Source organism: Carassius auratus, chromosome 26 (assembly GCF_003368295.1).
Source record: "Carassius auratus strain Wakin chromosome 26, ASM336829v1, whole genome shotgun sequence".
Classification (NCBI taxonomy): Eukaryota; Metazoa; Chordata; class Actinopteri; order Cypriniformes; family Cyprinidae; genus Carassius; species Carassius auratus.
Genome location: NC_039268.1, coordinates 1,991,511 through 2,060,677, shown reverse-complemented (window position 1 = coordinate 2,060,677; position 69,167 = coordinate 1,991,511). Strand labels below are relative to the sequence as shown.

The 69,167-nt window shown below is 36.1% G+C and overlaps 3 protein-coding genes, 1 long non-coding RNA gene and 1 pseudogene across 4 annotated transcripts; 2 read left to right on the top strand and 3 right to left on the bottom strand.

The window, feature by feature from the left end:
- Positions 1-1,953: 1,953 nt before the first annotated feature.
- On the bottom strand, positions 1,954-6,463 carry LOC113044057 (hydroxyacyl-coenzyme A dehydrogenase, mitochondrial-like). The gene is made up of 8 exons (XM_026203648.1): positions 6,295-6,463; positions 5,193-5,321; positions 4,949-5,106; positions 4,220-4,346; positions 3,978-4,067; positions 2,683-2,755; positions 2,483-2,599; positions 1,954-2,401 (listed from the first exon to the last, which is right to left on the bottom strand). Exons 1-8 carry the CDS (start codon positions 6,409-6,411, stop codon positions 2,283-2,285), a joined length of 930 nt encoding a protein of 309 aa, XP_026059433.1. The 5' UTR covers positions 6,412-6,463; the 3' UTR covers positions 1,954-2,282.
- Positions 6,464-10,952: 4,489 nt separating this feature from the next.
- LOC113044056 (cytochrome P450 2U1-like) lies at positions 10,953-14,668 on the bottom strand. The gene is made up of 5 exons (XM_026203647.1): positions 14,136-14,668; positions 12,433-13,086; positions 12,179-12,340; positions 11,274-11,441; positions 10,953-11,166 (listed from the first exon to the last, which is right to left on the bottom strand). The coding sequence occupies exons 1-5, from the start codon at positions 14,560-14,562 to the stop codon at positions 10,988-10,990; spliced, it is 1,590 nt and encodes a 529-aa protein (XP_026059432.1). The 5' UTR covers positions 14,563-14,668; the 3' UTR covers positions 10,953-10,987.
- Positions 14,669-15,440: 772 nt separating this feature from the next.
- LOC113044750 (phosphatidylcholine:ceramide cholinephosphotransferase 2-like) lies at positions 15,441-19,970 on the bottom strand. The gene is made up of 5 exons (XM_026204924.1): positions 19,435-19,970; positions 18,087-18,204; positions 17,685-17,838; positions 17,331-17,497; positions 15,441-15,873 (listed from the first exon to the last, which is right to left on the bottom strand). The coding sequence occupies exons 1-5, from the start codon at positions 19,860-19,862 to the stop codon at positions 15,688-15,690; spliced, it is 1,053 nt and encodes a 350-aa protein (XP_026060709.1). The 5' UTR covers positions 19,863-19,970; the 3' UTR covers positions 15,441-15,687.
- Positions 19,971-25,543: 5,573 nt separating this feature from the next.
- LOC113044749 (uncharacterized) lies at positions 25,544-27,616 on the top strand. The gene is made up of 3 exons (XR_003275909.1): positions 25,544-25,656; positions 25,768-25,824; positions 27,528-27,616. It is a non-coding gene; the product is annotated as an uncharacterized LOC113044749 (long non-coding RNA).
- A 902-nt stretch (positions 27,617-28,518) lies between these two features.
- On the top strand, positions 28,519-67,796 carry LOC113043938 (glutathione S-transferase C-terminal domain-containing protein-like; annotated as a pseudogene).
- The last annotated feature ends 1,371 nt before the right edge of the window (positions 67,797-69,167 follow it).

The window sequence follows — 69,167 nt, the reverse complement described above, 5'->3', positions numbered from 1 at the left end:
TGACATATTTTGACAAGGCTATAAAACATATTAAAATATTATACATTATAGAATATTGTTCAATAACAACATTAAGAATCTTAACACAATATAAGCATGCGTTTTTAATTAAACATTTGTTAAAAATGACCATGATTCTTTTTAAATGCATAGTCTATATACACCTTTTTATTTATATTATTTATTGTGTATAGTATTTGTTATATCGAGGCTCCAATTATTTTTGGATCTCCAACACATATATCAAAAATATTTCTTAAATAAGTATATGTGTATTTTTATATACAAAAATTATTCACACACACACACACACACACATACACCACAGACTGAAAAAAATAAGCATTGCTTGACCTAAATTGGTATTATCTGTATTCATTTTAACATTCATTAAACCCTTATCAGATAAAGTTATCTGACATTATCAAGATTAATTTGTTCTGTTTAACTCTGAAATCTTGTCGTAGTTTATTACCATTTTCTAAACTAAAACGAATAAACTGATAATGGGAGAAATGCTGAAGGTGTCTGAAAAAACAAACAAACGGGTTAACTCTATATTATATAAACAAAACTTATTTTGGATGAGATTAATCGATTTGACAGCACTATTTTGAATATTATTATTTTATTTAATTGGTTATGTCTTCACAAAGTAGGCCTATTGTGACAGCATGTAATAATGTTTAGTAGGCTAAAGGATGTTAGAAGTGTTTTGACTTTGTTGCAATGTTCAGATCAAAATAACACTACTGTGGCTTTTCATGTCAAGTTGTCCTCATATATGTTCCGCACATAACTTTAACAGAGCTCATTTCTTCAGTCTTGATGTCCTTTACTCACTCAGGATGCTCAGACTGTTATTTCCTGCGGTCTGCTCTCTCTTCCGTGGGCATCAGTGAGTGGAAGGGTGTCTGCCAGAAACCCTGAGCGACCGACAGCCTCAGAACAAACAACAATATGAGGAGAAAAAATGGCTTTTTGATATGGAAACCCTGAGGATACTCTCCGCTGTTCCCATGAAGTATTCACACAGACAGAATTCCCAGGAAGGCCTCATCTTCCGGAAAGATTGAGTTAAAAAGTGAAGTCATTCCGAGAAATTCTCAAAAATCATGAGGACTTTACTTTATTTCATATATTGTTTAGCAAAATTAATTAATTGCTCAATGCATTTATAAAAATGATTATCAAATCTGCACTGTAAAATTAGAGGTTGTTTTAAATTAAAATGAATAATTGTATTGAATATTTCCATAGTGTTATTGATAAATTAATCAATTGCAATCACAGCTTCCTAAAAACTTGCACGCCAACTCCAAAAATACTGAAGCTGCAAAAACCGGAAATACATGCACATTTAACATCTGTATTTATATTGGACATTGCAGAAAACTGAAAATATATTCATGAATTCTTCAAAAGGCAAAGTTCTGACATGTCTTACTACAAAATATGAAGCGAGTCTACAAACAAGGGTATGTGAGGACACAGAGTTGGTGACTTTTGCTTGAGTAACATAAAAAACTCACAAGCCATCAGCAACCCATTTTTCAGAAAACTGAAAAATATCCAATTGCCAGGGTTAAAGAAAATGTCCAAGCACCAAAAGTTAACAAAGCATTTGAATAAATTATTGTATTGTAAATATTATTGATATAGTTTAAAAGGCTAGATCATTAATGTAAATCATGTGTGCATACAGCGGCCACAAAATGTTGAGATCTTTAAATGGCACTTGCTAAGGAAATTTCTTTAATTTATTTTTGTGGAGAAATAAAAATTTTATTTGCCAAATAAAATAACTATTTTGATAGCTTTCTTGACAGAGAACCAAGTCTGAATAAATGATGAAACAGCGACATCTAGTGGTTGATTGTTATATTATTAAAAGGATTGCACGACTAGCATGATAGAAAGAAATATTCTCACTAAATGTTTTTTTTTTTTTTAAATGCATCATTCTACTTCTGACTATCTGACAATTCATTTAGTAAGTATACAACAGATGAAAATACATTTTCAAACCTTTTAATGCCACAGAACATTCAGAATTAATGAACAAGTTTTTAACTAATTACAGCAAGGCACTAGATGTAGTGGTCAATATTACCGTCTTTTAGACCTTTTATGTGCTGACTGATTGCATCTGATCACTCTCTTAACCTTGATACATATATGAAATTCACATTTTACAATCAACAGTATTTTCAGGACGAGCAGATCAGTCCAGTGCATTTAGTTGACAAGACTTCTGCTGTCGGATTTAATCTTCACTTGTTTTACTTGTGTTTGTAGAATCCCTCGCCAGTTTTCTTGCCAAGTTTGCCCTCTGCTACTAGTTTGTTGAGCAGGGGACTGGGGGCAAACAGGGGGTTATCTGGATCCTTCTCATGCCAACCTACACAAACCCATAATTAGATAATAAACACAATCATAACTTCTACATCAAAACTTGGTATGCTCAATACAAAAGGCTCACCATCAATAATAAACTTGGAAGTGTCCAATCCGACATAGTCCAGGAGCTCAAACGGACCCATAGGGTAACCGGCCCCAAGCTTCATGGCCACATCTATGTCCTCCTTAGAACCGTGACCTGGGAAATATACACAACAAGAGGAAATCCAGAAATCTGAGCCCTAATATGCTTGGGTATCCGTTCATAAAGCTTGACTGTACCTCTCTCGTGTAGTCGAACAGCCTCGAGCATGTAAGGAACCAGCAGACGATTCACTATAAAACCTGGAGTGTCCTGAGAGGAGAGTTAATGAGAGTTGAGAGAATTTATTCATAGCTCTAACCACAAGTTCAAGAAAAACTAATAGTGATTTTTGTGTTAGCAATCACTTTTAATAATAAGAACTAGATAAATAAAGTTTGAAGACAAACTTTGATGTTGGCTTGAAAAAGCCTTGTCTGAAATTTTAATTTAGTTTTAAAAAGCTTTCAGAATTCTAGCATATTTTTACATGTTGTTAATATCTTTCTAGCATGATTCAACTCTTTAAAACTCTGTAGCATGTTTAACACATTGCTAACACATTAAGCATGTTTCAACATGTTTAAGCACATTGCTAGCATGATTTAACATGCTTCTTTGATGCTTAACATTTCTAGCATGTTTTAGCATGTTGCTAACATGTTTTAGAATATTGTTAGTATGTTTCAAGCCTGTTTAAGGACATTGCATGTTTCTATCACGTTTGTTGCTAGCTTGCCCTAGGGTAGTTGTTCGGCTTTGCTTTAGCACATTTTTTTTAGCACGGTTTAACACATTTCTAGCATTATTAAACATGTTTTAACCGAGAGGCAACCTCCCGCTCTCTCTAGTGAAGCCAATAAGGAAGTGACTAAAACTGCAATTCATCCAGTGGCCGCTTGAGGCTGGCTGCAAAAGGGAGTCAGTCCTATAGACTCCCCATGTTAAAATGCCCAACTTTACAGAAGAAAAAAACATGTTTTCAGCCTGGTGCAAAAAATAATTTTGGTCTATATAGCTAATTTTGCCCTTCATGACAACTGTGAAGGGGGTGAATTTTTTTTTTATAACTCATCCGTTTAAAATATATTAAGCCTTAAAGTTCTGCATAATTAAGGGCGTGGCCACTTGAGTGACAGGTGAATTGACACTGCTGTCACAGCCGTCGCGCTAGGTGGGAGTGGCTTCAGCAACCAGCTCCTGCCCTTTTGCCCATTTTCGATTGTCCGGGAGAGTCACGCTGCCAAGATGGCGACGGCTCGCTCTGCACACTTTAGGCTTCAAAAACTCTCTTCAGGAGTCTTACAGGTGACGTCACGGACACTACATCCATGTTTCAATCATGCCATTGCATGTTTCTATCATGTTTTACTATGTTTGCTAGCTTGCCTTAGTCTAGCTGTTAAGCTTTTCTAATGTGATACTGGATAGACAGACAGACAGATAGAGAGAGATGATAAAGTCAGCACAATATACAAGATTATAGAGCACATACTTTGCACGAGACTGGATGCTTCCCTAAAGCTTTGCTGAACTCAAGGAGAGCATCAAAAGTCTGTTGGCTTGTTCCTGGAGCTTTAATCACCTGAGGTCAGACAGTAAGTCAAGTTAGATAGACAACGAAACTACATGTTTAATATATTCATTTCAATGTTAGCTGCAATATCTTCAAGAGAAACTGTCATATGCATTAAATGTGGACGCTTGTGCTGTAAGTGAATCAAACTCAATCCAGACCTCCACCAGTTTCATCATTGGGACGGGGTTAAAAAAATGCAGACCCCCAAAGCGATCTAATCTGGCCGTGGAGCTGGCGATGTCTGCGATTGGCAGAGAGGACGTGTTGCTAGCGAAGATAGTGTGTCTGAAGAGAGAGCAAACCAAGCTTCAGCATTCATACCATTACTTTTGGTACATAGTACAAGTATGTAATTTATGATGCATACATTTACAGCTAATTTAAACAATCAGAATGCTTGATTCTCTGCTTTAAATACTTCAGGATAATGACACTGAACTGTTTAAGTGACTCTTGTCAAATTATTTCAAATAGCTCAATTAGGAGAGCACTGCGCTATGAAGCGCAAGGTTGGGGTTTCAATTCCCCGGGAACACATGATATGTAAAAATTGATAGTCTGAATGCACTGGAAGTCGCTTTGGATAAAAGCGTCTGCTAAATGCATAAATTTAATTGTAAATGTATATAGCTGTGCTTTTTCTTTTCATATAAAATCATTTGAAATAATGTCTATGCATTTGTTCATTTAGTGAGTCGCCCTGTTATTGGTGGGTGGCTTATATTTTATTTGCTATATAAATCTGTTGAAAATGCTTGCTGTGAATTTTTGTGCAAATCTAGAGGTTAAGAGGAAAATCAAATCAAATGCACCTTTCGCTCCATTGTACCCAATATTTTGTTCTTATTATTATTTTAACTGAGAAAAGAAAAAAATGAGTTTCTTACTCTGGGGCCGCTTTGTCCAGAGCTCCGAACAGATCTTGTTTGACTTTGAGGTTTTCCACTATAGCCTCCACCACAAGATCAGTGCCCTGAACTACAGACGCAGCGTCTGAGCTTGTAGAGATGTTCTTCAGGACTTTCTGAACGAACGCCTCTCCATCCTAAAGAACGTGAGCCACAGTTAATGAACAACAGAGCATGATTAGCCATTGAATCTTTGTGACCTGGTTGGTGCTGTCAAACTAACCTCAGGTTTTTCTGCAAACTTCTTCTTCGCCACTCTCTTCAGACTAAACTCGATTCCCTTTGCAGATTTCTTCAGTATGTCCTCCGATGTGTCCACCAGTACCACTGAATGTCCTGTGGATGCAGCAACCTAAAAGAAATGAAGAAACTGCTGCTCTAATGACATCCCCACACAAAGTCGCCGGTGTGATGTAGAAAGCAACTCAATGAGAAACACTGGGAAGTGTAATTCAGGGCACAGTTCACCTAATAATAAACATTCAGTCATCATTTACTCAGAGTCCAGACCTCAACCCCGTCGAGCAAGTTTCTGGTGAGTTGAAAAATAAACTGGACAGATCTATTGGTCATTCAAAGGAAAGCCATTAGCTTGAGTTGCAGAAGGGACGGGATGACATTAGTATTCCCAGAAAATATACTGACACAATACTACAGAGATGTGTTGCTGTAATTGCTGCAAAAGGTGGACATACCAAATATTAAAGTTGTAAGTGGATAAAAACAGTATAACTCACTGCATCTGATATTTGTTGTGCTTAGAGCAACCATATTCTGCATGTTTCGTGAACATTATGGACTGAAATCATGTTTTGGAGGCAAAAAAAGTCAATATTTCAGAACTGTCAGGTGTTTGGCCACCACCAGGTGTTTTCCTCCATACAATGAAAGTGAGTACCAACTTTATTAATCCACAAGAAGTCATACGGATTTAATAAACAACGAATTTCATTTTTCAAGTGTTTACAATATTTCAAACTATTCAGAATGCAATAAAAACATTATACATATTCAATATATGGTTTATAGACGGTAAAATGTAGTAAACGTGAACGGAATGTGTGCTGCTGGGTAAGTGGGTGAAAGGTCACTCCTTGACATAAAGTTACAAGACATTCGTAGCGTGTGAGAGGTTTGCAACAAACTAGACAAGATTCATTCACAAATCGTTCTCACCACAATGCAACTACACGTGACTCGAAACTATTAAAGAATGATCTTCAGAAGCTGTGTTGATAGCTCTTAGTTTGTAGCCTGCCTTGGCTAAACACTTGCTCTTTGAATAAATATTTAGATATATTTATTTGCTTCATTTATTATTTTACCTGTGCGATGCCTGCCCCCATCAGCCCGCCTCCGATAACAGTGACATGTTTAATTGCAGCATGTAGAGCAGCAGAGGATGAGAGGCTCCTGATGAACGGGCGAGTGACGAACGCCATGGCGGCTCTCGCGAATGACACACTGCGCGCGTGCACAAGCGAGATGGGTCTGTCTGCACTTTGCAGAGCTCCACTCTCGAACAGGAAATACGTCACTTCCACTTCCACACTTCAGCTGGCTTGATAGTGACTTTAGTAAGTGTGGTTGACCCTCCCCAGCAAACATTTGGACGTCTTTTGTCCGTAGAAAAGACGTCCATCCGAGACATCCCGTCATGGTTGAAAAATAGTTCCAAAATGAAAGTTGAACCGACGTCTTTGACGTCTTCTAGACGTGAACTGCACGTCTTTTCTGCACGTCCCTGGACGTCTAAATGTGTCGTCTTCTGGACGTCCAAATGCGTCGATTTCTGGACGTCGTTGTCTTCTGGATTTTTAAATGCCGTTGCTCCATAGTTTAAGAGTATGTATATATAAGCCTGCATATAAAATAATCACACACCCACTGTGTAACATCGTGCAAGGCAATCAATTATGTCTTGAGGTTTAACACATCTTGACAAAAGTTCAAGATCGGTCCAGTCAGACATGAACGTCCATAAAACATCTTAATCACGTGTACATCACTAACAATAACACATTATTTGTGGACATAAGCAAAAAAAGAAGCATGTTCTGATTTAGCACACTTTATTGTTTTTGAACAGTTTAGCATCTGTTAACCAAACAAAAATACTAATTACAAAATACTGTATTATTATATAAAGGGAAAAATTTTTCATTTACTCACCCTCATGTTACAAAGCTGAATACCTTTCTGTGTTCTGACGATATTGTTTTCATGTTTGCTTTACTGGGACAATGACAAATAAGAATTTTAAAGATGATAATACATTTAAAATTTTGTTTTTCAATGTGATCTTTGTATCCATTTTGGATTTCTGAAATAAGTTTACAGGCCTACCATTTTTTTCATCAGAAATATGATTTAATGAGGGGCATCACTGAATAAAAAGTGCTGAAATACTCAATCTTAAAGTCCATCTTAAACATTTACATTAGCAGTGTTTATTAATGTTTTTAATATATAATATATATCAATATTAATTGCATTTATTTTAAAATACTTTAATCATATAATATTAAGAATATTATGAATATTTGAACATGTGGCATAAACACCTTGCAGGAGCCATTGTTGTCATGTGAGAAAATCATAAAACATAAGATCCTCATCATAAAATATGTTTGAAATCATTGCTATTTATGAAATCAAAGTGGTGTAAATGATTTTAAACTGTATAGAACCGTCATGACTTCAAATATTACATTTCTGAGAATGGGTTCACGTGTTTTCTACTAGAATGTTAAAAGATGGTTTCTTTTGGAAGAAGATATTTGGAAGAATGTTTGTAACCAAGCAGATCTCACAATCCATTAACTGTCATTGTAGGAAAAGTTATTATGATCGTAACATGAGGGTGAGAAAATTATGACTATTTTCATTTTTGTATGAACTATCCCTTAAACAAACTACAGTTGTTTGGCTCATTTCTTGCAACCTCCACCCCCATCTCTTCCTGGAGTGAGCTTCAGGTGTTCTGCCATTGCTACATCCAATTCGGAGTCTCCACCTCTTCACAGCACCTGAGGCAAGAGAATACATTTCTTTTTAAAATAAATAAAATAAAACATTTGAGAAGTGACATGCACTTATTTTCAAAATATCTTTATGGTCTACAGCTAAAAAAAAAAAAAAAAAAAACCTTGGACCAAGATAAATGAATCATGAATGAAACATTAGGAAAAAAAGGTAATCAACACGCATTAGATTTTATTTTTATTGTACAAATGGTGTTATGCTTTAATGTGATGCCCTTGAGAAACACTCACAGTGTAACTGTGAGAAAGTGAAAAGGACATTTCTTATAAGACAGGAAAGCTGTTATGTCCCCTGAATAATTAAAGCGTACCAATAAAAATTACATCAATATAAGTAACTTTTAGCCTTCTAACGTTAGCTAATTTTAGCCAAACTCGGTGAATTTCAGTTGACAACGTGGGCATCATTTCTCTCGGTTCCTTCGTGTCAAACAAGTAAAACTCAAGCACGTTAATCAAATAATACAAAATGTACTTACCCCACAGTAGATTTTATGTAATTTATATCGACAAATCTCCCTCCAAGAGTCCGCTTCGAGTCCTCTCCTCCTCGTGGTGGTTGCCTGCTTGATGTACCGGAACTTCCGGAAGGGAACTTCCGGAAGAAAGCGAGATCTCGCGAGATAATCCTATCGCGGGATTTTGTAATATCACGAAATATATCAGTATGTTTTGTATCTACATCTTGGCAGCACCGTTTTGGCAATTACATCCAACTCAGACCAAAATTGTGACCGGGTATATATCTGTTTTACATGTATATGCATAGATTCAATAAAAAAAATAATAACAATAAATACATAAAACAGGTTGAAATAATGACTAAATTGCAGCATTGCTTTGCAATCACTTAACCACACGGGCTCTTTGTGATTATAATTTTTTTAAACAAGATAAAGTGAATATATTTACTTCGTATATATATTTTTTTTCCTGCTAGTCTTGCTTGGACATCTTTTCACAAACCATGACGAGACGTGTAAAAGACGTCCGTGGACGTCTATTCACAACCTCTTTAAAACCTGTTAAAAACTACTTGGTGCACTGTAATTAAATATTGCAGTATTAATCAAGGTGTAAGCACAGCTTTTGCATATTCCACAAGGATTTCACAGAGTGTCATGATGGACGTGTAACGCACGTGTACATGACGTCACTAGGTGACGTCCTCTCACAACCGATTCACAACGCGGGTAAATATTGAACTACACGTATCTAAAAGTCAAAGAAACAATTATACATGAAACCCCATAGAACTATAAACGTGTACAAACATATCTGAATGCATTTTTAGGAAGTGTTTTGGGTTACATATTTCTACCGATTTATGCCGTCCTACCGCGACTATTTTTGGCCGGCCACACGACGTCGCCGTCGGACCAATGTTTGCTGGGTCATGTTTTTTTGTGGGTATAACAATTATGCTAGGTGATCTCACTCTCTTCCATTTCGCAAACATGAAATTTTTTTTTCACTGTAACAATTATGGTCACTTGCAGTTCATGTGTTTTCAATATAGTGTAAGATGTGTTTATTATTACTATTATTACTCAAAAACAATTAAGTATGGACATTATTTTCTTATACCAAATAAAATCAAATATTGTCAATGTTTTTATTGTTCTTGGTGGAGAGTTGTGTTTTTATTATTATTATTGACAACTGCGTTTCCATTCAAAACTATACTCTAAATGTTAATGATCATTTCAGATACATTAATAATAGGCTAATAATAATAATTTCTATTAATTTTACAATCTCGTATAATTGTTGTTCATTTCTTTTCTTTTTTTATCCTTTTTCATTGTTACTGTAATTCATTGGGTAAGATTGGCGTTGATAAATATATATATATATAGGCCTAATGCATATGATTCTTAGCAATTACTGCCACAGATACAGTTTTGTTTTAATTTTTTCTAAACTGATTACGATTTTTAAAAAATGACCACTGTACCCACAGATAAAGCATTGTTTTGTCTTCAACAAACTTTCATCATAATGTATTCTTTATAAATAATCGATTAGTGTAGAATTAGTGTAGTTGTTTACTAAGGAAGCAACAGAGTGAGTGAAGAGCTTGCAATTAACATGACACATGATGTGTGAAGGGAGCGAAGACAAATCAAGGTAAATATTGGTTTCCAGCAGGTTATTTTATTGTGCATCATTTCAGTCAAGCAGTATTTATTTATTTTTTTCTGTCAAATGATAGAAAAAGTTTGAAAATAGCATGTGTATAGGACATGGAATTCGAGCTATGAAATTAGCCTTAGCAAGACTGGCCATTTTATTCCAAAAATATTTCTATTTTAGTTTTCCACCACAAAATGACATCATACATTAAAATTAGTAAGTGTTGTTTAAGAGAGCTTTTTATCCCAGTATCTCATAGGATCTCATTTCAGGTCCATTCATGTTTTTTATGATACTAAACTATATTTGAAAGAGTTTTTTGCAATAATTCTTAAAAAGATAATAATAATAATAACAGTCTCACAGTACAGTACAGTACAGTAACCAACCATCATTTTGAGAAAAAACAACAACAGTTCAGTTATCGGATTAAAAAATTAATATTTTAAAATATATGTCATAATAAAACTAAAATATGCTGATTTAATACTTAGACTTAGACTTATCTTCTCATTTCTTGGAATTGTTCAGGAACATTTCACATTAAAAAATAAATATAAAAAACAATTATGTTTTATGGATTATGAAATTAATATTTTAAAATAAATGTAATAAAAACTGAAATATGCTGACATAATACTTCGGTATGTGTTCTTGTTTCTTGAAATTGTTCAAAAATGTTACATAAAATAATCTCTGACCTTTTGCTTGATCATGCAACCACAAAGGCCCTTACTTCATTTATGGTCCAAATGAAAGTTTTTCTTAAATGGACAACACATGCAATATGCTTCCCAGTGCTGATTGTTTGAGGTATGCCCCTTTGTTTAAAGGCTGTTCAGCGTGCGTTCACACAGACAGTAAATGGGCATGGAGCCAGAGTCAGACCGAAGCGTCCGTGCATGGATGGAGCAGATTTTCCCTCAGGAAGCCTGAACGTGAAGGCCTGCATCAGGCTGGTAAACATCAGAAACAGCTCCATCTTAGCCAGCTGCTCTCCCATGCACACCCTGCGACCTGCCAGATATACAAAACATCATTTAAACAAAGTTCTCATCGGAAAAGTAGTTATTAACATAAAGCCTGAACATGTTAAATTGCTGGTTACATGATTACAAACATACCTATTCCAAATGGAATAAAACAATCTTTCCTGAGAAGTTTTCCCTGTTCATCCAGAAATCTGCCTGGATTGAAGTCATCAGGATTTTCCCACACGGTGGGATCCCTGTGTACTGACCAGAGGTTTGGGATGATAACTGTTCCTTTAGGAATAGTGTATCCTCGGAACTCTAGGAAGAGACAAATATAGCTGAAATATTCCGCTTTTAAGCGTGTCCTCTCAAAGTATTTGTACAGTCCTAATATTTGCATAACCTTTGGATTTAATATCAAAAATACAGATTCGGGTTAAAGTCTGACTGTTATCTACTTTGTAGTGCCAAAAGGTGGATTATGGTAAAGTTAAAGTTTGCTTGGTTCAGTTTTATTCATTAATAATTAACTTTAAACAAACTTTGCAAAACAAACAAAGGAAAAAAAAAAGTAAAAAATAGAATGGAATAATTTAGAATTGAACAGAACAGAACAGTAGAAAAGCTGACAGAATAGAAAAGAATAAAGCCATAATAGAATAGAATAAAACAGTACTGACTGGAAAGAATATATGTCTATGTAATATACCGTTTATTTAAAGTTTATCTGTATTTTTATATTTTCATAATATATTTTTAAAAAATTTGCTTATAGAAAATAAAGCATATTTTTAGGAACAATATTGTTTGTAGATTTTAAGCATACTTTCACTATTGTAATGCAACCAGACAATTTACTTTTGATTGCATTTTATAAATAAATAAATAAATAAATAAATATATATATATATATATATATATACACACACACACACACACACACACAAATTTGTGAATGTAACCCAGCTAAAAAGTTTCATGAGATTAAACAGGCACAAGGTAAAAAGGCATCAGGCAGAAAATCTGCATGGCTTCTGTATTTTGTCTGACCTCACCTGTGTTTTCCGAGGCCATGTGGGGTATAGACAGAGGGACCACTACAGTCATCCTCAGCACCTCCATAATGGTGGCTTCTGTGTACGGCAAACTGCCCTTATCAGTCAGAGACGGGACCCTCTCAGATCCCACCACCGCATCAATCTCCTGCTGAACCTTCTCTGAGGGGTCAGCAAACTAACATTTCATATATAACCAGAAACCAAACCTACAGACATTTGTAAATTACACTTTACAGTGCTGGTGCACATACCTTGCACATCAGGATACAAGGACATATAGAGAATACTCCACAAACAGCTGTTTGTGGTAGTATCAGTGCCTGCAATAAACAGGTCTCCAATGATATAGAAGAGGTCGTCCTCTGAGAACAAGCTCTGCTCTGAATTCTCACTCTTTTGCTGGGCCAGCATCTCCACCAGATACATGTCTATGAAATCCCTGGGATTCTCCGGATCCAGCGTGGCCCTGTGCCTCGCGATGATCTTCTTCAGGAAGGCTGTGATGTCGATCTCTGCGCGCCGCAGCTCTTTGAAAACACCGCAGGGCAGGTAGTATAACCAGGGAAAGACATTGACCAGCAAAATGGATGTGTTGACGCTAATCTCCAGCCCGTGAGACATGAGGTCCAGCATGGTGCGGAACTCCTGGTCCTGGTGATGGAAACGCTGACCCAGACTCATGGAGGAGATGACATTGGAGACAGCGTTGCTGATGAGGGGAGTCAGATCGATACCAGAAGGCCCTGCTTTTTCGATGAGGCTCTGCAGTTCTGTTTTAATCATGGTCAGGCCTTCATGGATGCACGGCTCCAGACTCAACTTGCCAAAGCCAAAGCTGCGCAGAGTGCTGTGACAGAACTTACGGTTTGTGCGCCACAGGGGGCCATACGGTGCAAACACAATCCCTGCGAACAACATTCAGTTCAAACTCGCAATGCTTCGCTTTTAGATTCTGAAATGATAAAATCAAACTTTTTTTAAAGAAAATTTACTGAACAATTGTAAAATAAATAAATACCTTTATATTAGCATTATTTTACAAGCCACAATTATCAATATTTGGAATTATATCAAGTACTTTGCACTTGGACTTCTGAAACCAGGCTCAGACATCCAATTCTGTTGAATCTTTTGTGATCTGTTCCATTTCGTTCAATTCTATTCTGCTTTATTATTTTGTTTTTCATTTCTCCAAAGTCCTGCTCAGTTCAGTTCTGCAGCATCATAATATAATGCACTATATTATTCTATTCTGCTGCAATCTATTCTACTGTTCTATTCTTTTCTGTCCTATTCTATCATTCTAATCTATTTTATTCTGTGTGGTTTTATATGGTTCTATTCTGTTCAATTTGAATCTGTTTTGCTTCAGTCTCTTCAATTCTAAACTATTCTATTCTTCACCAGTCTGTTATACTGTGTTCTAATGTATTCCATTCTGCTCTGTTTTATGTTCTATTCTATTATATCCTGCATCAGTATCTTCTGCTGTTATATTCCGTTTTCTATACTGTTCTATTCCACATTATTCTGTTTTATATTTTATTCTGCATTATATTTTATAGTATATTTTCTATTCTAGTCTATAATTATACAATGTTCTATTATGCCCTGTTTTATATTGTTATATTCTAAACAAGTCTATTCTATTCTGCCCCCGTCTGTTTTTCTAGGTTCTGGTCTATTCTTTTCCATTCTGCTTTGTTTTATTTAGATATATTCTATTCTAATGAGTCGGTGTCTTCTACTGTTCTATTCTGTTCAGTGGATTATTATACTCGGTTCTATTCTGCACTGATTTGTTGATCTATTCTATTCTGTGCCCATGTCTTCTATACTGTATTTTTCTGTTCTGTCTTTTCTGCTCCAGTCGATTCTATTCTATTCTGCTCGAATCTGATCTGATATATTATCATGGCATGTAGGAATCATTAACTACGACTTCTCATCTTACCTTTCCTCTTGGTGATAATCGTTACGAGAGGTATATGAGGTCTGTCAGAGAAGACCTCCGGATGGTTAACCATCGCGTCCCGGACAGTGTCATATCCCATCAGCACGACCATGAGCTGAGGCCCAACAAAAATGCTGAATATGTTCCCATAGAGTTTGGACATCTCCGTGAGTCCAGCCTGAGGTGACAGCGGGTTCGAGGCCATCTTTCGATTCTTTGCAAGTCGTCTTAAAATAAACGAAGGCACAAGGAAACCGCCGAAGTTTCCCACGACAGGCCATGGCTTTGGACCCGGAGGGATGTTGGCGTATGTCTGATGCCACGCATACTGTCGCAGCGCACAGAAAACAAGCACGAATGCAATCAAACCCACAATGTTTGCGGGCGAGAACACATACTGCCACAGCAAAGACAGGGAAGCGTCCATGACTCGCGCACTCCTCAAATCCACTGACGCATAGCTATTCCTGATCAATACTTCTTATCTGCTGATCAAACACATCTCTTCCTGTGTTGTTGGTGCTGCAGCATGGGTAGTGTGTTTTTGTATTTTTCATTGGCTGAGAGCAGCACGCTGAGAGTTGAGATTGGTGAATAAACCGATGACGTAAATAATGGGTGGGGCAAACTGATCCAATAAGAGGAAGCAGATACTGCGTGTAAGCTTCACCAGAGATGAACCGAGTTATTATGGGCTTTCAGTCATCTGTAAGACATTAGTTTGTATCAGCGTCATCGATATATCATTGAGGTACTATAAAACTGTTTATTAATGGTTTGTATTTAGTTTTAGTTACTATAATTAAAGTCTATAACAAAATATGTCTAATTTCTAATTTAAGTATCAGTTTTATAAACGTATTTAATGCTGGTTAAAAGTTATTAAATAATAATCTTAAGAATCATATAAATAAAGAAACATTTAAATAGATATTGTGACAGTTTGCGCATATCTTCAGTGTAATGCATTAATTCATGCAACACTATGTATACTAGGTGTTAATGTAAACCATTTATTTCTATAAAATGTCCTTATATTTTTAAAACATAAAATAAACATATAAAACTGAAATAACAGCTGTCATGAATCATTATGAAAAGAATGCGTGCATTTCTAATATCAAATAGTGTATGCAATTAATTAAACCTTGTTAAACAACACTTTTAAAATGACAAACATGTTTTAGATGACAATTTAATAAACAGACAAGGGGAAATATGACTTGAAGAAGCTTGCACAAACTGATAGATCGCTTCTGACAGAAAGTGATTCATTATCCAAACATAATTTCAGCTGGCCCTTCAAGTACTTAGAAAAGTGTTTATTTAAATGGCCACATTGACTGAATATAAATTAATGTAAAAATATCAACAATGAATTGTCAAATACTATTGAGTTTGATCTGTTTAGCCCAATGTCATTAGAGATCTAATTAGCAACAATAGCCAAACAGTTTTAGTTCTTTGGTATGGTGTAAACACTGGGACAGCCACAAACGAAATACAAATGATTTCCACATGTTGGTCTTGGCATCGTGATGAGTTCACAACGTCACTCCTCCCGGCTGCTCTGCACCATGGAATATTTCTTACAGGGGTTCTTCAGACAGGCAGGCGGCCATGTGATCGGCCAGCAGAAAGAACAGGGCACATGGGTCTGGACGTTCCTCTCGAACAAGTTAAACACGGGGTTCCACCAGGTGTGAGTGAGGTAGTTGTTCGGAGAACACTTTAAAGTCTGGTGAAAATAGCGTAATATTAATTAATTTCATTCTACGAATCAATTCAAATAATCAAAAAATAATAATAATAATAATAATGTCATGTATGTCCACATGACTGACTACTTCTGGTTTTCTGAAAACAGAAGTGGTGTTGCACAGGATATAAATGCACTATAGTTGCATGATAAAAAGCAGTTCTGGGAAATTTGGTTAGTTGCATTGTGATGACATTTCAGATCCAAAGCAATTTAGCAATTCCATGAAAACCAGTGTTATCACTGAGGACAGAAGCCATGGAGTAACTTCCAGACAGACAGGATTGAGGCAGAGATCTCTCCTGTCAGGGGTCGAACCTGTTGACATTTGTATCAGCAGTCCAAAGTCCCAAACTCTCACTGCTTTTCAGGTTTTTTTTAAAAATTAATATTATTTTGTGGATGCTTTTTAACCACCATAAATATCCTTTCTGAGACATGACAGTTCTGATATAATTTGCTTGTAACAGTATAAAGAAACATGAAGCGTTTTGATCGTTTGAAAGGAATTTTCCTGTTTAAAATATCTAGATCGGCTTCAATCGATTGTGCAGCACTTTACCATCATCAGGGAGTCATTTCTCCAAAGCTCAGCCAAATGGATTTGGATATTCTCAGTGTGCTCTGAGTCATGTAAACACTCTCTGTAAAAGGCTTAGTGCTGTTTTGGTGCCTTGAGTTTAATGACACCCTGAATCTAAATCGCAAATTGAGCTGAGAGCTTCCCTTGGTTTCAGATGTGTGTATGTCAAACAGATCAATATGCAAAATGAAAATATATTAAAATATGTAAGCAATGATACATTTTAACAGAAAAACAACACTTTTAGACCCCATGAAGTGCTGTTTTAGTGCATTTTAGCTTATGTTTCACAGTTTTGAGGCAATCTATCATTCCAAAGTTTGGGGTCAGTAAGATTTTTTGCCTTAGGAAATGTCTAATTTTATTTAGCAATGATGCATTAATCAAAAGAGACAATAAAGGCATTTATAATGTTAGAAAGGTTTTCTATTTTAAATAAATGTGTTTGAATGTTCTATTCATCAAAGAATCCTGAAAAAAAAGTATAACGGATTCCACAAAAGAATTAAGCAACTGTTTTCAAAATTGATAATGACAATAAACAGCAAATCAGCATATTAGAACGATTTCTTAATGACAGTGTGATGCTGAAGACTGGAGTAATGATGCTGAAAAATCAGCTTTACATCACAGGAGTGTGATGAGGGTCAGAAAGCTCTCGGGTTTCATCAAAAAATATACAAAAATATACAAATATAATCTGTGTTTTGAAGATGAACAAAGGTCTTGTGGGTTTGGAAGTAATCAATGACAGAATTTTCATTTTTTTTGGGGGGGGGGGGGGGGGGGACTATCCCTTTAATAAAACCCTTATTTGAGTATTTCTATTATTTCATATTACTGATATAATTACCTGCAGATTAGCCATAGTGTGATACCAGTAGAACAGTCGGGTGGTGATGAAATACGCCACCACCACGTCCACACTGTAGTGCTCATGAGCCACCAGGATACATATGACACCCACAGCAGCCGTTAACCAACACAGAAGATGGTACCACCAGAAAGAACGAGGAGAATCTAGAGAGAAGCAAGTTGTGAATAATAATGGGTTGCTGTATGAACATGCCCAAAAAAATTCAGAGTGTCTTCTGAATGGCTATAAACAGAATCTAAAATTGCTTACAGTGACCTCAAGTCTGTAATTAGCAGACAGTCATTTTATTTGTGTCTTAACATAAAGTCGCTGTCTGAGAAAGTGACATACACTCCTTGAGGAAGAGGTACGTGAGCGTGAGTATGACAGTGTGGCCGCTGTAGAGGAAGTCACCGCACAACAGATGAGATCCGGTGATTGATAATCCACCGCCGGAGAGCAACTGCAGAACACGCTGCAGCATTGCCTGGGAATCTCCGTGGAGCTGAATGACAGATGCAGGACAGAAGATACGAGAGAGGATAGTAAATGATGAAAGATGAGTAGTTGGTGACAAGAATTGTGAATTGAAATATCATTCCAAGGCTTGTAAAAGCTACAATATTTGTCTTGAGCATGGCAGAGGATATTACAGATTTAAAAGCCAAATGCTTTTGCTTTTCTGACATTATGTTGGTAGAAGATCCAGAGGGGATCATGACAAAGAGGGACTGCAATTATTATTATTTTTACCTTTGGTGCACAGACCATGTGCATGCCAGGCACAGGTAGAGTGGTGACGTACATGGTTACGCATCTATACATGTACAATGTGCCCAAGAGGAAGAAATATCGTCTTGCTACAATAGCCCTATATGGGAAAAAAAGAGAAAAAAATATATATATTTTTTGTCATCATTGAACAGATGTGGGTTAAGTTGAGAATGCTGAGCCTTACAAAGACCTTTTTTTATAATGCTCTATCCATGAATAGAGAATAACTAGGGTACAAATCACATGTTCTTTGCAATGAGAACTGTTAGATATAAGATTTGATAATAACCACACATCTTGCCATCATTTAGTTCAATCTATTATTATTCTTATTAAAAAAAATGTTTTGTAAAACAAGTAAATATTCCCATGTACAATTTTGAAAATTTCATTTTTAAAACAGTTGACAGTTCAACAAGATCAAGCATTTAAATCAGTTACAAAAGTTATAAAAAAAATATGGAACAATATTTAATATTTGTAATATTTACATATTTATTTCTAATTTATACGCAATTTAAGTTTCACAACCCGCACACACATAAACATATATATACAGTACATATATTAGTGTGTGACCCTGAACCACAAAACTTAAGTGTCTTAAGTGTAAATTTATAAAAAATGTAGATTTATACATTTATACATCAAAAATCTGAATAAATAAGCTTTCCATTGGTGTATGGTTTATTAGGATTGGACTATATTTGGCTAAGATACAACTATTTGAAAATCTGGAATCTGAGGGTGGAAAAATAACTGTTTTGATGTTGTCCAAATTAATTCTTAGCAAAGCATATTACTAAACAAAAATGAAGTTTTTATATATTTACGGTAGGAAATGTACTAAATATCTTCATGGAACATGATCGTTACTTAATATCCTAATGATTTTTGGCATAAAAGAAAAATCTATAATTTTGACCAATACAATGTTTTTTTTTTTTTTAGCTAGACCCCAGCGACTTAAGACTGGTTTTGTGCTCCAGGGACACATATATTTATTTAACTGTAAGGTAGTAAGGTAAACAGAACACAGAACTGAAATATTGGTCATATAAAGATCATACTGCAAGTGACCATCCAAACTTTTTCAACTATAATTTTGTACTATTTTTGTGAAACATGCCATACAATGTCTTGAGTGATATTCATTACACTGATTTCCTCAATGCAGTATACATTTTTATAACTGCCCTTAAGACTATTGCATTCACCCTGCTCTATATAATCTTAAACTTAACCCCACACACCAGTAAATGTAATCTAAGAGAGCTGATCGATAGGCTACAATGTCATCAGTATAATGTTGAGTGATGCCTCTTACTTGTATCTGTGAAAGAGCAATTGAATGGACCATATAGAGACCAGAACCATTCCATTGACCTCAGTCACTGTAAAGGCCCACTGCACGCGGTCTATATAGTCAAAGAACTTGTCCGGCAGAGGTGGGCTGCTCTCCTTGGGTGGTACTCTCTCATGAACCACTGTGATCATAAACGTGGTCAAAACCAGGTTCAAAATGGCATAAAACAAAGAGATGAACGTCTTCCACCATTCGGATGGCAAACGATTGCCCTTTCCTTCAGGTACAGAAATTTTGACGTAGTCTCGATGTCTGACCAGGGCTTTCCTCAAGCCGTTGCGCTTCGCTTCTTCTGCAGCGTGGCTGTGGACGGGGCAAGATGTGCCAGGGGACGGCGTCCCATCTGTGTTTGTGGGGTCCTTGTTTCCTTGGTGGTCTGACGATGCCATGAGTACCCACAACTACCCACTTCTTGCCAAGACTCTCTTCTGTAAGGCACTGTAGGTTACTCTCCTCTGCTGCGATAATGAAAGTGTTTTCAGCTCTCATATGACGTGGCTGGAACAGTCTTATAAAATAAAAATTAAAGCAGAAGTACCTTAGATGAAGTACATTACATAGACATACAGTATATGACCATTAAAAGTGCTACACCATCTAACAGGCACAGGCACATGGGCAAACATTTAAAAGCAAATCTGCTATACATAATTGGCATGCTTCTTCACATTAAAACAAGAGTATGCCAAAGAAATGCACATACTCTATTATGTACTTTTAAATTTTAAATGAATATTTAACTGATCAAAAATGACAGTTAAGTAATTTATGTCACAAAAATATACATTTCTAATAATTATTCATAAAAGAAAAAAAAAACGGTTTCAACAAAAAAAATTGAAGCAGCACAACTGTTTTCAACATTGATATTAATAAGAAATGTATCTTGATTCCTGAAGAATCATGTGACACTGAAGACTTATGCTGAAAATTCAGCTTTGCATCACGGGAATAAATTACATTTTAAAATATTTTAAAATAATAAATAGATAAAACTGTTATATTTGAAAGGCTAACTTTCTGATATAACACTGTTATAATAGTTAAATTCAATTGCATGCAGCAAATCAATAGTTTCTGTAAAAACTAACACAATAAACTACATGTATTCACAATGTAAAATTTAACATAAAAACGGGCATTCAAAATGTTCAGTGTTATTTATCATTTCATTTAACTGGTAAGCTATTTAGTTTCCCAGTTGGTAAAGTAAAGTATGGGTATGATTTTTCTCTTCCTGTAATGTTTTGGCTAGAAATCTTTCATCTATATATGAAACACCCTCGGATCCTCTTGTAAGTGCTCAATGCAATTAAACAAAAGCAAAGCATGCCATTTAAAAGCCAAAATATTTGACACAAGTGCAAACTGCCATCTAGAGAAAAGCCACATAGGGAAAAAAGCATCAGGACTTAGTCCAGCAGTGACTTCTCAACCCAGAAACAAGAGCATTTCAGAAACAAGAGCCGATTTATCCGAAAGCTTTCTGGTCTGAGAAGATCTCAGCTCCATCACACCCAAAGTGCATCTCATACATTTACAATATTTACAAACAGAGCTTCAGGACAGACGCATACAAGAAGAATGATGGATTGTACAAATCACTCAACACGATTTCCTCCAAATCAATTTAGGCTGAAATATAATTCGATTGGAAATGAGTTCTTATTACAAATCTGCTCCGAATGAACATTGGATTGGACACAACACTGCTTCACTGTGTTGCAACATGAGAAACAATTGCATTATCTGCAATAACTCACTTTTTATGTGGATGTAACTAAATAACAGATCAAAACAGACTAAAAGAGTTTTTTTTTTTCAAACAAACCATCCTAAAAGCAATTCAGAATCACTTGCCTGTTGTTTCCCGCAGCTCTATATGGTCCTACACTCCTCCTGTGACCATCTCTCTGAAACTTCTCTTCATCCCTCCACATTCAGAGGGGCATGTTTTCCCAGTCTCCACCCTGTGCTCTAATGGTGATGCTTGTGGTGGAGACCTGGCCTGCCTCCGTGCTATTTCCAGCCTGGACTCCTGCTTCCAGAGCAAGCCTGTATTTTTCTCCCAGGGAGCAGCAGTGCCTGCTCGCAAACAAATTGGTAATGATATGGTTGCAAGGCCTGTTGAGCGTCCCCCCTCCCAGCTTGTACAGAGGTTAAATTCAGCATCAAAGGAAAGGACAGGATAACCAAGGAGACCCCGCCTCACACTTAAAGAGATGAGAGAGAACAGCTTTTCTCCTTGTGCTGAGTTGATTATATTGTCCCTTTCAGGCACCCTCATGAATGTGTGTTTTTGAACTTGCATACTTTACCGAATTTGTAGTATTCCATACTTGTCATTTGCATAAGAAGCATGTGATAAATAAATAATGTGAATACAGTATCGCACACTACACTGACTTCTTGTAAAATTTGTGGATGTCGGTTCAAAACCAATCTTTAGAAATTACTGTTTTAAATTTAACCACTGTAAAAAATGGCATTTACAGAGTTATTTCTACCTGTTCTGATGCTCAACAATGTCTTTAGTTGATGTGCTTTAATGTATTTAGCTGATTCAGACTTGAATACAAACATGATGTTGACATGATTTAACAAACTAATTGTTGGCTTTGAAAGCTGAGTGTTAAATATAGTGAAATATGCCAGGAAGTGAATTTTGAAGGACATCAGGTTTGTCATAATTGTCATTAAATGAATAGGCTAAACTTCATGGTAAAGTACGATTTTTGAAAGAGACACACATTGTTTGTACATACCGAGTTGATACAGCTTACTCTCTCCAGTTGTTTATTTAAACGTTCCACATCCACACGAAGCAATAACTAAAAAAAAAAAAAAAAAAAAAAAAAAAAAAAAAAAAATTTGTGTGACGGCCTTCTGCCTTTTCCCCCACATCATATCTTTAACAAGAAGAAGAAAAAACACTTGTTTTGACTAACTTGTAGTTCTTTATCGCACCTATACAGAAATGACTGTCAGTTGAAACCTGTGGATATAGCCAATAAAAGTTCATGTGTGGTCAACAAGTCTGTCTGACAGTATTTATTAATATCACAACGTGAAAAATCATTCTTTCCAACACAAGCGAGTTTACATATACAGATTACCCACACACAAACACATCTAACTCATAAAAAAATAAGATATACTAAACCACATTTCTAAATTTGTAGAAAATGCATTACGCTCATGAAATCTATTCATATGAATTAATATGCATATAAATTATATAGAAAACAATTTGTTTTTATAGATGTAATTATTGTATTTATTTTTTTTTTACTTTAAGTTTTACTGTAAATCATGTTTTTGCAAAAAAACATAAATAAAAAAAAACCCAGTCCATTTTGCAAGGTTAAGCTGAGACTCTTTGCTGATCTCTTGTGGTCATTTGGTGAATTATTGTATTTCTACTAAAACATTTCTGTTACAAATCTTACACAAAGCAAAGCAGTCTGAGAACAATTTGTGTGGGTAAAGATGCCATTATGGACAGACAGGGGAAAACTATACTGATGCTAACTGATTAAATGATAAAGATAAGATGCTCACTGCAACTATAACAAATCAATTGTTTTGGTGTGACACTTAGTAGTAAAGCCCTTTGATGTTACTTTTACGTTTTAGCATTATGGATTTTCTTTTCAAGTCTTGTTTTGTTTACTATAAAGCTTTTCTGATTAAAATTCTGAAAGGGTGTGAAATTTTAAAGAGGACTTCCTATGTGAGGCTGCTGATAGGAAATGTGAGTTTAGCCAACCACAGTGCAACATGACGTGCAGAACTCGCTCACACACTTCATTAACAGCTACTGCAAGCAGCAGATACCAGACGGTGAGTTTTAATATCAGTCTTCGACAATCGATTTACACCGCAGAAGCGTTTTAGCCTAGTTTTTTATAAGAGGAAAACATTAGTGCAGAACATTTTTTTTTCTAATCTCGTGCTACTTTGTAGGATGTCATGTTGAATTCATCAGATGAATGGATAACAATGGATTTCAATCAAACTGAGGGTGAGCTGACACTTGATGTATATCATTGTGAAGTAAACTGAGACAGAAGACAAGACAGACATTTATTAAATGACTGCATTAACTCTGAACTTTAACATTTTCAGTGCTCTTATAAATGTCATAACATGAAAATGATGAAAAAAAGCTACATGTGGAGAATACACATTATTAGAAATTCTTTCTTTATTTTTCTTTCTTTCTAGATACTTCTGATAGACTCAATCTAACCAGCTTTTCGTTATTGGTCGTGTTTTCCATCTTTTGGAGTTTTGTTTTTTTCCTGGTATTCAGTATCTGCTTGTTTTTTTTATATATTCTGCAGAACAAAAGGTAAGTCATATCTTCCAACATAACCTTCATTCAGCTTAATCAACATGCAACACTTTAATATTATAAAATGAAAAATGGTTCCTATTTCCAATTTCACAGGCAAAAATCACAACCGAATGGAGAGGTAAAATATTTTCCTATTTGACTACATTATAGCTCAAGCAAATAAAAAAGAACAGCAGTGCGTTGACAAAGAGAAAGACATGCAGATAGCTTGATTATTGATTATTCATTGGTTATGTTTTGAAAGGTCACAGACGCGGATGTTTCTTTAAATGAGGTATGAATTTAGCAGATTCACACTTCTCAGTTTTGCTGTCAAACCTCAAACCTCTGTGTCTTTATGCCAAGGGTCATTCTAGCTCTGTCTTTATTTTTAGGTCTCTGAAAAGATGAAGAAAAGAGAAAAAAATAAAAGTTACAAAGAGCGGGTAAACTCAGTGTACTATGAGTGGTTTACAGATCGCCCACCACAGAGGAAACCATCCACTTCAGATTGTACAGTATTGTACAAATATATGGACTAGTCTAAAACAAAGAACTTTAGTCTTGTTTCAGTAATAAGAAATGTCTTAATAACGCATTATAGTGAGTTCTAAGTGCAAACACCGTTTGTTTTCATTGGTCACGATAAGAGGGCCATAAGAGGGCGCTGTTGCACTACATCACTAATAAGGTGAGCTTCATAAATAACAAATATTAAACGAATAGTTCCTGCATAAAATTTTTTTCGTGTTCTGTTTTTTTTTTCTTAGTGTTGTATGTCCATGTTTTCACATTATGGGCGAACTATTCTTATATTGGACAGATTCAAGTTTATATATACGTTTATATCTTCCACAATTATTAGACCTCTAGCCAAAAGTTACAGTATTATTATATATTACAATTAAAATGTATTTGTATTTGTATTTGAATATACAAAAAGTTTATTTGCAAAAAAAGGTAACTGTTTTTTTTTTATCTTCAAAAGTCATGTTTTTTATTGTAATCAAGTTTTTATTGTGTTAGTTAGCTGTATTATTATTTTTACATAATCAAAATAACCCGACTGCGATTCGACTGAGATGAATTGGAATGCACAATAAAAAGAGAAGAAAAAACATGTTTTGGAACATTTTTGAAAATTATACAAATAAACTCATAAATAAATAACTTTAAAGAGAGGGTGACTGACCCCCACCCCCCGTTTTTTTCTTCTTTGAATCATTCATTTTAAATATGACAATGCAGTATTATGTTTGTTTATGAAATTTAATGAAAGACCGAGTTACTCAAATGTACATATAATTTCTGTTTTTATTCCATCCATTATACTTAATTTAACCTGTTATATCAGAATTTGAATGGGTTGGCAATTGTAATCCATATAAATCATGCCAATAAAGCTTTACTGAATAGCCCGTCTCTGTGTGAACTTTTTTTTGGGGTCAAACTACTTTATACTCAGAAGTGAACTAAATCTAACAAACCTCCTACAACCTCCTTTGGGGACTTCATCATTTGTAAAAACAGTATAAACATAAAATAGTAAATACTTGTATGGGGGGGGGGGTTAGGGTGCATGTAGATTGATGTTAGTATTTATAACTTGCTGTGTATAAAAACAGTACAAATCCATGGAATGTCCCCATTTAGATAGCTAAGTAAGTGTGTGTGTGTGTGTGTGTGTGTGTGTGTGTGTGTGTGTGTGTGTTTGGGGAGTTGGGTGTGGGGGAGGGTGAATCACTGGTTCTCTCCAGAACTCTGTAATGTTGTCCTTTAGTTCTCTCTCTGTCTGTGCAGCAGATCCTCACATCTCTCCTTTCTTCTATCACTTCCTGATAATGGTAAGTCCTCATGCTTCATGAGACAGACCTTATATGTGCACTAATACATCTTTCTACTCTATATTGTTTTCACATTTATATATCTTCTTCTGTACTTATATCTTTCTGCAGATTATCAGGATACTCTCTCCATTCATTGTCCTCTCCGTTGTCTGCTGTTATGCAGAGGTAAGACAGAAAGCTTTCGGAGTTCTTTGGATAAAGGTCTCTAACAGAGGGAAAGGTGTCTTGGGGAGTTGAACAGAGCACTTCTCATTATTTTCAATTTTGCATGTTGTCAGTCTGAATAACTGCATATAATTACAACCATAATTCCAGGAATTAAGACATCAGAGAATTTCATTTATTTGGCATGTCTGATATTAAAACACTAAATTAATTTCAAGAATCATATATAATTTTTAATGCTTTAATGTTAATAGTTTTTTTTTTATCTCATTAATTTAGATTTTATTAAAGGGGGGGGGGGATGCTCGTTTTCACTCAATATCCTGTTAATCTTGTGTACCTATAGAGTAGTACTGCATCCTTCATAACTCCAAAAAGTCTTTAATTTTATTATACTCATAAGAGAAAGATACCGATTTTTCCCGGAAAAACACGACCAGCTGGAGGCGTGACGTGTGGGCGGAGCTAAAGAATCACGAGCGCCAGTAGGCTTTTGCGTAGAGAGCGTTTGGAAGCTGTGACATTACCTTGAGGACAAAACCAACCAAAACAAACCATGGCTAACAGTCAGATTCAGCCGTATATTTATGATCCAGAATCAGATCCAGAGGCTGAAATTTAACAAGAGCAGCATCAGCAACGACGTCTCTATGTGGTTTGTACTGAAACTGTGTATATTTTCTTAGCGGTTTTGGAAAATGACTAAGTTCCACTTTGTCGTCTTTTTTTTTTTTGTACATGTGGAAAGTGCAGTTTGATGACAACATCGCATGTTGTTTACTTGATGTGCTTAACGTTATGCGCCGATAGCTAAGTTAACAACACAGAGATATTTGAAGCAGTTTTACTCACCGCCTGCGGTTCCAACACATGACCGTGACCCTTTTTCATTGGGACTGCATTATCCTTAAGAAATAAACGATGTGCAAATCCAGCGTCAAACTGGGCCTTGTTTGTAAAACAAGCATCTTCGAAATGCAGGGAACAAACAAAAACACTTGCACAACTCCGTTGATGCTCTGTAAAAATAAACTTAAAAAAATTAAAACTAGTTAGTGCAGCATAGTTTTTAACATTAACGTAATATAGTTTAATATAAATATAATATTAAATTACTATATATATTTTATATATGAATTAATATAAAACTATTATAAAGTTTATTTTTTAATGTTATTAGTTAATTTTATATATTTATAGGCTAAACGACTCAAGTCGAGTAAAGCGTTGGTGTGGAACTCAAACGTGCTTGTCGGTTTATACTCGGACTATTTTCAATGTAACACCGAGAGTTTCACATGTTTTCCTAGTGGATGTTTTGCTCGATTCAAACACTGTATATAGGCACATTCACACTCTTTTGTCATTTCCTTTTTAATTGTTCAGTTTTCACTGATTGTCGTGCTTAGTGATGTCATGACTCCACGGAAAACTGAGTCAGATAACAACTTAAGGGACTTAAAATACAGCTAAAGACTATTTAACCACTTACTGTAACGTTCATGTATGTGCAAATGTTTTTTTTTCAATTCATGCTACAAAGTAAAACACATTTACTTTCATTGTCATCATTTGACATCTTGTTCATAACACTGCACTTGTTTGTAACTGTTCCAGACCTTCACTGTTCCTGACATTACTGTATGTCACCTAAATGTTCAGATTTGACATTTTAAAGCGTCCATTCTTGTTTTATTTGGCAGATTTCAAGCTCTTCATGTTGTCTCCCCTCCACTAGACCGTCAGAATGAAGCAAACCGAGCCACAAAGAGACAGAGAGAGATGACCACTGTTAATGGAGCGGTGTCTCTCTACTCATCATCACCAGAGGACAAGTGTTTAAAATCCCATTGAGTATTCAAAAGTGTGAACCAATAGTGTAGCTGTAGGGGGACAAGCATGTTGACATGTTTTGACAGGCACAATCACTTAAATTTTGGAATTCAGCGTCAGAGAATCGCACATTCAGATGTTGACATTTGAGCTCAGCGTTTGCAGATTATAGCTAATTATTATAACTATTATAAGGCATAACAGAGCAAAAACAAACTTGGGTTGCTCTCCTGTTTGTTTTGGGGGTTTTTTTCGCTGTTGGCCTGACAGCGTCTATTTCAGAATGATTTCTGAAGGATCAAGTGACACTGAAGACTGGTGAAATGATGCTGAAAATTCAGCTTTGCATTACAGGAATAAATTACATTTTAAAATATAATTAAATGGAAGTTAGTTATTTTAATTTGTAATAATATTTCACATTATTACTGTCTTTTTGTTCTTATCAAATAGACGCAGCCTTAGTGAGCATAAGAGACTTCTTTTAAAATCTTAAAAGACCAGACTAAATTGAAAAAAATAAATATATATAAAAAATTATATATATAAAATGCTCATTCAAATTATATATAAATACTATAATAGTATGTAAATAATGCTAAAATAACCCTGGTTTACTGTAGAGATTAACAATATATGTGCACCATATTCATTATTGGCTGATATTTGCATCTGACTGCCTTATTGCATATTTTACTGTTTCTGCTTGTTTTAGGATCAATATCGATTATCCAGCTCTAATTTAAAGGGATATTTAAAAATTATGCCAAAAATGTAATCCTTTTTACGTGCTTTATTTAAATTTGTAAACAAAATAGTATCAGTTTGTAACATCAAACAATTATCAGTTATTGACCAGTTATGTCAGTGATTATCAGATTTTAGGTATAAGCCTAAATTTTGATATCAGTACATTCTTAGTTTGCTTAATAATATAAAACTCTGGAAAGGCATGCCACAGTTTCCATTCATATAATTCATGGGTTGTACCTTTGTACATCACATTTATCAGTTATTTATCAGTCTCTGCTTCTCAGGGGTGTCAGTGGACTAGACTGTGTGAGCTGGATATTCCCTCTGCATCGGAGCAACACTTACAAAACCCTGAAGTCCAGATGTGTCGACTTCCTGCTGCGATCCTGAACGTAGAAAAGAGGCTAGGGGAGCCTGTCAAGGTTCACAATGATGACAAGAGGCCGACAGAGGCTACAACAGCAGAAAAAGGGCGATTCTCAGCTAAAAGGCCCTAATAAAGAGATGGAGAGTTACATCCAGGTGTTGAGCTCATTCCTGCTCTGGAGAAGCTCTCTGCAGATGCAGTTCCTGCTCCCTCCACCAGGGAGCGCTCTGACATCAGGATCAGGATCAGGATCTGCCAGAGCTGGAGCATGTGTTTGCAGAAGGGCTCTATTTCACCCTCACTGATGTCGTCCTGCTGCCCTGCATCCATCAATACCTGCTAAAACAAACAAATCGAAAGCAGTTTTTATCTCATTACTTATAAATCGAAATTCTTTACAAAGAGATCCAGTCATTTATTCGTTTTAGCCACAGGTGCTTTCAAGTTATATCAAACGCAGACGTCCCTTGTCCCTCTTTGACTTCTCCTACTTAGAGGTGATTCTCTCAGTCCTGCATTTGATAAGGCCAGTAGTTTCCATTGCAATTGAAATGGATGAGTGTTGCGTGGGACGGTGAATTAGATTCTTTGCGCTGCAATGTCCCTGAACTCTTTCAGTCTAAGAGCTTGACGCAGTCTGACACCAGTGTTTGTCAGACTATTACTCTTGAGAAGTAGAAAATCTGTGGCAGTGCATTTAATAAAGGCCTGTTCTCGTCAAGAGTGTTAGCTATAAGGATGACTGCATTAGTGACTACACCAACAGAGGTTAACAGTCAGAATGTTATCTGTTGGTGGAGTTACGCTAATAAAATAAAGCAATAGACAGCATTATTTCGGTTATATCACCTGCCAAACAATAACAGTATAACTATAAAGTTTTTAATAACAAATATGAATATTTTGCAATAAACTTAAAGGGGTCACTGGATGCCCATTTTCCACAAGTTTATATGATTCTTTAGAATCTTAATAATAATAATTTATTTATTGTCATTGCTGTAGAACAACAATATTACATTAGAGCATTAGTCGACAGTGCAGTTCCATACAATGCAAATGCATAGGAATGTAAACAGTGTGATGATAATAAAGTCCAACATTATTATCAGCAGTTGCACATTATGTAGACAGGACAATATGAATTTGGCAAGGAAATACAGTGGATGCAGTAGTAACCAAAAATATGTGTATTGTTTTTGTGTGTGCTGCAGCAGTGTAAAGTCCAGTGCACAGTTTTGCAGTTGTTGGAGAATGGTGCATAATGAATATGAATTGAGTGGGTGGAGAGGGGAACAGTGTTTGTTCAGCAGTCTGACTGCCTGGGGATAGAGGCTGTTGGCATTCTGGTGGTTCTGGCCTGAAGGGACCTGTACCTCCTACAAGAGGACAACAGGTGGAATAAACTGTGTGCCGGGTGAAACCGGTCTCTAGTGATGTTGTTTGTCCTACGCAGGCAGCGGGAGGTGTACACAGTAGAAATCTCTGGGAGGACAGTCCTGAAGATTTCACCAGCTGTTTTCACCACCTTCTGAATCATCTGCTGTTCAACTATTTTGCAGCTGGAGAACCACACTAGCAGCCCATAAGTCATCACACTATGAATTGCACAACTGTAAAAATTTATCATGAACTTCTGGGGGAGTTTGACTCTTTTCAGCTTCCCCGGGAAGCTGCTGGGCCTTCCCTACAGCTAAGGTGATGTTACTGCCCCAGGACAGATCCTCTAACACAGCGAGACCCAGGAATTTAAAATGGTTCACCCTCTCTACTACCTCTCTGTTAGAGAGACTACCTCTCTATAGAGATGTGCATTACCAGAATGGTTAAATTTACCAAAGTCCACTACAATTTATTTGGTCTTGTAGAACAGTCATGTGTGTAGAGTAGTGGACTGAGCACGTAACCCTGAGGGGCACCAGTGTTGATGTATATGGTGTTTGAAATGTGCTCGCTTATTTTCACACATTGAGAGGGGTTGGTTAAAAACTCCAGTATCCAGTTACATAATGAATTGTTCAGTACAAGTACATGATTTTTATTTATTTTTTGTATCCTGAGAGAGATTGAGAAGGGTCCTCAATCCTCAAACTCGGGACAACATAAAGCGCCGCCTCGCTGCTCACAAGGCTATCACCGCTGACTCCTGATTTCAGTTTTGACTTGAGTTTTATAATGTTGTGATTCACCTTGTAAAAATTAAGCTCAATGGACAGCATTTGTGGCGTAATGTTGATTACTCATTCCTCATTATCTTAAAAAAATAAAATAAAGATATAGGATACAGTACAGCGCAGTATTTACACTTTACTGAAACAGTAAAAATATATGAAGTTACACACACCAATATACGTCTATACTGTTTCAGTGGTGTATCCACACAACCTAAACATGTATTTTGGCATAATTTTAATGTGAAAGAGTCACTTGCAAAATGTTTTTGCTATATCCAGTTTGACACCATACTGTGATAAACCCTAAAATCTGTTTCAAAGAATAATTTATGTGCCTTTATAAAATTATAAGCTTCAAATTTCTGCTTTTAAATCGATAAAAAAATGGCCCCATTAATTTCTATTGTAATTGCCTAACTGTTCTCTCCAGTTTGTTTTTGTGAAGAAAAGAAATGACTTAAATGACTTAATGACACACATATGGTTGAGTGAACATACAGCAATTTAATATCCCCTTAATGCTTTTTATAATTTTATTTCAATTTTGATGATTTACATTTTAATTAGTCATACATGACTGCTATTATTGCTCATCCCCAGGGTTGTGGACAAGAATGATACCTTAATGTATTCTAGACATAGATCTCTACACCACAGATGTAGTATGAAGTGATGGGAGCAGAATATCATAGAGGCTTTGTCCCTTCAGAAACCCTGTGGTGTGTCTTTAAGGTGAAGTTTGTGTGTCTGTCGTCCATTTCTTTCTCCTCTCTGCATTGTTCATTCTCCTCCTGTCGTTCTCTCGCTCTTGGCTCTCAGTGGTCAGTGGCGCATCGGTGCCTCCTAGTTTCACACTCCGTCTAGCATGTCTCCCTCCTTCTGTCCTCCTCATCCCTTTCTCTCCATCTTTCCTCTGTGGAGCGATGATAGGAGCATCACAGCTCGGGAGCTGATCTCGGTTCAGTGGGCACAACACTTTGATGGGTTACTAAAATCACAGCGCCTCGCTGTCAGTGTGCATTTTTTAATATGCATTCATGCTTTTTAGAAAACTCCACAGGAGCACAACGTAGACGCAAATCCTTCTGCTGTCTCACCCATTTGCCATAACAATTGTCCATTGTTTCCTGAAACGTGACCTACTCTTAAACTTGTGAATCTATCTATCTATCTATCTATCTATCTATCTGTCTGTCTGTCGGTCGGTCGGTCTGTCTAAATTAACTTAACAAATGTCTTACAAATAATTCCAAGATGCATGAAAATTTTGCAATTTAAATATATTTTTTGCATTGCATTGCAATAACTATGCTTAATTTTCAGAAAATAAATTACTATAAAAACACTTAATATTTAGAACAGTCCTACAAACCATAATTTTCTTAATGCAAAATCATTTTCATGTCAATTTCATACCCAGACTTATTTCTTATATTTTAATATGTAATATAATATAATATCTCTTTCCATTCCAGATCTCCCTCCAAAAGCACACCCACTCCTCCCTTTCCCATCTCCCCTTGCTGCTGAGATGGTACCAGTGTGTACAGGAGCTCCCCAGTGCACTGAGGGCTGCAAAGGATTGTGGGATGTCCCTCCTCAGTCTCAGCCCGGTTGACCCTTGCCCTCCCCAGCCGGAGGCCCTAAGACCCAGTGGAGCAGAGCAGGAAGGGCCAAAACTCAAGCAAGAGGCTTTCATCGGTGGCCTGCGGCCAACTCTCTCCAAACTGCAAGTAATTGAATTTCACTCACTTTCTTTTCCTGCCGCTCTCCTGCTCTCTTATTTTATTCTCCTCATTCGTCTTTCCCTAACTCTTCCCGCTCACGGAAGGAGATTACACATGGCGCGCACAGAAGCGCTTCTCTTTGCCACTTCACTAAACCTGTCAGAGGCGAACTCACATAATCCCTAAACAGCGATCTGCTCTCAATACGTTCAGTGGTGTGCTCTCGTCCCTTTACGGCAGCCCTGTGTGCAACTGCGGGCCTGAACCATGATGATAAAGGATTTATGCACTCCAGCGAGGCAGAACAGCAGCCGTACTGACTCGCTCTTAACTGATGGGACTCCCTGCCACTTGATACTTTAAGGAGGCTGGTATTACGGGGCTGTCTGACTCCGACAAGCGCTGCGATTTCTTTCAGCTGTGTGTCTGACGTTCATTAGTTGTGGTAAAGAATATGTGGAGGGTTATAACAGATAAACCTTAACACACTATGAAATGCTTGCATTTATCAGGAAATTTTCTAATCCGTGAATAAAAGAAAGCATTCATGGGATTCATATAAAAAGAAATGAATGTGATCAGTAACCTAATTTCATGCTTAAGCAGATCAAAAGAACATGAATTCAGTGCACATTTGCTTATTTTTCTTCCTAAAAATAAGATATAGCAAAAAATAAATATGGATTTTGTAGTTCTTCACACTTCTGCAGACTGTAAATCATAATTATTAACATCACCGCTATGTTCACAATTTTATACACGGCCAAAAATAGTTGAACTGAATCGTTGTTTACTTTCCCGCTAGATTTTTACAGGAAATTTCATGAGCACAGTGTTCAGTATTTGTACAATGTATACACTACTACTTGTACACACTCATTTCAGCAAAGTTGCATTAAATTGATCAAAAGTCACATTAAATAATTTTACATTGTTACAAAAACAAAACAAAAAAGATTCTGCAGCTGCACAACTGTTTACTTGACCAATCTTGATAATAATAAAAGTTTCTTGAGCATCAAATCATCATATTAGACTGATTTCTGAAAGATCATGTGACACTGAAGACTGGAGGAATGATGCTGAAAATCAGCTTTGCATCACAGGAATAAATTACATTGTAAAATATATTAAAATAACAAAAGTTATTTTAAATTGTTGTACAATTTTACTGTATCACTGTTTTACAGTTTTCTTTTCATCAAATAAATGCAGCCTTTCAAAAACATAAACTTAACAATCTCAAACTTTTGAACAGTAGTGCAACTTGGTATGAAATATCAAGATTCGTTTTTATTGAAGAGTTTTCATTGTGAACGAATTGGTGTTATGGCCTTGAAAATAAATGGCTCTGGTGAGTCAAAACTCAAGTCTTCCTCATTTTCAAAAGAGAACAATTGAACAAGTTTCTTATTTTGGTCCATTAATTTTATTTTAAAAAGAAGTACCAGATTAATTTATGTTCACTGTCTTTAAGAAACCAGTACACCACATGTTTTCATTTAATTAATAGTGATGGATCATAAAAAAACTGTGAAAGAAATGATTATTTTCTCACAGTTCACCTAAGTCCATTTCATCTCTCTTCATGAAGAGGAGATCTATTTTTGAAGCAGGTTTGTCCTCAGAGGTGGGCTAACGTTTAACCACAAGTGTATGATGGAGTTTGTTCTTAAACAAACAGAACCACAGTGATCATATAGCAAGTCAGTCAAGCGTCTACACGTCTGAAATATTTAACTATATTAACCAAGGGACCTTTTTACTTGTACAACAAAAACTAATAACGCACCCGTTTTTGGAAATTTACCATGTTATATTATTTGATCATGGTAGAAAAATCATTTACATCACACTTAAAAACATATGCACATCTTTATATACATTATATAACAAAATATTGTTACAAGTGGCTTTTATTTTAACGAAAGATATTAAAAGCAGTTGATTTAGTGTTACAGTTGGATCAGGGCTACTATATTTCAATAGGCCTTGGTATGACCATCTGATAATGTTGCTTTATCATGGTACAGCCAGTATACTTTTTAAGGGCTGTTTTTACCCCTGTAACTTTGTACTAGTTTGTTGTTTTCCCACCAACTTTACAACTTTGTAATGCAGTACTATATACAATATTGTTGTTTCTTTGTGATGAATCACTTGCTGTAGTCAGTCACAGACCCCCATGTTTCCTCACCTTTCCAGATAATAATGCACTCATAAGGTTGTATTTCATGGAAAACTCAGCTTGTGACATCATTGCTGTGTCCTGATGAGTGCTTTCTTTTTCCCAGGAGGAACCGCTGATTCAGGCCATAACCTCCTGTGCAGTCTTCACCTGCTTATTCAATTTCCCACCACTTCCATAGCAGACCTGCTGATTTACCCAGCATCTCACCGGCCCACAAACTCAGGCAACACTTCATCGGTGCAGAAATCTGCAGATAATGAGTAGAGAGCCCACAGTGGTCTCATACACTTCTGCTGTACAACTCCCACAAGAGTGGCAAACAGAGTAACAATGCTAGGTCTCTTTTCTGTCTGTCCCAGACCACAATCCTGCAGTCGGGTCCCCAGCAGGTGATAAAAATGCACAGCTGCCGTCTAGTTTTCAGGCCTGCTGCAGAACTTCTCATCCAGCTTTTCTTGTGTGTGTGGATTTGGTGTTTGCCACCTCTGGCATTCAGCAACTATAAATCAGATATTTCCCGTCACGCTAGTGGATATCAATTTGGTGTGTGTGAATGTGTTGGAGCTCAGCAGGCACTCTTAATGCATAGCAGTCCACTGGGATTTTCCAGCCTGCGTGCTTTCTGCTTTAGGTCTGCTCTGCAGCTGTTACTGGTGGCTCATTGCTTTAGAGCAAATGACATTTTCATCCGTGGAGCCAAACCTTATGGCCAGCCTAGATTTGTAATGACATAGCAGCAAACAGAGATGCACCATCTTCAGCTGCTGTTTAACGACCAGATTCAGACCTATTCTAAATCAATAACCAGGAGCATCTCACAAGCTCCAAGATTTAATACGGTTTGTGAATTTAGGTGTGGCTAAAGGGTGTTGTTAGGCATGACACACAGCAGATTAGCTATATTTGCGTATTAGATTGAGTATTTTAGCATGTCTGGAATGTTGTGTTGGCCAATCAGAACCTGGGACTGGAATTCTCCATTTTATGATCTTGTTTTGGGACCGTCTGGAATGATTTTTTTTTTATCATTTGCAGGATTCTTAAGTGTTCATTGCAAATTTCAAATTTGTACCTACATTGCAAGAAGAGAAATAAATTATTTTTTAAAATAAATTATATAAAAGATAATGCGATATTATTAGACTGGCATTCGTGGGATGCAACCTCGCCTGTGTTACTGTGCCCCTCTTTTCATCCTCTCCCCTCCTTGCTGAACATGTTTAAAAGTGAAATCAGTATTTCACAGCCATTGCATGTTGTTGCGAGCGTTAGTAACTGCACGCGATCATAGATTTAAATAAACCCCCCCCATCCCACCACATAATGTGACCCCCCCCCCCCCCCCCCAAATGCTCCTCCAACTCAAGTGCCCTGGAGCCAGCCCTGGACTAGGCTTATGCCTTTGAAACTGTGTTTTTCTTTAGTCTGATTTATTTAGTCTTCTTTTACCTCCTTTTTAAAAAAAAAAAATAAACCCCTGAATGGTTGAACTATTCGTTTAATTGCTTATTGTCTGTATGTTTTATCAAACAAAACATTTCCTAGAGGTTTTAACACCAATCTCACTCTGTCTTCACCCCGTTCCACATGAGTTTTTTTTGGTAGTTCAGGTTAATTTAATTCTAAACAGGTGACTAAGTTCATCTTGCCAGACGGGTGAAAATTTGTCTTTGCTACTTAAAAAGTACCCTATAGAGTCCCCCAACACAACACCATATATTAACTTCTGTGTCTGTAGCATTGCATGTATTAGTATTTGGTTTACATCTCATATTGTCAATGTGGAATAATCATCATAGCACACTATTTTTTTTTTTTTTTTTACCCATTCCTGTAGTCCCTTTGATGATTAAGTACCAGCTAGGAACAATGTACAATCAATTATAGGACTTCAACCTTTAAAGGAGTTTCTTAAGTTGGATGAACTTCTGCGTAACAGTTTCTTAATTTAATTACCACCTTGTCCCAGGTGTTCTGAGGAAGTGTGAAAAGTTGTCAGCTTCAGTAAAAAGCTGTTGCCTAGAGGCTTCTGTTGGTAGTCTATGGTTTAACCTGTGTTTATATGTTCTTTTGTCCTGCAGGGGAATGGGATAGATGCTGTTTAGGCTGCTCACCCTTGCCCTTCATGGCCAGTTGATTGGGAGAGCCTACCGCCAGCTGTCAACCCCACTGTAGGTAACCTTGGGTGTATTTTCCACACAAGTGCAACACAACCCTTCACTCCTAACATGCCAGTTGTGATAAGCTTCTTTTTGATCCATATATAATATTGAAATATTTGTGTAGATCTATTTTGGTGATGCATTTAAACAATACAAGGCTTTATTGACACACAGAGAGGCATTTTATCCTTTTTTCTCATTTATTCCTTGTCTCTCTCTAATACTCCGTCTCAATAAAACCTTTTTTGAAATCAGTCAATCCTATAAGGATGTTGAGAATTGTTTTCCCACTCTTTTTTTTTCAGCATTTGAAATTGTAATCCACTAAGCCTGACAGGTAATATACTTGTGAATGAAATAACAGTATTTTGATGCGCTTCCTTGGTTTCCTTGATTTCATTTTCAACTGTTTCTGCTTCACACAGCGCCTACAAAGGATCTGGCTTATGATTTCAACAATCGATGTAGTGACAGATTTAATGCCTAGGATTGATGGGCATAGAATAAGTAATGTAAAAACAGTTTTGGAGCATTTTTGTCTCCTACATATTTGCATTGCTTTGACTTTTTGAAAGTAAATTATTGCCATACTTGTAGAAATGTGTTTCTGAGCAGAGAATATTCATGTGCTGGGGTCTTAACTAGCTTGGACAGCAGGCAGCTGTTTTTTTTTTCACCAGGAATGAGTGAGATGCCAATCACCTCGACAGACCATCGAGTGAGCTCCGAGGAGAGACAGAAATCCAGTTCGTTTAAAGAGTCTGGGAACAATCCTCATCAACCCACGCCCCTGAGAGCATCATTTACTTGAGTCATAAGACTACATACAATTCTGGTTGGTAAGAATAAAAAAACAAATAGGGATGTCAGGGTTTGTGCTTAAGAAATTTGGTTCCTAATTGTCTTTTTTTTTTTGGGGGGGATTTTTTTATTTTTTTACCAAAACTAAAATAAAAACTAAGACTAAAATGTATTATAAAGAAAAAATTTAACTTAAAATAAATGTTAACCTAAATAAAACATTCAAAAAAGCCTTTAACTTTTAGCCTTTTTTTTCAGCTAGGTGCCAAGCCATCATGTCTCATTGTCTTTCTTTTTTTATTTATTTGAAGTAATACAAGACTAAAACGGAAATAAAAATGAATAGAATGACTGTATAGACAGACACATAAAAATATATATATTAATAAAAATGACAAATGTACAGCACTATTAATAAAATGTTAAGTACTTAAAATCAAATCAAAATATGAATTAAAAACTATAATAGTATATCAGTGATACTAAAGTAACACTGATTCTCTGTTCTTGCTTTTTCCTCTGCATATCAAAGAAATGTCACCCAAAAATGAAGAAAAAAAACCTTTATGGCTTCCTTTTTTCATCCTCATAGACCACAAAAGGATATATGTATTGCAGATTGCCTAAGCAGCTCTTTTCCATGTACTGTATAGAATGTACTGTAAATGGTAACCACAGCTATCAAAAAAGGTTATACTTACATTTTGGTCTGCTCCTTATACAAAGCTATTATATGCTTTCAGTAGACTTACTGGTGTTATGTTTTTATTTTTTATTTTTTTGATGTTTGACAGCCCCAATATGGCATTGCATAGAAGATAACTTGAACATGAACATTCTTCTCTTTTTGTTTTCCATGAGTAAATGGAAATACAGGTTTGGAATGGTTTAATTAGTGGTTTCTGTGTCCCTTGCCCATATGACATATTCAGTGTATTGTATTGTAAGTCCAAAGTAACTGCTTTTTCCTTCCAGTGTTGAAGGAGAGTTTCATGATTTTTACTTTCTCTCAAAATAATAACTGACTATCTTCCACTTGCATTCTGAGACTGCTTATTATTTGAGGCTTTTATGAGATTTTCTTCCCACTCTGTTCAGTGCTGTCTGTATTGTGAACTTCTATTGCTTTGTTTCCATTTACTCCAAAGTCTATTTCCGAAATGAACTCCCGAAAGAGTATAATTGATTGTCTGCAGTGTGCTGAGAAGAACAAATTCCCTGGACATTTTGATGGTCCATGAGTCATGTTGCCTCTGCTGCAGATTTTCAAGTGTTTTAATGCAGGGCCCTTCAGAGAAAACAGTACTGAGAACAAGACACACTCTGAACATAGGCACTTAGGTGAACCCCCACATGCGAAAGTTTGTTGCTTTTATTTGGTACCATCTTTTTCTTTACAATAGTAGCTTTGTCTGTCAGCACCTGCCCACACATGCCTCCCTCTAATGTCTTTTCAAGTGCTGGATTCATGAGCGGTAACAGAGAGAAGGTGTAAGAACAGAGAGCCTGTATGTCCTGCTGTTTGTCTTGAGTCCTCTATCGCTACAGCGCTCCACTAATCGCTCCTGTCATCTTTCAACAGTCAGGTAACCTGTGGTGTGAAGACAAGCTCCATTGTTATGGGATTGTCATAGTCGTCAACTATTTGAGAAAGTGTATCAGCAGTCTGCCTGTGCTGCCCAGAGCTCTGATTCTTGATTTGTTGCATCTTAACTTTAAAACCAGATTACTTAAGCAAACATTTAGATGTGCAGTCAGCAGATCCTGCCTTCCCACACAACGGAAAACAGTGCCTCAAGGCACTGTTTTGGGCCCCTTCCCATTGTCAGACTAAACATTATCTTTACATGATTTTCCCACTATGTGTGTGATGATGATAACCCCGTGTTTTCATTAAACATTCAGAGTGTCCTCTGGGACATTTTCTACTTCCCTTGTAATATTTTTACCCGCAATTAGTTGTTTCCGGGGTTTTAGTTTCAATGTCTGCGTCATTGGATAAGATGTTGGTACGTGGGCACATCTAAAGAGGAGCTGTCGTATGGATTACAGAGTCCTGTTTCATTTGAGAGATTGGCTTCAGCACTGGAGTTTTCGGAAATTTGACACACTCTGTTCCCAAAATGGCAGCGAATGGATTTTATTTATTGACAGTTTTCTATGGGAGACATTTTAGCTAAATATTTAGACGTTTGTGAGACTACCGCAACTACCACCCACATTTTGCTAACCACCTCCAGAGTGCTGATAAATATTGTTTTAAATTGAGGGCAGTCTGTGGGAGGATTGCATAGCAAGGGTGTCTATTATGCAGTTTGTCGAGAGCAGGAGAGAGAACTAGTCGCTGTCACCACTACAGAGCAGAGAGAAGCCCCGGGGGCCACCTGGGAAACGTTGTTGGCGGTGGTGCTTGAATGTGAATTCATTCCCACTGTCAACACCAGCCCTGTTGAGCATTGAGACACTCCGGTGTGTTTATATGGGAAGGGGCCGTTTACATGGAAGGTGCATTCCGGATGCGTCTGCCTGTTTTGGCAGCTACTTGTATGAAATGCTTCACCTCTAGACAGTTTATAGCCATAGAGGAAGGAAGGTCAAATGAAAGCCTCCAGAACCTTCAAAGAAGCATTATTGCTTGGTCACATGATTGAGTGACTTCGAAATGACTTCTAAAACCTCAAAGACATATGCATGCTGCTTCATTTTAAGGAGCTAGACTTTGACAGTTGGCAAACATTCATTCAGTACTGGTTTTTAGGCAGGAAGAGACCTTCTTGGCTGACTTATAAAAGTGATCAGCACAGTACGAGGCTGGCATGCAAACCTGTAGCAACCTTGCATACATGACTTTGCACCCCGAAACTTGGAAACTGTAGAAGCTCGTTAGTTAGATTTCAATCTGTTCTTGCCATTTTTTGTGTGCAATTTGCATCAGGCAGTCTGTGGCAGTGCAGTCTGAGGCAGTGATTACATGCTGCTTTGCCCATTATTGCTCACTTTAGTGGCTCGCCTGTATTAACACATTTAGAAGCATTGTGAAGAATTACTGTAGCTTGACTTATACCTGAATTAGTCAGTATTGTTGTTCCACTTCTCAAAGCACCATTCAGAGTTGAATTGAAAATACCTTTTAGATTCCACTTCAGCTCTTAAATTATAATAACAAATAATATGTGGAATTCCAGTTTGAATATCAGAATGTAGAATTAAAATACATTGTATTCATATAACTGTCATCTTTTACTTTTAATGTTTGCTTAAAAAAGCCATTTTATTTAAGTTTTGGAAAGTCTTTTTATATATACAGTATATTTGATATATTTGAGATGACCATACAGGTATATTCATTTCTATTCTGTTTAAATATTTCATCATATTTAATAAAAATGAACTTGTGTGCATCAGGGTATAAGAACACTTCATTTCCCAGAATGCATTACCTTTATTAATAATTGCATTTCAGAAGATTCTTCCTCCTATCATTCCAATTTAACTTTGAGTGGATTGTGGCCAAATCAATTCAAATTCACATTTCTGGATTGAAAGTGAGCCAAACCATTGATTCTGAAATTCATCTGGTATTCACCAGATGTAGGTCCCACTTTTCCCCAATGCATGTGCCAGCTACAAATGACACTCCCTTCCAGGAGCCGATATTTCGTTCAGTTTGATTAATTGAGCCTCCATTTCTTCAGTTAGATTGGTTCAGTTAATCAATACCAATTAAATGTTGCTGTCAAAGCTGGCTTGCAGGTTTGTTGGTCCCAACTGGAGATTCATCAGCACTTTTTCAACTTGGTAGCGGTTTCAATATAGGCCACACTCCTGAGAGCTTTAAATGAGTTTTACTAATTGATGAAATGTTTGAGTCATGAATTTGAGTGCAATACAGCAGTCTTTTTTATTTTCATGTAATGAATATTCATATGTGTCAATTTCTTGATTTTTATATCTATGCTTTTGCAGTGCTTTGGTGCCAACAGTTGGCTAATTTAATTTATGCTGGTGTTATAATTTACAGCCTGGTTACAGTGTGAAACAAGAATCTCTTCTGCTCTTTTCTCAGCCTTTAGATCGTCCTTGTTAATTTTCATGCTGTGTTATTATATTGTTATCCTGAATAATACATTGGATCAGGCCACAAAGAACCATAAATTACAAGTGTTATTTGCATTTTTTCTCTTTTCACCCTTCTCATGTCTCACCCTTCTGCATTTTCTCTGTATCTTTTTTTTCTTCCCTTTCAGATTCTCATTTCATGTGCAGCGTCTGTAGTTAGCCATCATCCTTCAGATGCTGACCTCTTCCTGTAACTCCTGTTTAGCTGTCAGATTTGTTTTATCCCTGAATGTCCACTAGGGCATACTGGATTTCCACTCTTTAATGACTGGATTTCAAGGTTTTTATATATATATATAATTTGTGCTGAAGACTCAGTGAAACAGAGTTTACTTTTGGATTCAGTCAAGTATGTTTAAAAGAACATCAGTAGTCATATTCTGAACTCTTGCTTTTCTCTCTCTTCATTTTTTTTCCCCACTAAAGATGCTTGTGCTAAACGGCACCTAATTATCACCTATTCCGTTTAAGGGGCTGTGAAGGGTCTTATCAAGACCTGTTTGCGTTATTGATCTATGGTGCGGAAAGAGTTATTTGGTCTTAGCAATTTGGGAGCAGTGTTGTTCAGCTGATTGTGTTCCGGGGTTTTAGCCAAATTTTGTCCTTTTTTTCCTATGCTAAGCCATTAGCCGCTGACATTTGTTGAGTGGCGTGATACAGGCCTCATTATGTTTAAAAGCAGGACGAAAAGCCACTGCCAGCATCCTTGTTTACCAAGCACTGTTGTTAAATTGACAGAATGTCAGAATCTTCTACTTTTCCTTTCTTCCTGGCAAAAATCTTCTTTGCAAGCCAAGTGATGACTACTTTAATAATCCGTTTGAGTGCCTTTTTTAGTTTTATTTACCACTGCTCGAATTGATCTTAGATATTTCCAGATGCATCACAGTTAGTGAGAGTTGCAAACCATTTTTTTTTAGTCTACACCACAATGCAGGTGCAAAAAGATGGATATAGGTCATTCTTTGGAATGTGCTGAGTGTATTTGCTGTCTTCAGGTGTGACAGCTATTTCCTGGAGTTCAAACATCCGTCAACGTCAGTTCAGGGAGCCAGTGCTTCACTTGAAGTTCTCCGTTGAATGATAACATGATGTTAAAGGCAAGATAGATGCTTCAGTTTTGGTTCCTCTGGGTTTTTATTCCTAAGTCACACTTTGAACAAAACTTTGCACCAAAATAAGTAAGAGCCCTCATGATAGAGTTTATGGGATGAAACGGAAACCATCTAGTGCATTTAGTACTTCACCTTTCGTAGGTGTCTCATCACATCTGACATGTGGGCGGTCAGCACCCGACACGTCTGTTTTTACAACACCCGCCCTGTCACAACTCGAGTGTGAATTTGAAACTCTCAGTTATGGAAGAGATGTGTACAGAACAACTATTGTGCACATCGCCGTGGAACAATGTAATCTCTGACGTGTTGTTAGAAGGTGGTGTAAGGGTGGTGTTCGGTTTCAGAGGTTGTATTTACATTTCTCCAGACTAGGCCTGTGTATGTTTTGGCGGCGTCTTTGTCTGACATGAACCCACATACTGAAGGTACGCATGAGGACATCAGTGGTATCATAGTGGTGTTGGATTGGGTGTTAAATACAGATTATTTCCTGGGGAAGTGGTGTAGTGTGCATTGATGTATAGGGGTGTATGGGTATCTGAAACTTAGCTTTTAAAGCTCTTCTACTTAAGCTGACAATTATTTATTTAGTTTAATACAGTTAATGTGATTTTTTTTAAGGCATTTTGTAATGTAATGTTTATTTTTAAGGACATTTTTCTAGGATAAGTTAAAAAAATGAATCAGTGTTCTTGTAAATTGAGTGCCATACATTTTTTCAAGTCTGTAGGTGTACAGTAGATATAGTTATGTTGTTGTTATTTTGACTTTTCATCTGAAAATCTGAATTTGACAGATTTATACCTGTCAGTCTGAATAGTTTTGAAGTTAAAATGAGCTTATTTCTTTGTCATCGGATAAGTGATCCATGAATGTTGCATATTAAACGTGTTTTCTCTATATTCTAATGGCAGATTTGACAGTGTTACATTTAGATGTATATTGTACGGTACACAAATGTTTTAAAGTGAGACCATTCAGGTAAGATGGGCCCCTAAAATGTGGGCTGATGTTGTTGCTAGTGTCTTTAACACTTAACTATTGAGTTATTATATAATGAAGTTTTTAATTATTCATCATAATCCAAAGACCAGTTGAGTAAAATCATTCAATCTAAATTCATAGTCTGTTGCTACTATATGATTCAACTAATTATAGTGTAATTCAGACTGGGAATCTGTCGTTTGATTGGTCTGTCATTTAATTACTAGTAAACTTGTTAGGCGAAGATCTTTCCTTGCACCGTGAAAGTTGTATTGAAAAAAATGTAAAATGAAACTGTATTATGGGAAGTGAGATTTTGAGCCACAGTGCTCTCAGTAAAGAGTCCCATGTGGCTCGCAAGCCGCAGGTTGAGTACCTAGGCTCCAGCGTCTATAAAGAATCTCTGTTTTCTTTCTCAGATGGAGATCATTTCTCAGGCCTCTCTTAAATCCTGACTTAAAGCTGGGCTTTTCTACACCATGCCCATCTTTCTGTGAGAGTAAAACATTTCTCGATCGGATGGTTCCTGTCAGAACTTGAATCATTCTGGCTGAAAGGACATAAATCCCAGCTACCCAGGTGGGTCACTGTTTTGGGCGTTTTTGTCAAATTTGAATCCGACCCTCGTCTTGAAAGTTCAGTTGTGTGCAGTGAAATGAAGGTGCAAAGTCTTCTAGAGAGAATGAAGGGTTGCACAAATCACCTCATATTTTCTTTTCGCACTGCCTAATGGCTGTTCTGCCTGGCTTTTTTGGTTCACTAATAAACCGAATCTCTTTCTGACAGCAGTCTGTCTTTTTCTAGCTCGCCGTCACTCTTCTCCCTCTCAATGTCTTTGAAAGAATGAGAAGCGCACGTCCATCAAAACCAAGGTGGTAGCTGGTGAAAGCTGGCAATGGACTATGCAATGTGACCTTTCCAGGCATCTATCCTCCATTTTCAAAACCTTTAAAAACTTTTGAAACATCTACTGTAATGGAAGGAATGGTTTATGTTGATTGCTAAAATCATGTTAACCTGATCTCTTGATCTTACCACATTCCTGTGCTGCTTTATTGCTTATTTACTGTGCAACAGCCTAGAAACAGTGGTTTCCCCCTTTTCACACCATGTTCTTGTAAGAGCAAATTGTGTTGGGGGAAAAAAATAAAATTTTCTCAAATTTCCCAAGAGCAATTTGAGGTTGAGGTTTTGCAGTTATTTTGGCTCTCTTCAGAAACTCTGCAGTGATTTTGGTTGCCCTCAGAGAGGCGGTCAGGGAACATCATGTTAGGATGTGAAAGGCTTTATTTTCAGAACCACCTATGAAGAATCCAAACGAAGAGCATTAAACAGTTTCTGAACTTGATCAGCAAAGAGTCCTTCCTTCTGAAGAAAATTGCCTTCTGAAGGTTAAACTGGCATAAAAGTGAAAACTTTATTTTCAGTTCTGTAAGTGTTTTATCTCTTCTCTGTTCACAGGCTTTAGTGTTTACGGTGCATCTGCCTGTAAATTTGCGATGAACAATGTTTGCCGTTTTAAATGGTCAGAATAACCAAGTGCGTTTTATACGAGTCCACCTCGTTATTTATTTATTTGTTTAAAATTTTCAAACTCCCAGACACATCAATATCGACATAAAATATTTTTAGAGTTTAGACCATTTCCTAAATAAGTTGTAGAGATCAGTTTTTATCCTATTTCATCAGTTCTCTATGTTTTGCCTAATTTTGAGACACTTTTTGTCTTATTTGAAAAAGTAATTTAAAAAGATCACTCTTAGTATAAAACAGTGTTTGTTTTGGGCACAATTGGGTCCATCTTGCTTTGTCTGAGAGCTTCAAGAATGTTCTGGAACTCAAGTTTCAACAAAGGCATCCCTGTTTACATTGTGATCTCTGAGATATTGTCATCCGAGGCACAAAACCTCGCTGATGGATGCCTGATAAGAGACCTTCAGCATACAGAGCGAGGGAAGAGTTTTGAATAGATTTGCTCAGCAGGACCAAACTTTGCTTACTTATCCTTTGGGCTTTTCATGCAGGTTTCCCTCGGTTTGTTTCATTGCTGAGGTTTTTGTGAAAATTCTGTGCCCCTGTGAGACAGACTGACCTGTGGCGGTTCCTTTGGGGGGACGATCTGAAGTGTTTTGGAGGGAAAACAAAAGCAGACTCGCCCAGTGCTGTACGTGAGCAGAATAAACATTGACTCTAATTGCTCGTTGTCACTGTGAGAATGAAGGTTCCGTATTCATTTATTACCCTTTTTTATTTCATTGCCCTTCCACAAAAAGCTCGTAAGTCAATAACGGGTTGCACTAATCAAGCTGCCATCTTTACTAATGAGTTTCCCTATATTGGTTAACCTCAGAGTCACTTCATGGTAGCGGCTCTGAGCTTCCGTTAACTTCCCCCACAGCCTTCCCACACAATCCCTGGAAACGTGAGCCCAGCCAGATGGGCCGCACCAGCGCCGCCGCTCATGCTTTATTATGGACGTGTTCGCCATACAGCTGTTGTTTTTCTCTCTCAGCAAATGTGTCTGTCTCCAAACGAGAGCTTCAGGGCTGGGGAAGGATTGCTGGCCGTGCCGCCTCATCCCCACAGCTCTTCCAGTTTCCTCTGAACAATGTAATCGTGGAGGCGCAGGCCTTTAGTTTGTCAGAAAACAGCTTTCCTGTCATACTTCATGTGCATGTTCTCTTTGAAATCACTAAGAGGTCGTTAAAAGGCCGTTAGATGCTCCAGTTGAAAATGTCTCTGCATTCCTGGAAAATGACCCGCAGGCTGCATAAGCATTCAATAACTAATGCTCTTTTTTGTGTCTCATTTTTTCTTTTTGTTTGGGTTGACTTGTAGAATCATGTGATATCTGTGGATATACATCTTGTGCTCTGTTTCCGCTCTCTTTTCAATCAAATATCACAGCAAAACCTTTGTTTTGGACGTGAAGTATGGTAAGTGCCATGCTAGTTCACTATCAAAAAGTCAGCCTGTCCTCCAACCAATACGCTCTTATAGGTCGTTTGTCCAAATCCCTGAAATACGACTCATCAGAGCTTATACTGCTTATAGCTCAGTTGGTAGATTATTGTGTTATACCTTGATTTGTAATCATGCTATCATGGGTTCGATCCCAGGGAATGGACGTGCACGAAAATGTATATTCTCAATAAATCATAATTTAGCATGATTTCTGTGAGGGTTAGGTTTAGGGTGGGGTTAGGTGTGGTCATTCGAACGAATAAGCCACCTAGTAAAATATGTAGGAAATACTGTGAGAATGGTGTAAAAAGCCAACGCATTTCATTTAAATAAACGTGCGTTTTGATTGGTAATGACATTATACATCATTTCATGATGACAGACGCAACGCAATACTCTCATTATTTTTATGCCCGTTAGACTTTAAAACGTAAATATAGGTCGTAATAAGGTGCTTGCACAAACGACCTATATGGTCGTTTTTGTTTGAGGACAGGCTAATAGATATTTAGTCAGTATATCTGTGACGTAGTGTTTTGCCACAATTAAAAATATTATAGTATTCATTCTACTCTATTTAATTGATTTGAATTCTTTAGTAGTTTTTAAAAAAGTTTGATAAAGACTTTTAGAAAGGCTTCTTTCGTTTTCAGTATCATGGTATGTGTTTTAATGCAGATGTTTGTGTGGTTAATCTTTTAGACTTAATTTAACAGAGCCGCGTCATGATGTCTGTCTGGAGTGTCTCGCAGACACGCTGGATAATGCAAATATGCTTTCAAACTCTTGTTTGCCTACTTTGAGGATTAACCTTGCATGGATTGACCTAAATGTGTCAGTTTTTGAGAAGTAGAACTGTTTTTAGAAGTGTTTAGCTGTGAAGATCAGATGTCAAAAAAGCAATTAATACAAATTTGACCTGTTTCTAACCTCTCCATGGCTCTGTTACTTTCCATCTCGCAGCATTCCATCTTGAGCTCCGGTTTCACTGTTTTGTGCCACTGCATAGTATCCAGAAGAGCAAGAACAAAACGTTTGTTTGGTAAATGGTTGAGCTCAAGTCTTTGAGGTTTGGCTCAGTTCTCTGTGAAAGTACAAATCTGTATATTTAAGCAGAAAACGGCACATTTGCTTTTTGAATGGATTTATATAGACCGAGACGCCAGAATGTGAGCAAAATGTGGCTTGTGTTGAAATCCTCTTGTTATTGCCTAATTACACTCCCTCATTAGTGTTTTTGTTCTCATTTGCATGTTACATTGTTAACTGCATACATTGTGAAGAATAGAGTGAAAAATAATCAAAAACTCTACTTACTAAAATAACACAAGTGATGCTTTAAGTTATAATACTTTTGTATATTGAGGTGGACATGTGGCCCACCAATAAGGTGCTTGCTTTTTCAGTTCATGAAAGGTAGCTTTGGAAGGCAACGGTGGGTGGCATGATCACATTTTGTGCTCCAAGTGATTTTACGACACTGACTTGGGCCTTTTATCTAATAACTCTGTATATATTGTTCGAGCTCCCAGTTGCTCACTGAAGCTGTGACTGTGAATAGTTAGCAGAAAAACAACCTTGAGGATGTCCTCCTGAACAATTCTTCCTTAAATGCCTTCATTCAGGCCTCTCCTCATCTCGCAAACACAGATGTAGCCACTTGAACACGCTATTCAGATCGTCCACTCGAGGGGCCTGTTTTCTTCTGCTTTGGTGTGTTCCCCCTCCCCTGCTCACGCTCACACATTCACACTTTACTGCAGAAAGGAAGGAAATTAAGGTCTGGATTGCTGGAAAATATTCTCCTGTTGGTTCGCTGGCTGGAAGGCTATCGGAAGCTCTTATAAGCTGAGAGACGCTGTTTATCATTTTCTCATCCTCTTTTCTGTCGGTTTTAAAAGTGCAAGTTCAGTGGGAGCATTGCACTTTGCAATAATTTGCTGTTCTGAATCATGTTTCGTTTCACTACTGTTTAAAAGGTCAGCATGGATGCATTAAACTGATCGAATGTTGCATAAGATTTCTATTTTAAATAAATGCTGTTCTTTTATCTGTTCATCAAAAAATGTTAATTAGCACAGCAGTTTTCAATACTGATAATAATAAGAAATGTTTCTTGAGAAAAATGCATCATATTAGAATGATTTCTGAAGGATCACGTGACAATGAAGACTGAAGTAATGATGCTAAAATTCAGCTTTGCATCACAGGAATAAATTACATTTTACAATATATTCAAATAGAAGCAGTCGTTTTAAATTGTAATAATATTTCACAAATATTAGAGTTTTAACTGTACATTTAACCAAATAAATGTAGCCTTGGTGAGCATACAAGCAAATATAATTATTATATAGATTTTTTATGATTTAATTCTAGATTATGATATTATTATTATTAGCCTATTATTATATCTTACAGTATTGTGTTGATGCAATCAGATTTTTAATTCTGTTTTCCTATTATGTTATCTCCTACAGTTCAGTTAATGGAAAAACTAGTGTCTTAAACCAGCATTGTAAGGTAGCTGAGATAACCACCCCTAAAGATCAATACATTACTGGACATGATGGTATTGTTGTTAGTGACGTCATTCAGAGGAACTGAAGTACAGGTAGTACACAGGTGATCACACTGAGAAATATCAGCTTATTAAAACAGCCTGCATATTTCTTCATTAATTGAACTGTTGCATAATATATAGGAAAGGGCACATAAATAAACATGGATCTAAAGTCTAGTGAAAAAGCAGTATCTTGAGGAAAAGAATTGCAATACTGGTGTATGATTATATCAGTGCAGCTCTGATAGGACCTTGTGATCTTTTCTCGTTTGTTTCATCCTTTCTCTTCCTAACATATACACAACTTGCTTGCGTCTCGTCTCAATCATCAGTGTCTCCTCTATCACTCTCTCTGTGCGTCTCAAAAGACTGCAGGGGGTTGTGAACCAAACCTGGCAATCTCAGGGAAATTAAAAACTCTGCCTGATCAATATATCTCATTATTCTGTCAACGTCCTTCATCCCTCTCAGCGCCAGAGTTTTCTGTCTGCAGAATACAGCTTTTAGGAGCTTGACCTTTATGTATTTTGAGAATTTTTTTTTTTTATTTCCTTTTCTTTTTGTTTTCTTTTCTTTTCTTTACCTTTCTTTTAACTTAATATATTTAGTTTAGCCACTTTTGATTTGACAGTGGTGAAAGAACAGCAAATTATGGGAAATAAGATTCACAGGATCCAAACTCGCTTATTTATTTGCTTGTTTGTTTGCATAAAGTATTTACATATTGAAGGTTTTTTTAAACAGATTTTTGGCATTTTTGATTTGACAGTGCAGGACAGCAAATTATGGGAAATGAGATTCCCAGGATTCACAACTTGCTTTCTTATTTGCTTATAGTTTTTTTTAAAGTAGTTATTTGCCTATTTTGCCACTTTTGATTTGACAGTGGTGAAAGCACAGCAAATTATGGATTCACATGATTCAAATGTAATTTTTGTTTGTTTGTTTTTTTTTTGCCACTTTTTGACAGTGGTGTGAGGACAGCAAATTATGAAATATAAGACTAATGGGATCATTAATGAACATGTGGTGATGTAATTGACAGTCTCATCTGTAAAATGGTTTGTGGTTATGGTTAATATAAATATGTAGACTTAAGCCACCTTTTTGTTTATTCAGTTCTTCTTTGTCTACTCATGTTAATACCTTTTAATGATCTTCTGATCTGCATGTGCTTTTAATGAATTACGATAATCAGCAAATTCACTTTAGTATTCTAATCCATTGCCTTCTCTGGTAAAAAACAAAACAAAAAACAAAAACACTATATATCTATACTGTATATCAAAAGCTCATTGTTCATTGGAAGGATTGCAGGTTTTCATAAGGATTTGATTCTGTTGATGTGTGCGAGATGGCTTTTTGACGGCACGCTGACATTCCTCTGGATTTATTCCTCTCAGAGACTGTTCTCAGTTAATGAGTTACATCTTCACTGCATACCGCGTATCTGCTCCACTCTGATAGCGCTCAATCCTGTTAGAGAAACACAGCACATGCAAATTCCACAGGCCTCTTTTTGCAAAAGAATCGGCCTGTTTGTCTTTTCTTCCTCACCTGAGCCTGACTGATTCTTTTGTTGCCTGTCACAATCATAGACGTTAATTATCAGGCATTGATAGCACATGATAAACAAAACGGTACAAAGCATTGCTAGGCTGTTTTGTGGTTTGTTTCCTATTTGGCTCCAGGTAGCACTTCTGCTCTCATCAGAGAGTTGTGCATAAATGAACGCAGCAGTGCACAGCAGACGCATCTGTGATTTATATTACATTGATGGTGTTTCTTCAACGCAGCTTGAGCACTCGCTTCAAAACAGGAAATCTGCTGCAAATTTATTCCCCATGGCAGAGAGTGTGGCTGTGTGAAAACAGCCTTCAACTCCAATTAAAGTTTGAGACGACTTGAGTGGCCAGGAAAAAAAAGGTGTAAAAATCTATTTTCTAGAGCTTTTAACATTTCTCACACAGCCGTTGAAATAACTCACTCCGTTTAATAACAGCTGAAAGTGTTTCTTGGTGGTTCTCTGTTCCATTTGTGAACTGTAAGAATACTAAATATAGCCAATGGTGTTTTTATTCATTAGCTTGTTTATACTGATGTTCAGAGCGAAGGACAAGAACGCTTCTCATCACTAGACAACCTCATGTCTTAGTTTTTATGATATGTATACCCCATCTTGACCCGTTATGCACTTAATAACAATGCATTTCATCTTTAGTCTATCTATCTGTCTGTCTGTTATTTCCCACATATCTTTGGTTGTCTCTAGAATCATTCCACCTTTTTCATTTCTTAAAATAATTGAAACTTAAAACATTTTTTTAACAAAACTATATTTATCTTGTTTATTTCTTTTATGTCCTACAGCTTTGCCAGTCTAATTTTTTTCTCTTATAATAAAATAATTTACATTTAAAACATTTTTAACAAAAACCATTGTTTTTCATTTTATATTACATTTTACATTTTATTTATTTTATTTTAATCTGTTGTTTCGTACATAGCTATGCATGTCTCTTTTTTATCTTATAATAAAATAATTTAAGCTTTTTTTTTTACATAAGTTTGTTTTTTATTCTTTATCTGTTTATTTTATTTGATCTGTTATCTGATTTATCTCAATCAGTTTTTTTAATTATATTTATCTGTTATTTGGACTATCTAATGGACCGATTCTACCATTTCATGTAACATTTGTGGCATAGACACTCGTTTTTATTGTGTCTTTTGTTAAGAATCATGAGTTGCTGTTAGCCGTCTCAGTCTTAATGTTCATTTTTCTCGAGGTAAGATTTCAGACGCCTGTGCCATGTGCAGACAACAGCATCTCAACAACCTGGTTGCCATGGTGATGGAGCTGGGGGGGGGGGGGGGGGGGGGCATGGTAAGTTACACTCTGACATTTTAAAAATGTCTTGGACTTGATTCTGTTTTCTTCCGAGAGTCTGTATGTGTGTCAGTAAGCATCTGTTTTCCTCTCATGTAATCTTAGGGAGTGCTCTTGTTATTCTGTGCATACTGTACATATAAACCCTGTGAGCAACAGGTCAATATTCCGATGGGCGTCTGTGTTCTCGTCAGCAGACTTTGATCTGATGAGCTCTTTAAAGATCTTCTGCAGCTTTCTCTTTCTTTGTTTTCTTAGGGGCACGTTGGGATTGTTTTAGCGTACACGCTTCTTAAATGTCAGGTAAGACTTTCTGATTTGTTCGAGTGCAGCACGTTCAAGTTAGAGGAGTCAAAGAAGAGAAACTAAATCTGTCTTTCTCCCAGGTGACCTCATTTGTAGACACTGGAAAAATAAACTGATTCCACACTGTTGTTGGGTTTTTTTCTTCCCCAAAGACCTTGTTGGGAAGCTTGTACTTTAACCAGTGCGAATAGGAAAATCAGCTCTGCATTAGAATACTCTTTGAGCACTAATACACATTTGATGGTTCAGTGGATTATTCGGTAGTCATTTAGAAGATGTACTGTACTTTGTTTTCTCTCCTGATTTTCTGGAGAGAATTGCTTTTCTAAGAAGAGCAGTTTGAGAATCAATGAGCAATTTGGCAATGAACCAGTAAACTGTAAAAGATATTATATGTGGCATGTTGAAATATCCCCTTTTTGTTATCACTCAGGTTATTATCATTGAAAATACAGAGGCGTCTTTGGTCAGGGTCAGAGACAGAAGCACTCAGCTCGGATTGACAAACATGGGCTTCATCCAGACAAACCTCGACTATTTCACTGGGATCTTCAGCATTGGGGTGAGCACCACATTTTGTTGTATGCATGCATGATATCTGTCTGTGAAGAACAACACAGAAATCTTTTTTTAGCAGGTGTGTTAAATGTATTTACAGGTGTTTTTGTTGTTGTAATTGTGTATGTGTGTGTTGGATTTGGTTCATAAGTAACTCATCCAGCATTTGTGCTATTGTCAAGAATGATACTTTTAAGAATGTGTTTGTGTGTAATATAATATTGACATAGTGAGACCCAAATTCTTAAATATTGTGCAGTCTTTAATCATTTAATAAATAGTATCGATACAAATATGTGACGATTTAAATCGGTTGAGATGTTAAACAAATCGCGATACAGTCGGGGTAGGATTTTTTTTCAGATTAGTTTTTAATTTAGATTAAAAATGCTCATGCTGCATGCTTGGATCATAATTAAAATGCAGTGGTTGCCTCTAATTGTAAATGGAAAGAGCACAAGCAAAGCCTTAGTTTGTTTATATGAAGAGATTTGACTTAGGGTTTGTTTTAAAATTTCAGTTTAGTAATGTTATTCTACTTATTTTAATTTCTCAAAGAAACTTGCAGCGTTTTGTCCACTCAATAATAAAAGGACACCTTTTTTTATTACTAATTTGGCTTAAATCTCATTTTGTTGAAAACAATGTGATAAAAATTGTATTGCATTGTGAGTTCATAAATTTGTGTAAAAATGTATTGCAGTCATTGTTTCATTTTGAATATGAAGGTTAAATATTTTATAGTGTTTCTTTGTTGCATTATTCATAATGTATTTTGAATCCTTTATTTTCAGTGTGATCTCAGACATTTGGACCCCACTTATAGCCTTTCAGAGATAATTGCTTTTGTTAATCTTTGCTTACAGCATTTCTTCTTGCTGCGAGCAGTTTCAATCATTTCACATGAAGAGCATACATTTTGTTGCCAAAAGTTATAGGTGTCTCTTCATTTGCATTGTAAAGCCTGTTGAAAAGGATGGATTCTGGGACACAGCATGTTTGATTCTACCTGCCATCCATATTAATTATGCAGTTAACCCTCACGTTTGTCCTTCTTTTTTGCTTCCAAAGTGAGTAGGTTTCTAATTTCTGCTTTTTGAGTGATTTTGACTGATGAACCATCCAACATATCCAAACAGACTGCATTCAGTTCTTCCATAGCTTTTCATTTGCTGGAGTGTTGTAACCACAAACATATTAGAAACAAGACTGCACGTTTCTGTTACAGAAGTCTAGTTGGATTATACCAGTGTTAAGCAATCTCTGACCTTAAAACAGAAATATATTATAATATATAACAAAAAATAAACCTAACGCAGGATATTTTCTGATAAAAATGCTTATTAATAAACTTTGTTTTTTTGTGTGTGTAATCTTTGAGGGGACACCGTTGTGTCTGTAATAAATGAGGAAGTACAGTATGTGCTTGCTGCAGTTGTTGTGTTTGTTTTCTGGCAGTAATGAGATGTTTGGGCCTGCAGCCCTAGCTTCATCTCCACAGAGAGCTGCGGCTGCAGTATTGAGCTTCACATGCGGCCGGGGTTAGGGGATTATCAGCTACCCACACAAAGGGGCTTTATCAAACCTTCACTGTTTCCCCAAGCTAAAACCTGTATCTCCGAGTAGAGCTTATTTTGGGAAACGTGCAAAATTCATATCGAACAGTCACCTAAAATGTTTTTTTTTTTTTTTTCAAATTTACCATTCTAGGTGTATCTAGTTATTTTTTTCCCCCCTCAAACGTTTTTCCATGTGGAGATGAAATATTCCTCAAACTCTTTTAGTGCCTCTGCAAGCGATATGACATTTTGTTAATTGCATTAAGTTGTTAAACAAAAATGAAGTTCACCCAAAAATGAAAATTCTGTCATTAATAAGTCACCCCTCGTGTTGTTCCAAACACGTAAGACCTCCGTTCATCCTCGGAGAACAAATTAAGACGTTTTTGATGTATTCCGAGAGTTCTAAAAGGTTCCTAACTCAATCAATGTCCAGAAATGTAGTAAGGACATCAGTAAAACAATCCTTGTGTGGTAAGTGGTTCAACTGTAATTTTACGAAGCTATGAGAGTATCACTTGCGTAAACAACATTATGTTCAGCTCAAAGTGTAAACGATGCATCCACATACAAACGTTGCATAAGTTGTTTGCGCACAAAAAGTATTCTTATAGCTTTGTAAAACTACAGTTGAACCCCTGATGTCACATGGATTGTCCTTAATACGTTTGTGGATATCGTGTTAGGATCCTTGCGGTCTATGGGTATGGAAGCATGTGGCAAAATTTATTTTGAAATATAATATGCAAAATGTTAATGCAATATAAAAAATGGCAATGTATTTCTGTATTTACAGTTACATTTTCCCATACATGCAAAATTTTGTGCAAATTTTTTTTTATATATATAATTAACATTAGCCATTTCCTATAGTTTTAATATTTAAATTAAAAACAAAATTATAATTTAAATATCATTTCTCCTGAATGCATTAAGACTTATGGGTAGGACACTATTCATTGTGACACCGCAAGATAATTGTAGCAAAATGCAATGGGAATTTCAAAAAACGCATTTTGAGTCAAAGGTGTAGCAAATATTTTGATTTTAATGTCTTTTATTTTTCTTAAATGCATTGACACGTTCACTTAAGACGTTTCAATTGCATTTTCATTAAATACCACACAATAATATAGTTTAAGTCAATGTGGATTTGAAAATGCATTTCGAGCCGATCACGCCCCCAACCTGTCAATCATTATATCAATGCATTACAGTACATCATTACAATACAATCAAGGTTCAGTAACAGGACGCACAATAGGTCAATATTCACAACTGACCAAATGCTTTTCACCTGCCTCAACATCTCACTGTTTTACACTCCGATTGATGCACATTAGCAAAAAGACATGTTAAATTGACATGTTAAACATCGAATTAATTTGGGTAATACATTTTAATTTTGCAACTTATAAAGCATTAAAATATGTTTTTTAATTTACATATTAAAACTAGTGTAGGAAATGTCAAATGTAAATTATATAATTTAATTTTCATTTTCATTTTGCACTAAAGTTTGCACATATATATGGGAAAATGTAAATAAATAAAAAATGCATTTAATTGCCATTTTGCAAATTACATTTCAAAATGAATTTTGCTACCCATATGCTTCCATATATGGGAGGGTCAGAGAGCTGTCAGAATTCATCCAAAATATCTTAATCTGTGTTCAGAAGATGAACGAAGGTCTGACAGGTTTGGAACGACAAAAAGGTGTGTAATTAATGACAGAATTTTCATTTTTGCGTGAACTATCCCTTTAAACTATTCTATTTGCTTGTTGTTGTTTATCTCATTCATGGAAAACCTGAAATTATCAGGAACATTTTAACATTTTGGCTCACAGGCTTGAAAATGAACAACACAGTGAAACACATTTTTTATAAGTTTTGTTATGCTTCTTAACGAAGTTTGACATGCTGAATACGAAAATCACTTTTTGTGGTACATTACTAATTGTTTCAATTAATGATACATTACTATTTGTGTATAATTAACGGTGCTCATGAAAACATAAAAATTCTAACAATTATACAAGTTAATATGTTATTACTCATCATGCATAAGAATTGCATGGTACATGAATAATACTAAGCTAACATCAAATTAACATAAGAGTTACCAAAAGTGAGTCTCCAAAACATCAAAAGTGTATGTTGGATGAATTTGTCTTTTATGACTAGTCTCACAATGTTCTGAAATGTTCCAGAAAGCACTAGAATATTACAGAATGTTACAGAAACTTCTAGAATGTTCCATTCTTGCAAAAGCAATATATATATATATATATATATATATATATATATATATATATATATATATATATATATATATATATATATATATATATATATATATATATATTAAATACAAAACTTAATGTTTACTAAAATCTTGAAATTTATGTTGTTGACATCATGTTATTGAAAATGATGTTATTGAACTAGTTTACAATTTGCTTATAAATAGTAAGGTAGTTGTTAGGTATTGGGTAAGATTAGGGATGTAGAATAAGGTCAAGTGGAATAAGGCAATAATATGTTCTCAATTAGCACTAATGCATGACTAGTATTCTAGTAATATGCATGCTAATAAGCAACTAATAGGTGTTACCTATTCTAAAGTGTTACCAAATTATTAATTGGTGCATGAATTTGCATGATTTTACTAAAACTTCTATGATTACAAGAGACAGGAAGCATCACAGAAAGTCTTCAGATTTTCAAGACTTTTCATGTTAGGCTGAGTTTAGAAGATCATTCCACCATTGAGCAACAGTTAATATGAAAGCTCTTGAAAGTGATTGTGTGTTGGTAATATAAGACTGATTGCCTAGCTGTTTAGAGACAAAGGGGTATCGAATTTGTATTTTACCTCGTCTTTGAGTTTCTAAATGTTTGTAATATCTTGCATCCCTCACATTTCATTAGCATAAATGATAAAAATGCTTTGCTTGCTAGAGCAGCACAACCAGAACTGCTTGTAAACGGGGAAATATTGTTTCCCAGAGGGTTAGATATGTGAAAATAGCTACTATTCCTTTTTTTAAGACACACCAGGAAAAAATGACTAAACGTGGGTAATGATATGAAAAGAGAAGTTATGGGCTGTTTGTTCAAACTTGATTTGTTGTACCTGTTGAATGATGGTGAAACAAGTGCACTGCTGTGTTCTGTGGCTGTGAGTAATGAACTTGCATCGTAGTCATGAAGCTGTGCCTTCCACACCTCGGGCAAACTACTTAATTATAAAGACAGAAAAGTTTTTACCCCTATTGAAGTGAACAAAAAGAAATATCATCAGCAGAAAGGAAATTCTGCTAAAAAAAAAAACAACCTAATACAGAAATATGCTTTTGCAGCATGCTTTATTATTTTGCCATCCAATGCTGAATAATTTATACGAGGAAAAACTAGCATTGAGGTTGACGTCAAGTTCTTTGTCAATGTCTTGTATTTCCAATGCTTTCAGAAAACATTCATTTATTTTGTTTGTTGGATTCTCCAGTACAAGAGACCACACAAAACTGATGCGAACTCCACTTTATTTGCTTGCAAAGGAAAAACAAACTTGAGCTTCTTTCTCATGCTGAACAACATTCATCTGATCTCTTGGGAGACGGCCCACCAGCTTTGTCTCATTATGACTGTAAATTTGTTCTAGAGACGGAGCATCCGACATTCCGATGAAAGACTTGGAATGACTGTAAAGTGTTTTTCAACCTCTTTGCAATTGAAAAAAGAAATAGATTCAGGCCTAATCGCTTTCCCAAAGAATGCCAAGAGTGATTTCATCATGTAAGCTCAAGTGTGTTTGCTTCACATCCTTATCAAGAGTGATCATTTTAACAAACTGTTTTAAGGTGAAACAGTTTTCTATTGACCTGGATGACCGTTAACAGGTTAAGTACTGAGTAATATTAATTAACTACATGTACTTACAATATGGTTAGGGTTTGTCTTAGGGTTACTTGCATACATAATAATAGTAATTATAATAATAAGTGCATGTAACAAGGACATCTTAAAATAAAGTGTTACCTCATCCTTTATAATACTATCACTATATAGCTACATAAAAGTAAAGTATTTTATAAAATAATTTAGTTTTTTCCAATTGTGCTGCATCTGCCAGGATCCTTTCTCATTTTGTGAATGGTTTTGTCTGTTTTTTGCTATATTTATTCTTTCATACTGCGATGTACCTGAAGTCGTATAGCAGTTGTGCATTGATTTACTCTTTAAAGTTTCTCGTCCCTCATTGTCAGCATTCCTGTGATTTTTTTTTTTTTCATCAGTTAATGATGAAAAGTTGTACTTTCACAAAACGTCTTCTGAAAGTGTCTCTCGGCGTTCTTAAGAGACGCCATCTGTAGTATTGTGGTCTTGTTGCATCACTGTTAACTGTAGAAATTCATCTGCTGACGTCTTCAAAAGCTCCAGGTTTTCACGCTCGATTTTGCTTGTTGTGGTGATGCGGCACGCTGTTGTTGGCTTCAGATGTGAATGGAAAGTCCCATTATGAGAAGGTGGTCTACTTCAAAGAGCCGAAACCCAGCGTTAATGGATTCTGATTAGTACGTAAGGGTGGCCCTTGAATACTCAAACACCTGCCCAGGGTTTCTGAGAATGGCTTTACTCCAGATCCTGTTAAAAAGACATTATGATTCATTTCAGTCTAATTAGCGTCTCGAGAACTTAATTACAAGCCACACTGGACGCCTTGCCAATATTGCTTTTTCCTAATTTATTCCGTCTCGGCTTATAAAATGTCAGCTAAGGCTGTGTGTTTTCCCACACAGAGTTCACAGACATATTTCCTCCTCTATGGCAACTCCAAGCGGCGTGTAGAGCTGATCCTCTGAGATTTGGCCACATTTCCCCCGGAAAACTTCTTATGGGGGATTTGAAGGGTGTTAATCCGTGGATTTGGTCGGCAGTGCGCACACACACTCTCTGAGACAACAGTTTGCATTATTTGTTCCAGTTTCTCACCCGAACAGTGTCGGATACAGGCACTGGTCCGTGAGCCGAGCCGATCGCTTGATCTTCACTTGAGCTTCTGTGAGGACATCTAAGACTTTTCTTTACCCTCCATCAAGCTGTTCGATCCACTTTTCCTGCTAATAGGCAGAGAGACGTCTGCTGTCATGCGGTGTCACAGTGATGGGGTATGACTGCGCTCTCTCTCTCTCTCTCTCTCGTTCTGTGCCTGAGCCACTAACAGATCAATGAGACCACAGCGAGATCCAGGACGGTGGGAAGAGCTTTGAGATGATGTGTGGACATGTGGTCAAGAACCGGCGGAAATCTAGAGTTTAATCTGGTTTTTAGTTGACACACATTGATTTACACCACCCTGAGCATAGGAAAATAGTCTAATACACACATTTGTAATGATATAACTCATTTTATCTGGTTTTATATACAGCAACCTGGTACAAGTTTGTGGTAATGTGATCTTTGAATAAAATATTTACAGTATGTAGCATTTTCTCCATTTTTTTATTTTTATTGAATGACTTCAAAAATGTGAAGTTGTTTAATCAAATGTTTTCCTTATACCTTTTGGTAATACTTTAATATAGGGACCAGTTATTTAACCAGTATTAACTAGTTACTTATTAGCATGTGTATAATTAACTTATTGGCTGTTTATTAGTACTTATAAGCACACATTCTGAATGACCATATTCTACATCCTTAATCAATAACTAAACTTAACAACTACCTTAACTAACTATTAATAAGCAACAAATTAGGAGTTAATTAATGCAGTATAGTTAATGGTGAGAACTGGATCTTAAAATAAAGTGTGATCCACCTTTTCTCCTATTAACTATTTCATGCTTTTAATGAGACCTGTAATTCTTCCCATTTCAGTTATACCTTAAAAAAAAAAAAAATTATACATATATATATATATATATATATATATATATATATATATATATATATATATTAATTTAACCCCTATAAAAAGAATCAGAAAATTAATTTAATTACGATCATTTAAAATGTTCATGTATTTAACTTCATGTATTTAAATACATGTTCATGTATTTATTTTAGTGTCTGTATAAATGAAATTTTAATGCATTTTTTTTGTAAATTAATTTGATTCAATTCAAGTTGATTTCATAACATATCAAAAATTTGGATCAGAAAGTTTTTTTTTAAAAAGAAGAAATTAACACTTTTATTCACCATGGATGCATTGATCAAAGCGATAGTAAAGGCATTTATAATGTTACAAAGATTTCTATTTTTAAATAAATGGTGTTCTTTTGAACTTTCTATTCATCAAAAAATTCTGAAAAGAAAATGATTTCCATTGAAATATTAGGTATCAACAGTTTTCTACGGTTTTCTTCTGAGCACTAAATCAGCATATTAAATGATTTCTGAAGAATCTTTTTATATTATATCTTCTTCTTATATATTCTAGAAGAAATGGTTATTTTAAATTGTAGTGTATTTTTGCTTTACTATAAATGGCTTGGTGAGCATAAGAGAGTTCTTTGAAAAAAAAAATTGACAAATCTTCCCGGAAAAATGACATAGACTATTATCCATAAGCGACACATTATTTTCTTGCTCAGTGGTGGTAGGTTGCTCTCCAGCTCTTGGTTAAGGGCCAGCGTGACTGGTGTCTTGTGTCTATTTCAGGTGGCCTTGCATGTGTGTGGAGTGGTGACAGACACGGTGTTGGATCGCTGCCTCCAGGCGCTGGCGGGGATTGTGATTAGTCCTTGCTGCTACGGGTTCATTCAAAACACACTCAAGTTCAACTTTCCCAAGAGGTCAAAACTGCGTTTCAGATTTTTCTTTTCATTTGTTCGCCTAATTCCACAGTACACAGTGACAGTATAGATCTATAATAATCCACAGAATTAAATGCTAAGCTCTGCATACTCAGAAAAAAGTACTGACAAGAATGAATGAAAACGATCAAAAATAGTTAACCATAATAAACATTCATTATTGGGTCTGTTTTTGTCTTATACTTCACATCATCATTCTCAGAATTGAAAGTCCTGTATCAACAATCACAGCTGAGCCTCGTTTAATGTTGGCAAGTACATGTAAAAATGAGGTAAAACGGAGAGTGGGTGTTTTAAAGTTTCCTAACAGTAAGAATCACTTTCCAACAGTCATTAGTTTTTCCCCAATCACAACCTATCTCTCTCCAAATCTGGTGTTAACTTTCATTTTATCTCAGCCAGGAATTTCGCCGCGGGGCTTGAGCATCAGGGTGGCAATAGCAGTCGGAAATTATTTTTCCATGACCATGATTTTTATTTTTGCCATGACAGTGATTTGTCATTTGTGGCATTCGACAGTAGACCAGAAAGGGCGACCTGATGACAGACAGTTAATGTAGCAAACAATACCTACCACACACATAATCTCCAAGAGCTTCAGAGCTCTTCTTTATCATGCAAGTGTTACAAGAGACATCCGGCTGTGTTTACACACGGCTTATTTCCACAACTGAACCGCTACATGTGTTTTTGTCTGTAGAGAATGTTTTCAGCATCTCCTTTGATCCGAATAGACTGTCCTCTCCTTAAACTTGTTCTTTCTTTAACGTCGTGTCATTTTTCATTCGCGCCTCAGTGTGTTTGTGCGAGTTCATTAAGTCAGTGAGGTTCACACAGACTTTGAGCTGTAAGGTAAGTGTTTCATCCCTCGCTTTCACTCTTTTCATTATCGCCTACATGTGTGCGACGTCACACTGCCTGGTCCTGAGTGCGAGACTCTTCTGAGAAAACTCCACAGGAGAGCCTCATAATATGCCTCATGTATGTGAAGAGCAGTGTTTAGTCATGTTCAGCTCATGACTGACTATAGCTACTGACACTATAATTGGAATGAGTCTCGTTAGCCTGATAGAAGCAGATATTTATGCCTTGTTTTCCAACTTCGACTGCTTTTGAGACCTGGTATAGAAAATAAAGGACTTAATGCTAATACGCTATATGTCAATTGTTAATGTAGGATTATTTATATACTATTATAGTGTTTAATAAATATGTTGAATCATTTTTTGAAACATTTATTTCAGTTAATTGCCAGGGAAGCATTAATCTTTTTTTTTTTTTACTTTTTAAAATATGCCTGTATTCATATGAAATATCATTTTTATGTAGTGTGAAAAAGGGTAAGGGAATCCAAAACTTAAAAATAAAAAAAAATCAGAACCACTTTGTTTTCAGAATTAATAAAAAAATTTATTGAACAAATTATTTTCAAGATGCTCTTTTTATAGTTACTGACCATGGATGGAAAGTTTGCAAAAAGTTATTTGTTTCTTTTTTGCGTGTTATAGAAATTAAGGAATAGTGAATCTGCAGTCTGCATGACATTTTAGATGAAAAATTACTATAGTATGTTAAATGCTATAAATAAAATGCTGAGACAATAAACTGACAAAAAGCTGTTGTAAAGTGAGCATTTGAGCAGATTCTAAGTCATTTTAGTGAGTCACAAATCAAATATACAAAAAAATTATTAAATCATTGATTATGTATATGTTCAATACTTTGATTCACTGTTCTAATACCCTTTTATTCATATTTTTTTCTGTTTTGTTTTGATTTGTTTGGTTGTTTTGCTTTGCTTTGTTTTGCTTTGTTGTGTTTTGTTTTGATTTGCTTTGTTTTGCTTTGTTGTGTTGTGTTGTGTTTTTGCTTTACGTTGCTTTGCTTTGTTGTGTTTTGTTTTTGCTTTGCTTTGCTTTGCTTTGCTTTGTTGTGTTTTGCTTTGTTGTGTTTTTTTGTGTTTTGTTTTGCTTTGTTGTGTTTTGTTTTTAGTTTTGATTTGCTTTGTTTTGCTTTGTTGTGTTGTGTTGTGTTTCTGCGTTGCGTTGCTTTGCTTTGTTGTGTTGTGTTGTGTTGTGTTGTGTTGTGTTTTTGCTTTGCTTTGCTTTGCTTTGCTTTGTTGTGTTGTGTTGTGTTTTTGCTTTGCTTTGCTTTGCTTTGCTTTGTTGTGTTGTGTTTTTGCTTTGCTTTGTTGTGTTGTGTTTTGCTTTGCTTTGTTGTGTTTTGCTTTGTGTTTTTTTGTGTTTTGTTTTTTGTTTTGCTTTGTTGTGTTTTGTTTTTAGTTTTGATTTGCTTTGTTTTGCTTTGTTGTGTTGTGTTGTGTTTCTGCGTTGCGTTGCTTTGCTTTGTTGTGTTGTGTTGTGTTTTTGCTTTGCTTTGCTTTGCTTTGTTGTGTTGTGTTGTGTTGTGTTTTTGCTTTGCTTTGCTTTGCTTTGCTTTGTTGTGTTGTGTTTTTGCTTTGCTTTGCTTTGCTTTGTTGTGTTGTGTTTTTGCTTTGCTTTGTTGTGTTTTGCTTTGCTTTGTTGTGTTTTGCTTTGTTGTGTTTTTTTGTGTTTTGTTTTTTGTTTTGCTTTGTTGTGTTTTGTTTTGAAAGCCATATAGATTTAAAATATTGACCTGTGTTTATTAGTGTAAAAAATAGGTAACACTTTAGTTCAGGGAACACACATTCACTATTAAGATTTTCCCTCAATAAACTGATTTAAACAGCTAAATAAACTAATTTGCTGCTTCTTCATAGTAAGTTAGGTAGTTGTTGTAGTAGATATGTTTAGGTATTAGGTAGGTTTCTGGGATCTAAAATAGGGTCATGCAGAATAAGTCATTAATATATGCTTAATAAGTACACATGATTAGCCAATATGTTAGTAATTTGCATGCTAATAAGCAGCTGGTTAAAAGATAATTGAATAGTGTTGACTAATCTAAATTGTTACCAAAAATTATATTTTCAACACAGATTCCGAGGAGCAGAAAACATCTGTTAAGCTGTTTTCCCTTCTCTTCATTGTTGTTTTTCTCGAGCTCTGCTGAAATAGGGTTTTCCTGGGAATAGTGTGCCCATGTACTGTAGTTGCACGTTGTATTTTTCCCAGTCTTATCTCCAGGCGCTGACAGAACAGTGAGGCAGAAGTGTGAGTATAATGGATGAGGTTAATCAGTCGTATCTCACAGTCATCCGTGTTCACTTGACTCCTCTCTCAAACTGCGCTCATGGCCCCTGCAGAGATATCACCTACATAGGGCCCTAAAAGAGACAGGCAGTTCCCTGAGTGTAGATCTACAGCAAACAGACATTTAATTAGTAGTGTTTGCCAAAACAAACCTCACTTTTGCTATAGCCATTGGAGTTTGAACAAACCGAATTATGAATTAAACTGTTTGGACTCGTTGAGGATACTGTAGGTGTGATACATAGCAAACCTGGCAACCGCCCTTAATACCCTACCAACTTTGGCACAGGAAAATATCACTCAACATTGGATCTACACACAGTTTAGATACAAATACTTTTCTTTCTGGTTAGTTCAATTTGACTAGGTTATACATTGCATTGTGATTTAAAGTCACAGTGCTCTAAATACATTGATAAAAGATTTCAGTGCATTGAAATTCTCCCCAGAAAAAAATAAAATAAACTCTTTTAAATGTTTGTGTTTGATTTGAGTTTGATGTGTTCAAAAATAAAATTTATAAAGATTTTATGTGCTTCTTTCCAAGCTAGCATAATCGACGCAATGTTTTCCTATTGGTACGAATACTAAAAATGCTCTAGAAACACTTAGCTAAAGCCTGTTTTTGAGACGTTATGCTGAATTATAGCATTGATCGCAGCTATTAGCCTAGAGGATTAAACTTGATAGGAGGAATCAATCTGCCAGAGCTGTTACGTTGCTTTCCATCAGCACTTGTTTCACTCAGTTAATGCAGAATAATGGTGGCTTGAAGCCATCGTTGGTCATCAACAGCAGAGGAAGTCGTTTTGCGAACTTCCTTGCAAAAAACGCAATAAGAGTATATTGATTAATATAAAATGAACTGGGTTTGCCTTTAATGGCTGGTTGTAAGAGTTGATAAATGGCTTGTTCCCTCACCACAACCCTAACGATCTGATGCATCGATGTTTCTCTGCATTTTACGCTAGCTCGGCCGCACGCATGCTGTTTTTCAGATATTTTTGTGCACGTACATTTAGATGCAAGTGTGTTTATTGATGTGTCTGCGTGTTTTCGGTATGTTATATGGTTTCCACAGGAGTATACGATCCTGTGCAGGTTCACAGACCAGACGGCTGTCAGTTTACTCTGCAGAACGACAATTAATTGGTAAGATGTTAAGCTTTAGTGCAGTCCAAAAAAAAGACATACAGCACCTTTAAAATTAAAATTTACAACTTATACAAATAAAAAAAAAATTAAATATTAATAAAAACTAAAATCAGTAATACTAAAATAACACTGCTCGGTATTGCTTTTGCTGCAACAAAGATATATTATATAATGGTTCAGTGTACACTTTTGAGACAAAATAAATGGCATAAGGGTTTATTGTTTGCACTTCCATTTGGACAGTCAAAAACCTTTGTAAATGTTTCTCTGGACCAAAAGCACTTGCTAGGTTACCAATAAACCCTTATGAAGCATTTTAGTTTAGTATAAATGGTAAATCTCTAACAATGTATTGGATGCATCTTCCCGCTCTGTGACCTCTCTCTCCGTCAAATTTCTCAGCACACATTCAGCCTCTCAGTCTCATCGGACTCTAACAGAAATCTGACGCCACTGTCATCTTTCTTTCCACTGCCCATCTTTTACAGTTGGTGAGATGACAGCCTTTCAGCCTCTTCACAAAACACATGCTAACCAGCACCGATTCCTCTGCCATGTCAGTCAAAGCCAAGACTTTGCAAAAGCTTTCAAAGACAGATATCTTTGCGTTGAGATGAGCTGTTAATTACAGTTTGATAAGATGGTAAAGTTTGTTTTAAAGTCGTTAGTGCGTTTTCAAAAGGCACTGCTTAAAGTTTCACTGTTTTATCCCCTGAGATAACAGTCTCTTTAAAGAAATGTCTTTTATTAAAGTCATTTGAAATTCCACTTTTAAAAAAGTTTCAAATTAATTTATTAAATGAGATCTTTCTTTTCATCAAATAATCCTGAAAAAAAAAATGTATCATGGTTTCAAAATTAGAAGCACAACTGTTTTTAACATTGATAATTCTGAAGGATTTGACATTGAATAAACTTTTTAAATAAATATATAAAATAGAAATCAATGTTATTTTTAATTGTAAAAATAACTCCTATTTTTACTGCATTTTTTTTTTTTATCAAATAAAGGCAGCCTTGGTAAACATTTGAAATCCTTTAAAAAAAAATATTACCAGTCAGAATTTAGCAAACTCATGCAACCCCTTTTGCATTAGATGTGCAAGGATACTAGAAATATCTTGTTCATCCACCTTATAAAGTTATATATATATAACGTTAAGGACAATTGGGACAACTTTTACAGCTCATTTAACACACATTTGTCCTAATTGCTTAATACAGTATAAGCAATTTATGAAAAATGTGAGCTACACATTTATGCTTTAGAACTCTTTAGAGTGTATTGCCCTATAGACTCTCATTGTGTGTTTTTTTTTTTTTTTTTTTTTTTTTTGCGGATTCAAGGTTAAAATGTCTGTGGTAAAACCAGAGCATTAATTTAAGTGTGAGGTTTATTTAATTGACTGATAATAGATCTCAGAAAAAATTGTTAAAGACACATTTAGGTTTCAGTAAAATTGGGCTTTTTCTTGACCATAATTAACCTGAATAATGTCCTCAGCGTAGATTTCCGGCCTGTGCTCAATAAAGATAATTTTTCATAATTAGTCTCATTTCCAAACCTTTTCTCCCTTAATCACCAGGGAAGCGCTGTATGGGACTGGTGGACTTGGACCGTAGCTGGGCTGCCGAGACTCATGGGTATTCTGATGACCATGGTCCCAGAGGGCTGCTCGCCAATGAAGAATATGCTAGTGGGGATATGGACAAGATAACTCTGACTCACGAGAAATACCCACGTCATGTCAGGACGACAAATACCTCCATGTTTTTCATGCATGTTACTACTCGAGTGTTTAACTTGGACAGTTTATATTTGTATGTATTTCATTTAAAGGGATAGTTAACCCAAACATTACAATTTGACATCATTCTGACCTCATTTATTTATTATTTTTAGTCACTGTTTTCAGTACAGCAAAATAGTATGTTGATTTGAACTGACAAAAGAATGCATCCTACAGAATTGATGCTTTTTGTACCTTTGGGAATTTAGCCATTTAAATCACCATGCACTTTTCTTTTTAATGCAGAGCACAATCCTTGAGATCGTTCATCTTTTATGTTTGACAGAATAAAGTAAGTAATACCGATATTGAATGACATGATTGGTTGAACTTTTAAATTGTTTTCCTCAAATTGTTTTCCAAAAGCATGGATCGCTGTGAATTATGGCTTGATCTAATTGTGCAATCAGTATATTTTGTTTTTCTTTTATTTCAGAAGGCTTTTAATCTTGACTTCATCTAAACATTTAACAAATAAAGAGTGTTTTTTTATTTATTTCAGCAGTGTCTTACAGATCATTAGCTACCTTCCTGCTTGATTCGCACGCCCAGGGTTTGTTTGTAAAAAAAAAAAAAAAAGAGAGACAAAAAGCAGCACGCCTCTCAATAAATTAAACATGATTTCAAATGCCATTTGCAAATCAGACACATTGAACTGTGTAAAACCACCTTGCACCCTCTCCTCCGCCATTATCGCGTATTATGCACAAAACAAAAGAGTCTCAAAAGCCCGCTTTTCCAAAGTTATTACAAATGTAAAATTATTCATTGTAATTTGCTCTTCTCCCTCACAAGAAAGCAGAGATGTAGCTCTTGAGCTATTGTCTCCGAGTGTTTGATTAAAAGTATTGAAAGTAAACACAAGGAGGTATTTATCGCGATTCCCTTGTGTCAGGGGGCGGGAGAATTGGAGGGGTTCATACTTATGAAATAGCACATGGATTAATCTGACCACGGTTATGAATATTCGATTAGGTCAAGGCTTACTCAAATGTCAAAGCTTCACATTGGTCTACAGCATATGCTGATATATGAACGATTCCCCAGCTTTACTTTGCTGTGTTTGGACCCATACTGTCATCAAACATGCCTCCGGTTTGCTGGCTACGTTTGTGATACAGAGAAGGAGATCTGTTCCTCTGCCATGAGGAAGTGCTTTGAGGAGCCAAGCTAGCAAAGCTCATCTGAATTCTGCGAGCGGAGCCAATCTCTCTGAGTGTGAAAGACCGGTGACGGGGGCACCTTCCAAAGAGCTGGAACCATTTCAGTGGGAAACGCTGCTTTCCTCAGGGCTTGGCTCTGGGCCCTGACTAAAATACAGTAAAAG

Bases quoted from the DNA above. Each gene is read 5' to 3' on its own strand.
- LOC113044056 (XM_026203647.1), bottom strand. From the start codon at position 14,562: ATGGACGCTTCCCTGTCTTTGCTGTGGCAGTATGTGTTCTCGCCCGCA. The intron at 12,341-12,432 runs GTATGTGCACCA...CTGACCCCTCAG, and splicing joins CTTGTATCCTGATGTGCAAG to AGAAGGTTCAGCAGGAGATT. The intron at 11,442-12,178 runs GTGAGGTCAGAC...GTCTCTTCCTAG, and splicing joins CATGGCCTCGGAAAACACAG to AGTTCCGAGGATACACTATT.
- LOC113044750 (XM_026204924.1), bottom strand. From the start codon at position 19,862: ATGGCATCGTCAGACCACCAAGGAAACAAGGACCCCACAAACACAGAT. The intron at 18,205-19,434 runs GTAAGAGGCATC...TTTCCCATATAG, and splicing joins TTGCTCTTTCACAGATACAA to GGCTATTGTAGCAAGACGAT. The intron at 17,498-17,684 runs GTATGTCACTTT...GCTTCTCTCTAG, and splicing joins GTACCTCTTCCTCAAGGAGT to ATTCTCCTCGTTCTTTCTGG.
- LOC113044057 (XM_026203648.1), bottom strand. From the start codon at position 6,411: ATGGCGTTCGTCACTCGCCCGTTCATCAGGAGCCTCTCATCCTCTGCT. The intron at 5,107-5,192 runs GTTAGTTTGACA...CACGTTCTTTAG, and splicing joins AGTTTGCAGAAAAACCTGAG to GATGGAGAGGCGTTCGTTCA. The intron at 2,756-3,977 runs GTATGTGCTCTA...CTCTCCTCTCAG, and splicing joins AGCATCCAGTCTCGTGCAAA to GACACTCCAGGTTTTATAGT.